The sequence below is a fragment of the Pinus tabuliformis genome, chromosome X (genome assembly GCF_031772625.1).
Source record: "Pinus tabuliformis cultivar Carrire ecotype Pingquan chromosome X, CPIR1, whole genome shotgun sequence".
Classification (NCBI taxonomy): domain Eukaryota; kingdom Viridiplantae; phylum Streptophyta; class Pinopsida; order Pinales; family Pinaceae; genus Pinus; species Pinus tabuliformis.
In genome coordinates, this window is record NC_142308.1 from 74,391,208 (window position 1) to 74,463,296 (window position 72,089).

The window sequence follows — 72,089 nt, forward strand, 5'->3', positions numbered from 1 at the left end:
ATAATGATGTCATAGGTGCCACTATTCTCCCATAACTCTTAACAAACTTGTGATAAAACCCTATCAACATGAGAAATCCTCAAAGATGCTTTATGGTTGTGGGTATTTTCCATTCCTTGATGGTTTTAATTTTTTTAGGGTCTACCTTAACATGCTCATGAGATACAGTGTCACCCAAATATTCCACCTCGTGTACTCCAAAGAAACATTTGGATTTTTTTGCATATAATTGTTTCTCCTCCAATAGTTTGAGCACCCTGTCAACATTTTGAACATGGTCATTCCAAGACCTGTTGTAGATTAGTATATCATCAAAAAATACTAACACAAATTTTCTAAGGAAGGGTTTGAAAATGGAATTCACCGGACCTTGAAATGTGGAAGTTGCATTACTAAGGCAAAAAGGCATGACCAAAAATTCATAATCATTGTCATGAGTTATGAATGTTGTTTTCAGAATGTCTTCAGTCTTTATTCTAATTTGATGATATCTTGAACAAACATCCAACTTGGTGAAGTAAATTTCTCCATGTAATTCATCCAACAATTCATCAATGGCAGGAATGGGAAATTTATCTTTAATAATGAGCTTGTTGAGCTCCCTATAATCCAGATGCATACACCATAATCCATCCTTCTTGTGCACCAATATTATTGGAGCAGAGAAAGAACTTTGATTAGGTTGAATTATACCAACCTTTAGCATTTATGTAACCATATGTTCAATTTCACTCTTTTGGGAATAAGGATATCTGTAAGGCTTGATGTTTGGAGGAACACTTCCTGAAATTAAATTAATAGCATGATCATGATCACGAATAGGAGGAGGTCTTTGGGAGTATCAAACACCTTGGAATGATTGTCCAAGACTTTCTAGAGAAATAGATGATTTCTATGTTTGAACCTCTAGTGAGCATAATTATGCAATTACTCCGCGTTGTTCTTTTTTCAAAAGCTTTGTCATGCCATTAGAGCTTGTTATCTTTCTTGGTTTCCCACGATACCTCTTAATTCAAATTCCTTTCCTTCCCAAAAAAAATTCAAGAAAAGTTCTTGAAGATTGAAAGTTATCATCCCCAAATATTGTAACCATTAGACTCCTAGTACAACATCAGCACCACCCATTGGAATGGAAATCATTGGAATATTCAATACATATTCCCTCATGGTTAACCTGATATTATGGAACTTTCCAGAGCGACTTATAGTTCCTCCATTTGCAACCATCACTTGACAATTTGGTGCTAGATATAGGAAGAAATTCAATTACTTGGCTACTTTACAATGAATAAAATTATGGGTACTTCGCTAATCTATAAACACTATGTCTTTTTTCTTCTAGATATATCCTTCTATCTTGAGAGTTTGAGGAGTGGCAATTCCTGCCAATGTATTACGAGATATGGTCGGATTCATTTCTTCTTTCTGTAGGGTTGGTTGTTGGTGTATATCCTCCTATTTTGACATTTCTTGTTCCTTTTCTTCCTCCTCTTCATAATCTATCTAGAATAATTGCTTCTCAACACACTTATAACCTTTAGTGTATATGTTATCACAACTATAACAGAGCCTTTTTTCTCTTTTTTCCTCCAATTGTTGTGGTGGAAACCTTGTAGGTTGTGGAAAAATAGGAGCAACAATACTTCCATCTTTATAGTTGTGAGTGGTAGACTTCCTTGTTGCCATAATTTTTCTTTCAATTTTTTTTCCATCCTAAATGCCTTCTCCAATGAATCAGGTTCCCAAAGGTGAACCTCATGTTGGATGTTATATTTTAAAGTCCCTATGAAGACATCAATCCTATGCTCCTCTAGAATATCGGTTACCCTAATATTCAATTTTTGGAAGTCTTCAATGTGCCCTATCATTGAACCCTTTTGTTTGATATTTATCAATTGGCTAAAGCAGTTCTTTCTCTTTTTATATTCATAATGTGATATCATTTCCTCCGTAAAGATTGACCATGTGACAAGTGGTTTATGAGAACAAATCCATTTATACCATACAAACTGATTGGTTTCTAAATATAGAGATGTAATACGTACCTTTAGTGAGGGTTTCACATCCTGTAGATCAAAATATGCTCCATAAGCCATTTATGTTACCAAATCCTTACCATCAAACTTCCTCATATCTATATTTGGAATTTGGTGGTTCTTAAACCCCACATTGGAGTCTCTAAAATAATAATTCATATTCCTTTTGTCCTCATCATGATTTTCATGGATTACCTTATCACCACCTAGAAGCCTTTCTTGTAACAACTTTGTCAATCCTTCCATCTTGACATTCATCATTGCTTCTATTTCTACTTTTAGGCCATTCATGTCGCGTTTTATTTATATGTTTAAACCATACATGTCACCTTTTAATCCATCCGTGTCCCCTTTTAAGCTATCCATGTCATATTTTGTTTCCCTTTGTGAGAGCAGAATTTTTCGCACTTGGTCCCATAATTTTGATATATCATATTGCAATTCTTCCTCTTCATGCGTCATAGTAGAGATTTATGAGGCATTAATGGGTGTAGAATTATTTTGTTTTGGAGGCATTTAATAACAAAACACTGATATTTATGCTTCAATATGCCCTTTGAATCACTTTAAATTGATTTTTCAAACAAAAGTTATGCAAAATTTTAAAAATACACACCTTTACCTTTCTTTTTAAGAGCTCTATATTGAAATTATTGTATCTTTGTAATTTCAGATTTCCAAGGTCTAAAATTAGGCCTTGTGGTAGCCCTATGAATCTTCTTTCAAATGTCACAATTCAGACCAATATTGGATTCTTCAATATTGAGTTATGCCAAATTTCCCACACAGACCTCATTATGGACTTGTTTAGTAGAGAAACGTTGTACGGGATGTCACGTGTCACTGCTTTAACCATAAGACCTGAAATTGCTACATGAAAAACTACATTCCATGCAATTTTAGCCACGTTTTACAGAATTCAAATCTAATGCCTGAAATGAAAGTTATGACGATTTTCCCTAGGTCACCTGTTTGAGACTTAATTATGGAGAATGCAAAAACCATAAATTCTTTGGACAATATCTTAGAAAATATAGTGAAACTAGATCTAAAATTTCGGCACAAAGTTCACCAAGATTCTAGCTCCATGATGACCTATTTGAAGCAATGAAACCCTAGAATCCAAAGCTCTCATACCAAATGTTAGACAACCAACTCACAAAAAGATAGACCAATGACTTAAAAAGTATCCTCTTTGAGGGGGAAACCTCTTTTACATTACATAAATGAAAAAATCTTCGATGATACAAATGAAAAGACCTCCTTTGTATATATAAGAGTCTAAGGGATCATAATATAACCATAGCCTACATAACAATAATAATGTAAGGGCACAACAATAACAATGGTGGGTTTCTATGGGGCACCACAATAACAATATGGGGGCTACATGGGCACAACAAAAACAATAAGGGGGTTACACTAACAATAACAACAAGGGGGCTACACTAGTATTATAGGGACCTAACAAAATTATTATAATTAGATAAACCCTCTCTTGGCTTGTGGGGATCGAGTTGCCAACCCTACAAATATGAATAGTGTGATTGCAATATTCTACAACATAAATATAAAAATGCTACCCTTCGACCCTCATACAGTTCTCGCCAAACATATAATTCGATGGACATGGAGAGGGTTTTGAATTTACAACCTTGTATGACCCCAAATTCAAAACAAGAACCCTACAAACTTGTAGGGTTATAGGCAAAAGTAATATAAAACAAATCAGCCCTCTTTCCCTAAAAAAATAGATTTATATTAAGGATCGACTAGTTCTAAAAGAGGGGATGATGATGTGTCCCTAACCACAATTCAATTCTCCCAATAGTATTGTTTGTTTCTTCTAATGAAATAGTGTGGTGTCATAGTTGTTAAGATCGACTAGGCATAAAATTTGGAATACAATGTGATATAACATCCTACATGTTGTTGACAGGTGGTGGATTCTCCGCTCGTGTCTCTTGTAATGTTGTGATGTTGCAGAGCTCTTCACATTCAACCATTTTTAATAAAGTGTGTACAATCACTACTGCAAAAGGGACGTTTTAACACATTTATTTAAGATGAAATTATAGTTTTGTATTAAAAACATAAGATAAATTTTTCATTTTCTTAAATTAAGACCAAGGAAAATTAATGTTTTTACCTTCATTCCGCGGGCTCAAGTCGTATGTAATTATCTTAAATAAAGACAAAAGAAAAAATCCCTATCATTTGCATTTTCTATTAATTTCAAGGGGTAGCTAGTTGACCAACTGCATCAGTGGCAGGGGCATTATTAGCTGATCCAATTCTAGGATCCATTGGTTGAATCTTACCAACACCCATAGAAGCAACTGTTTGAAAGCTTTTAGTTAGACCTAGATCAATATATTGAGAGGGCTAGAGCTAGAACTCCTTCCTATCCTAAGCTCAGATAAATATGCACAACCTGTTCTAGATACAATAGATCCATATTTAGAACCAATAATTTCATTTGCATTTTTTATTAATTTGAATTTGGAGATAGGGGGATTTAGATTTGCAAACGGCAGCAACAACCAGTAGTAGGGAATCAGAGACTAGATTTTTCTGAAAAGATTGACAATCATGCCTCTTAATTCAGATTTAACTATAGGGGCATTTAGATTTGTAGAGTGTGGAAGAAGCCAATAGCAGACAATCAAAGACTCTATTATTTTCTTAAATAATTAACAACATGCCTCTTAATTCAAATTTTGTGATAGGGGGATTTAGATTTGCAAAGGGTGACAACAACCATTAGCAGAGAATTGAAACTTTAGTGTTTTTTGAAAAAAATACATTAGGGGAATTTTGAGGTCTGAAATAGGCCTCCTAAGGAAATTATAAAATAATATTAGGTTACATCATCAAATTTTAGAGACAAAAAAGAAAAAACTACTTTTTCAATCGTATTTTCAACTTATCTCCCTATGGGTTTACTCAAATTTTGAGTGGGAACACTCATTGGATGCATAACTTGATTCCCCATCCAAGGAGTACCCATGTTTCAAACTTTCTATGTACCCTACTACACGAAAAATGAGAAATACGTGAAAAAAAAGTGATTACAATCACATTTTTTCATTTATTTCCCATTTTTCATGTAGCAAGGTCCATCGAAAGTATGCAACATGGGTACTCTTTGGATGAGGAATTAATGTTTCCATCCAACAAGTAATCCCTCTTGATATTTTAGTAAAACATTAGGGAGATAAGTTGAAAATACGAGTTGAAAATGTAGTTTTATTATTTAATATTTTAATTTTTTTTACTTTTTTACTCCAAAAATTGTGAATCATCCCCCATGGTTGACATCATCATCTTGAATCGTATTGGTTCTTATAAAGTTTATTTTGGTTGTAAATTTTTCTTAGGGGCCATTTTAGATCTCAAAATTCCTCTAATGTATCCATGCCTCCCAAGCTCGATCCTTCCCAAGTGGTCAAAGTGTATGTGAGGGTCATGGGGGATGGAGTGGGATATGCTTCATCTTTGTCCCCTAACATTGGTCCTCTGGGTCTGTCGCGCAAGAATATTAGAGAATATATTGCAATGGAAACAACAAAGGACTAGAAGGGTTTGAGGGCCACAGGGGGAAAAGTGGGAGTTGATTCATCTCTCGCTACTACGATTGTTCCTCTAGGTCTGTCGCCCAAGAAGATTAGAGAAGAAATTTCAAAGGAAATAACAAAGGACTAGAAGGTTTTGAGGGTCATCGTAAAGCTCACCATTTAGACCAAGTAGGCCAAGGTCATTACGATGCTAATTGCGGCTGCTCTCGTCAGAAAAGAACTTAAGGAAACTCAGAGAGATAGGAAGAAGACGGAGAACATCAAACACAATGGAAATATCTCCCTCATTGATGTCATTTATATCACTAGGGTTATGAGGTTGAGCTCCATGGTGAAGGATATTCTAGGCACATGCATATTCATCGGTTGCACAGTGGAAGGAAAGGATATGAAGGATGTCCAAGCTGAGATCGGCGAAGGAGAGGATGAGATCCCCAAAGAATGAAGGAATAATTCACATTTGGTAACTAAAATTAAAGCCTTTATTTATTTTTATTGTTGGTTATTTGTTCCTTTATTTAGGGTTTTTAAGGTTTAAGGAAGTTGAAAATTGGAAGAAATGTGAATTTTCTTTCAAGACCTTGGGGATTTTGAGACATTTGGGGATTTTGAGACATTTAGGGGCCTGAAATGAAGCGATTTTGAGGCATTTTCTACTTCTTTGGATACTTTGGGTAGTTATATAATATATGTATGTGTCGGTCCACTAAATGGATGGAAGAATTTGTTGAAACTTTTTACCTTCATCTTGTGGGCTCAAGTTGTCTGACACTTCATTCCTCCATAACAAACTAATACTCGCATACTAGCGATAGCCACCAAAGATACCAACTTCAAAACCATGGAGTGTTAAACAAAGGACAACAAAATGGGATTCGACAATCAACCGCTCGCCATTGTTAGAGAATACCCTTACGACCTGTCATTTTGCAATATACGTCCTCCACCATATGTGATTGATTGTTGAAATCCTTCCATCCATTTAAAACTAAAAAAAATAAAAAAATAATGTGCAGTTACTAGCGGGTTCAAATTTCTCAACCACAGTGAGAATGTGGATGGCTAGTAACCATGGAATTTACATTTGAGTCTTGACCTATTCAATTTCAAAATTAAAGTTCATATTTCAAAAATATATTGCTTCGATTTGAATTTATGGTTAAACTTCTTTATGATAGTTTTGAAATTTTTAGCTACGTTCAGCTTCAAGTAGATTATATCCATTAAGATCCTAGCTCATTTTATATAAAATTTCAAACTTTAATACGAAGGTCCTTCATTAAATTAGCTCCATGTTCTTAATTTTGAAAAATTTAATTTAGAGGTCTAGTGTCATTACTAGATCAGTCATGGTATTAATTTTTATAATATTAAGTTCTGATATTTTTTCATGCTCTTCCACTTATCATGCCCATGGAATTTTACAACTTTTCCATCTTCCATTCTTTTGTAGTCACACAAGGGAAAACCTTATAGATTCTTATAGAGATAGAGTCTCACAAGGGAAGCCATATGCATTATTTTGAAAAAGTAGCCATGTATACGAAGCTCTTAAGAGGAATTATTGAAAGGAATTCCCCTCTACGTCTAGTTGTAAGAACTGCATTTGCAACACAACTAGTGTTCTTGATTTGGAATGATTTGTCATTTTTGTTTTAGAAAACTGACAACTGTCTTTTAGGTTTCTCTTAGAATTTTATCTTGTAATGGAACACTTATTTTAAATGGAGGATATTGAATCTTGCAAGGTGTTTCTAAAGCAATGTTAGTGACTAATGTGTCCACCATGTAGAGTGCCCTGTCATTGTGGTAAATCCAAGAAGCACTAGGCTTATTGATTTTCACTGACCTCATGCCAGCCATGTTACTTGATTCATCTTAGGATTTTTGGCCTTCATGGCTAGAATGAAGAATCAATTGAAATATTATTAAAAAATGGATTAGGGAATTGCAGGGGTCACTCATAATATTTGTTGGTGAATTCTCTTCCTTTTTTTTAGTGTTTAAAATATAATTTGTTGTATGTAAGATTGTATTGAATGGTTCAAGTATGAAAATGAAATAACCTTTATGTCAATGTATGATTTTATATTGTTGGCATTATGACACAGGTTTGGCGCTATGACACAGATGTTGTCCTTGATGGCAACTCACTTAGATGACAAATCACAGTTCGGGATCATAGAATGAAGGAAAAAGAGGTATACACAGGTTTCCCTTGACCAAACAACATATACACGTGGGTTAGTAGACCAAAAGGCGTGTATGCATATACACGCACTTTCAAGCAAGGAAAAGCATGTACATGTTGGAAAACTTGGCTTTGGTTCGTGGTATTTGGTCCTTGGTATTTTGACCCATGGTATTCGTCCACGGTATCTTGTCCGAAGTATTGACCCCAGGTATTTGGTCTAAGGTATTGATTCTAAAGTCGTTTGGGACCATGGTATTAAGTAAGTCCTAAGACTATAAAAGGAGGAGGAGATCATTAGGCAAAGGCACTCAAGTATTGAATATCTAATGAAGAGAAAGATCTAGAATACTGGTCATTGGGTTATGGTGCATAGCTGGATTTGAATCAAGGAGGAACTTGAGTGCTTTCAAAGAAGGATAAGTTATATTGATGGGTCAAGATCTTTAGGCTTGAAGAGAAGTATCTTTGTGTGGTTTTGATCTTTTATAATTGGCACATGTTGTAATTTGTAAATCTGATGATCTGGGTATAACTAATGTCTGAATAGTTCTAAAGGTTAAATCATCTTTTACAGATCTGTATGCAGGTTCAGTATAGCAAAGGCGCGTATACATGCTGGTTCGGCATTTCAAAACAACGTATACGTAGGTCTGCCTTCAGATAACAATGTATGAACGCAGGTTTGACACATTGAAGTAGCGTACGTCTCATAAAATATGTTTTAGCTACTTTTGTTTGTTGTTGCAATGTTCTGGGTTTTGCATTGGGTTCTGGTTACTGTTACTGTGTTCTGGTTACAACATTCAGAAAAGTGATTGTTTGATTTAGTTTTGGTTGGTGCAAAGGAGATTGATTGATGCAGATATATTTGATGTTTGATTGATGTTATTGATGGATCCAGTTTGAAAATTTATGAAACGTGGTCCCTGGAAGAAAAGAGAAGGTTGTAGCCTTCTGTAGGTCAGCACCTACGTACTAGTATACACATCAGCTAGTACAAGAGCTAGGGGGTTGTAGCTCCCTTTCAAGAGAAGCTGGAGAACAAGAGAAGGTTGTAGCTTTCTGCAAGTAGAATCCTGCATACTAGTATAAGACTGCACCAGTTCAAAATTTGTAAAAAGAAGTTTCTTATTAAAGAAAGATAGAGACGATTGCAAGAGGTGGTTTTCACCCACATTGGGTTTCCACCTTATATCTTGTATTCATGTGTGTGACTGCTTGTTCTGTTTATTACACCTGGTTACTGTTTATATGGTTCTGATACAAAGATTAAGGATCAACTAACCAAATTATAAGTTTTCAAGATATACGCTAGTTTGTCTAAACACAGTTGCGTATACACGCAAGATTCATTAATAGAAGTAGCGTATATAAATTTGTGTATGGAAATGTAAAATTGTTAAATTGATAATACTCATTCACCCCCCTCTCAGTATTATTTACAACAATTGGTATTAGAGCAGGTCCTGCTAAAGAAGCTTTATCGCTTGAAGGAAGATCTATCATCATGAGTACCTACGAAAGAGAGGGATCCATTAGACCACCAATATTCGATGGGAGCAACTTCATCTATTGGAAGGTAAGAATGACAGCCTATCTTCAATCTCTTGGAACAGATGTTTGGGAAATCGTGGAAGGAGGATACACATTTCCATCAGCAATTCCTACAGATACTGCAGGTAAAAAACGGTATGAAACAAAGGCCAAGGCTCTCAACACATTATTTGGGAGTCTTTCACAATCATAATTTGTCAAGGTTATGCAGATCAAAACCACCAAAGAAATATGGGACAAGATCATTCTAAGCTATGAAGGAGACAATCAGGTAAAATGTGCAAAACTACAATCTCTCAGAATTCAATATGAAACTCTCAAAATGCACAATGACGAAAGTATAGCTAATTACTTCTTACGTATAGATGAGATTGTTAATTGCATGAAAAACTTGGGTGAAGAGATAAAAGAAGTTACTGTAGTTGAAAAGGTTTTGAGCTCCCTGTCTTCTAAGTTTGAATCAAAAGTTTCTTCCATAGAAGAAAAGCAAAATCTTCAGAGTATTACTTTGACACAGTTGCATGGAATCCTAACTACTTTCAAAATGAGAAAAGGGGGTCCATCAGATATGAAAGAAGCCACATTCAGGCTTCTGGAAGAGAAGAACTCAATGAATCGGGACACATTTCAGAAGGAGAGGAAGAAGAAAATTTTTTCAAGAACCTTCAATGGGGTTTTGGAAATTCAGAGGTAAACTACCTTTCAAATGCTTTGCTTGTGGAAGAGTCAGTCATTATGTAGCCAAATGTCCTCATAAAGATAAGCTGGATAAACGTAAGGAACCAGAAAAATGGAATAGAAAACAAAATGTAAGTAAGAAGAGCTGCTATACACATGAATATAGTGATGGTTTATCAAATAGTGATGAAGACGAACATGGTAATGATTATAGACTTTTAATGGCTTTTGAAGATGATGATTTCTTGGATGCTTTAGATGAAGATGATCTCTATGAAGAAATTTCTAAACTTAAAATCTGTTTAGAAGAAAATAATATGATTTTAGATACTCTGACATTCCAACTTGCTGAAAGGGTAAAACAAAATGAAAAGTTAGAGTGTGAAATTGTGGGTCTAAGAAAAGATATTGAGAAAACAAAAGCTCTCAATCTTAGATTTGCTAAAGGATCAGAAACTTTAGATGAAATTATCAAAGTGCAGTGTTCTCCTCTGATAAAGACAAGTCTTGGATATACAGAAGAAGCATCTCAAGCATAGAAGCCATCAACCTCCAAAATCTATCTTGATGCAACAAGGAGAAGTGAACAGGTTGACAATCGTTAGCAAAGGCATAAACCAGATCACCAGGTAAATCGGGTTCAATCTAATCCAAGGATCAACAGAAGCTACAACCTACCTTAGGTAAATCATTTTTCTTCAAGAATGAATGTCAATGGAAACTACAATCATCAGGTCAGTAGATTCAATAATCACATGAATTTATTTAATGGCCAATGTTTATCATGTCATAACTTTGGACACAAAGCTGCTCAATGTGTTGCTTACAAGACCATCATGACTAGAGAAGCACAAAATCAAAGGAATGTGACTGGGAGCATGAAAAGGACCTACAATAACTTTTCTGGCCTTGAAAATGAAATAGAATGCTCTATCTGTAACAACTTTGGTCATGAAGATTCTGAATGCAGGAGTAAATTTCGGCAAACATCTCAGAAGGAGCAAGCTTCAATGGGTCCCAAAACGTGGAGAAAGAAATAATCGCAAACAGGAAGATGTGGTATAGGCTTGTATGCAGAAGGACAAGAAAATCAATGGTACATCGATAGTGGATGCTCGAAACACATTAGGTGATAAAGAAAAACTTCAATCATATAATACCTTAGAAAAGGAAAAGGTCTCATTTGGTAATGACACTCCTGTAGTCATAAAAGGTAAAGGCTCTGTTCTCTTAAAAGAAAAAGTTAAAGCTAGGAATGTTATGTATGTAGATGGTCTAAAGAATAATCTATTGAGTGTCAGTCAAATGTGTGATCAAGGAAATGAGGTAGTATTTTGATCAAATGGATGTGTTGTTCGTGAGCCTGATACAAGAGAAACGATGATCAAAGGTGTAAGAACTCCAAACAACCTGTACATACTCAAGGGGGGACAACAACAATGCTACCTAAGAAAAAATGATGAACATTGGCTATGGCACAGAAGATTGGGGCATCTAAGCTTCCCTCAAATAAGAAAAGCATGCAGATACAAGGTTGTTCGTGATCTTCCAGATATCAGCATTCCAGAAAATAAAATATGCAAATCATGTCAATTTGGTAAGCAAACCAGAGCACATTTCCCTGAGAAGGAAGGATCAGCTAGTAAACCTCTTGAACTTGTTCGCACTGATTTATGTGGTCCACCTAGGAAAAAGTCACCTCATGGAGAAGATTACTTTATATTGTTCATTAAAAACTTTTCTAGAATTTGTTTGATAGGGCTTCTAAAGCATAAAGACGAAGCTTTCGAAAAGTTCAAAGCCTTCAAAGCTATGGTTGAAAATGAATCAGATCGCAAAATCAAATGCCTTTGGTCTGATCAAGGAGGGGAATTTACCTCAGATGAATTCTTCGACTTCTGTGAAGAACATGGAATAAGAAGGGAATTCTCTACAGCAAGAACTCCTCAGCAAAATGGAGTGGTAGAAAGGATGAAAAAAACTGTTCAACAAATGGCTCATGCTATGCTAGATGAGTTTGGAATTCCTGCAACCTTCTAGGGTGAAGCTGCATTGGTTGTTATCACTATTCTCAACAAAAGAAACGTCCGGGTAAATAACACTCAAACTCCTCATGAACTATGGTATGGTAAGACTCCTACTGTAAAATACTTCAAAGTTTTTGGAAGAAAATGTTACATCAAAAGGACTGATGAAAAACTTGGCAAGTTTGAACCTAGAGCAGATGAAGGCATTCTCCTTGGTTACTCTTCCTGAATTAAAGGATATAAGTGTTATAATAAAATACTTGGGAAAATTGTCGAAAGTATTGATGTTGTGGTTGATGAAGCAGGCAAAAATCCAAAGCAAGTAAAAACCGAAGATTATGAAGAAGATGAGGACTATCCTTCCACATCAAATCAAACTAATTCTGAAGAAGAAGAAACCAATGAGGCACCAGAAGAACAGATAAGGGTAGAAGAAAAGACTCCATCTAGGTATGTTCAGAAGAATCATCTAGAGACTCAAATCTTGGGGCAGAAAGAAGCAGGTGTGCAGACAAGAAGAACTATTATAGAAGCTTCAAGCTATCTAGCATTGTTTTCCTCTGTTGAACCAAAAAATGTCAATGAAGCATGCAAAGATGAATGTTGGGTCAAGGCCATGAATGAAGAACTTGAGAAGATTGAAAAGAATAATACTTGGGAATTGGTTCCCATACCTAATGATAAGAATGTCATAGGAACCAAATGGATTTTCAAAAACAAGCTGAATGAAAATGGAGAAGTTATTAGAAACAAGGCCAGACTTGTTTGTAAAGGGTATGCTCAATAAGAAGGTATAGATTTTGAAGAAACTTTTGCACCTGTTGGTAGAATTGAAGCCATAAGAATGTTTCTTGCTCTTTCTAGCTTTCAGAAGTTCAAAGTATATCAAATGGATGTGAAATCTACCTTTCTTAATGGAGACCTGGAAGAAGAAGTATATATTGAGCAACCAGATGGATCCATCCTTGGAAATGATCCAAAACTTGTATGCAGACTCAGAAAAGCTTTCTATGGTCTAAAACAAGCTCCAAGGGCTTGGTATTATCGTCTTGACAAAGACCTTCATCAACAAGGTTTTTCAAAAGGATCAGCTGATAGCAATCTATATATAAAAATTGACAATGATAAATTGCTAATACTTGTTGTGTATGTTGATGATATCATTTTTGGTAGAAATGAAGAAGCCATGAGTCAAAACTTTGCTTTGGTAATGCAGAAAGAATTTGAAATGTCCCTACTTGGTGAGCTCACATATTTTCTTGGTTTACAAGTTCAACAAAATAAAGATGGTATTTTTCTATCACAAACCAAGTACCTCAAGCAGATCTTGAAGAAATATGGCATGGAAGATTCTAAACCAGTATGTACCCCTATGGTAATAGGATGCAGCCTTAACACAAATGATGAATCAGCAGCAGTACATCAACCAACCTACAAATCCATGATTGGTAGTCTGCTTTATCTAACCGGTACCCGACCAGACATCATGCATGCAGTGGGAATTGTTGGAAGATTCCAAGCAAATCCAAAGGAAGTACACCTTTAGGCAGCCAAAAGGATTTTCAAATATCTTCAAGGAACACAAAACTTTGGTTTATGGTATCCTAGAGATACAGATCTTACACTTCATGCATATACATATGGAGATTGGGCAGGAAGCGTGGATGACAGGAAAAGAACTAGCGGTGGTGCATTCTATATGGGCTCTAGATTATTGTCTTGGTTCATCAAGAAACAAAGATCAATTGCATTATCTACAGCTGAAGCAGATATGTGGTTGTTGCATCTTGTTGCACACAACTCCTTTGGATGATGCAAACATTGCAAGACATTCAGATCACATGTACTCCACCCATCTCCATTCTATGTGATAATACAAGTGCAGTCAGTATTCAAAGAATCCAGTCATGCATTCCAAGACCAAGCACATACCTATCCAATATCATTTTCTCCAGGAACAAGTGCTTGAACAAAAGGTCAAATTGGAGTATGTTCCCTCCAAGGAACAATTTGCTGATATATTCACCAAACCACTGCCCAAAGAGACATTTGAATACCTCAGACATAATCTGGGAGTAGTTGATGCATCATCTTACTGTTGACACTTATCTATTTTAGAGAACAGTGGTTATACATTAGTTTCATGAAGCGTATCTGCATACATACGCTAGTTTTTGTGGATACAGATGCGTATATGTTGGTTTGAAGAATACCAGTGGACCAAACTCAGGATGAAAAGAGTCTGATATGGGTCTAACAGTGATCATCTGGCACAGGTTCAGGGGGAGCATATACTTCTAATAATGCATTATCATTGTTGGCATTACCTTAGAAGATCTTGGTACAATTTCACAGTCGTTTTTGATACAGGTGGAATAGGTGTAGAGGGAGATCATTGTTGCTGGTCTGGATGGTGATTAACATATGTTGCGATGATAGTTGCTGATGACTATCATAGTCTTGTTTTAGATCTTTTGTCTCTATGTTATGTATAACTTTTATTATCAAGGTCATGTAATGACCTATTTTGTTTCCCCACTATGCCTGGGATGGATGATGTAATGTTCTTGTTTTATCATGTATAAACTTTTGATGTATCCCCACTTGGTTGGGTGGATGAATAAATCTTGGTATATCCCCACTTGGTTGGGAGATGGATGTATGTATGAGCCTTTTGTGATAGGAAGGTCATTTATGATGTATAGAGTTATGTTCTTCTTGTAGAATATCTTTTTGCAGACTTTGCTTACAGTCAGCGGGAGCATGAACGACACCTTCAGCATATCAGAGAATTCAACATGTACTCAGGGGGAGCATAACCCTTTTCCCTTGATGACAAAGGGGGAGAATGACTTGGGGTTGCTATCAAGTCCAAAGAGGGAGATTGTTGGCATTATGACACAGGTTTGGCGCTATGACACACGTGTTGTCCTTGATGGCAACTCACTCAGATGACAGATCACAGTTCAGGATCACAGAATGAAGGAAAAAAAGGTATACGGAGGTTTCCCTTGACCAAACCGCGTATACATGCGGGTTAGCAGACCAAAAGGCGCGTATGCGTATACACACACTTTCACGCAAGGAGAAGCGCATGTTGGTCACTTTAATTGCTTATTGCATTAAACAACAAAGTGTGACATTAATTGTCGACCCAGGGAAGTCTTGTTATTTCAAAGGCAACTGCGTACTATATGCACTCAATATTAAAAGCAATAGAAGTTGTAGTACAAACAAATCAGGCCTTAAATTAACAAACTGAAGTTCCACTCTGCATTACAACAATTACACTCTGTTGCAGATAGCTATCAGAAAAATGCTTAATTTCACGCAAAGAAATGGAAAGAATCAATCTGCAAAAGAAAACAATGGCTGTGCTGTAACAGAGAGTTAGGACCCTATCCCCAGAGCGGGAATCTCCAGCACCTGCCTCTGATTAACTAGCTTGCCAGTTCACTCTGTAACTTAACCACCGGTGAGACACTCATACAACAATCTATTGAGAAATAAACAGAGTCCAGCAAAGGTATTATAAACAATGTTCAGCAAAAAGTACTTGTTAACAAGGCATGAATAAAAGACACACTTAACACACTGCATAAATGTAATGGGTGAATCTTGTGATGAAGGTGGGCCCTGTCCTTCTCACAAGATTCCCCAGGAAACAAGAACTAGAAAAAGATGTTTAGAACAAAACTTTATTCATCCATCAATATGTCATATTACAAAAAGAATTCTAGTCCTGTTCCTTCAGCTAAGCCTTTTTCCACAGTCTGTTCATCCCCTTCTAATGTAGATGTCTCCTCTTTATAAAGAGGAGACATCTATTACAAAAGATTTACATTGTTTTAACCCATTATACAAAAATAGGGAAATCAATTCCCTGTCAACAAAATGCTGTTACAGTAATGCTGTCTTTAGATATAAATGTTACATCCAGTGTAACAGCTTCCTCGGTGATCAATTCCGGTTCCTTTGCCGCTGTCAATTTTAGACGCAAATCTCAACTGTTTCAGCATCACGATTCGCATGTTGTTTCTGCTGTTTCAGCAACTGCAAAAATAGTCTTCCAGGCTATTTCAGCATCGCAGACTGCACATCATTCTTTAACTATTTAGCACTTAATAATTCAAAGATTAACTATGAAGATGTCGTGATTATATGCTAAATAATTAAACGTATAGTGATGAGAAGAATCATTACATACCTTTGAGATAATTGGGTTAAAATACTAACAAAGGCTTTTAAATATAAGTTGAAAGAGATGGTATCATAGCAAAATATATGGTCAGAAAGGGACAATATGAGGTCCTAACATCCCCCCCAATTGAAGCAGTTGCATGTCCCCATGCAACATCTACTCTGAGTTTGGATCGGAATACTCGGATGTACAGTGCAAATTACTTATACAGTAAGTATAAAAGGTGCTATCAATCGAATCTCTGAAACCCTGGACACTCTGTAATCTCTGCCATGCTGCAAGCTCCTCCTTTTTGGACACCTTGAAGTAGGCCTTATATTTTTGTACTGGCAACCAGAGAAGGGGAAAGTGAAAACGATAACCCAACCATTTGTTACCACACCGCTGAACACATTTAACATAATTAGGCACTCATGAAATCGCTACATGAAGATTGAGAGGGTTAAAAGGATGGTATTCCCTTCTCTCCTTAGGGCAATGTTCCCAGAACAAATTGTTTGCCTATATGGCAAGAGTTCCTTTCTTCTTGATATACTGTTGACATTCTTCTAACACTGCTGCCTGTAATTCCCTGATATGCTCAGTCATTCCTGGTTCTTTTATAACCCTATGATGTTCAGTAATGAAAATAGCAGCATTCTGTGGTTCAGCTCGGATCCACAGAAGGCGATTTTCTTCGTTATGTTTTGCTGAAAGAAAAGCGTTTTGCCACGTGAGCTAATTGGCCATAAAAGAGACCAAGGATCTAATCTGAATGTCACCAGCCACAGGAATCAAATTAAACTTTCTATCTTTCGGCATGGCCTCATTATGGAGATAAAGTTCACATAAGAGATTCTGTTCACTAACTGACGCTGCTGCAAAAGTTTCAATAAACTGTTGGGGTGTAGACACTTCGTGAGGTCGTCCATCTCTGACTGCTTTTATCTGAAGGAATGCTAGGCGTTCTGCTAGGAACACGGAATAATTAAAGGATGGTTTCCTAGTAGCCAGAAGTCTTTGAACTAATTCAAAGATAAGAGACAGTCTAGTTTTTAACTTTTTATTTTCCTTTTGCTGTGCATGGAACTGTTCCAAGACTTCCCAATTTCTATATGCATGATTCTTCCATACTGATTTTTGTGCTTGAAATTCCCTTCCTTACGACGAGGCATACTCTTTCTTCCATATATCGCTGAGTTCTTGAATGCTTAAAGTTTGAGTAAAGACAGTCTCTGTACAAAGAGGCTCAGTCTGGGTAAATACCATCTTTACAGACTTTGGTATAGGATTCTCAGCTTTAACAACTGGGGTAGGCCGGGGTACTTGCGGTTTCTCTTCTTCTTCAAAAATCTTTGAAGGCCCTACTGGTTCTTATGTAACAGCAAGGCGTTCATTTTTAACTACAACAGGAGTAATTGCAGGAGTAGGTCCAGACAATGGTACTTCGACTACCTTATAACCAGCTCGAGGATAAAGGTCACCACATTGGCTGCACATGTATTCCTCATACCGATCCTTATCTGCAATTTTCTCGATTGCAGATGCTACCTGAGCTAAAGTATACAGATTAAGTTCTTTTTCATAAGCTTCCCTTGCTATTATTAACTCCTACTTATAAGCCTCAATCTCGGCTTTCAGAAACTCATTCTCTTGTTGAATGGAAGCTAACGTGATAGGGTCTTCTGTGGCAGTTGTAGTTTCTATAGCTGGTTCAAGTGGATAGGAGGATGGTTGTTTGGTGGTAGCTTCATTATTTATTTCTCCACTAGGTGGTTCTTGTGTGACAACTGCTGGACCATCGGTTAGTTTTGTAACAACTATATCCTCCTGAACATGCAAATTCTGCAAATCAAGCAACTGAGTGGCTAGTTCTTCTGTAGCAGCAGTATCCTGGGTATCTACACTTTGCTCTTCGGCAGGTGGCTCTTGTGTGTCAACTGTGGAGTTAGTAGCAGCTAGGTCTTGCTCTGTTTCCTGATCATGGTCATCAACAGGTGGTTCTTGTGTGACACTTGCTAAGATAGTAGTTGATTCAGCTGTATGTTGATTACCCATTTCCTGTTTATCAGTAGGTGGTTCTTGTGTAACACCTGCTGAATCAGTAGCTGCTATGTCCTGATGTGTTTCCAGATCATGATCATCAGCAAGTGGTTCTTGTGTAACACCTGCTGGACTAGTAGCTGGTTCTTGTGGGACAGCTACCTCTTGGTCATCTAACTTTTTCTCCTCAACACCTGTTGAGTGAGTAGCTAGTTCTTGTGGGGTAGCTACTTCTAGGTCATCTATCTTTTGTTCCTCGACAGGTGTTGAGTCAGTAGCTGGTTCTTGTGGGGCAGCTACTTCTATGTCGTCTATTTTTAGTTCCTCAGCAGGTGGTTCTTGTGTAACACCTGTTGAGTCGGTAGCTGGTTCTTATGTAATAGCTACATGTTGTACATCGTCTTGGGTGTCTACTTTTGATAAGTTAGCAGTTGGTTCTTGTGGAGCAGTTGCGTCTTCTAAAAGGAATGATGTCACAAAATCCTGGATGTTTTGCATTTCGGTACCCGAGGGTGAGGAAGGTAGGGATTCGGGGTTTGGTGGAGTATGGGGTTTTAGGATAATGGGTGGGGAATTTGGGGTGGGGGTCTCTGTTGCTGTTGCAGAAGACGTCCTCCTTCGTCTTCGAGGTATGGAAGTAGGAAAAGCAGTGGTTCTTCTGTTATGGATGGCGTTCTCTGGGGTAGGAGGAACATCAAAGATAATAGCTTGTTTCATTGAGGCCCTTGTTTGTCTTTTTGATGAAGGAACAACCGTTTCTTGCCTTTTCCTTTTCCTTTTCAGCCTAGCCAGGGGAATGTCATCGTCTGAATCACCACTGGGGATATGGACCGTGGGAATGGATGATTCAGGTAAATTATGGGATGGGGTTGATGCACTAGCGGGGTCAATTGGACTGGCTGTCACGGATGGCTGAGGATTTTCAGCATTCACTTGGGGAGTCTCGGCTGCCGCTTGAGAAATTTCAGCAGTTTCTTGAAGGTTTTCTGCTGCTGGTTGAGGGATTTCAGTAGCTTCCTGGGGTGGGTTGTTAAGGGGAGGAGGGTTCTGCAGGGCAAAGCCCCTCAGGATTAAGAGCTGAACCAGGCGATGGTGAGTAATGGAGAGGAGTGGGTACTTTGCATCCTTGGAATAATGTGACATATTCTTTAGACACCCAAGCAGATAGTATGGCATATTTAATAAACGACCATGTCTTAAATGATTCAACAACACAAAGTCATGCTGGTACACTACCTGGTAATGTCCTTCGCAGGTAAGATAGTGCTTGACAAACTCTGCAACCTTTGGCCATGGAGGTGGTAATGAACGCAGTGCAACACCTCTGCCTTTAGGTTCGACCCGCTCCCCAGGTAGAAGAAAATCTTGTTGTGCGTTCAGAATTATGTGTTTATGGCTGAACTAGTGGATGCCATTGGCTGGTAATCCTAAAACATGTGCTATATCCTCCTCTGTTAACGGAATTTTCACTCCCCGAACAGTAGAATAATCTTCCTTTAAATTACATGCGAATTCCAGGACTTGCTGAGAATCAAATTCCTGGAGCCTCCGGAAGTAATCCGCCCAGCCCGCTTGCAGAAAAATTTGATATGCTTATGGGTAAACTTCCCATAGAGCCGTTGAACCAGGTTCATTGCAGATAGCGTTACCTCCCATAGTTACTGATTCGGTAAAATGCACAATACAGAGCCGAGTTACCGCAGCCGAGACAGAGTAAGATATTGCGAATGGGGTTATGACATAATAAAATAGAGACGGGCTGACGAGACTCGATCATGTTAAAAAAAACGACGGTGATTGGCATATCGGGTAATGATTGCAAAACCTTGATATTCCCCCCAACTGCGGCTAAAATGATAAGTTTTGAGTGTACGACGATTTTGGCGATCATGTCAGAATCTTCTCATTAACTATAGTTTAATATTTACACAAAAACATGCATACCTCACATTTTACCTTTGATTACTGCGCTGAAAGTATATTTCGTCGTTTAGTGGATCGCCAATGGTTATTAGAAAGGGTTATAAGATATGAGGGTATTTATATAAAAGGATTTCTCTATTCACAGGAGGTAATGGTGAAGGAACTGAATTATCATAATGAATGGATGATTCTCTGAAAATGGAAAATGTTATGTATTGATTGTTTTTTAGAGAAGTTGATGCCTCAATTACAGGAAAAATGGGAAAATTGATGCTTTTTCGGAAATATGGAAAAAGTCGGTGTTTCGACAATGGAGAAATCAGTGTATCAGCAATGGAGAGAATGGGGAAAAATTGGTGTTTCAGCAACGGTGAAAATGGGGAAAAATTGGTGTTTCAACAATGGGGAAAATGCGGAAAAATTGGTGTTTCAGTAACAGTAAAAACTAGTGTTTCAGCAACGGCCGAAACTGGTGTTTTAGCAACGGGAAAAAGAGATGCTGATGTTAAAGAGATAGGAAAATTGTTTTGATGGATAATGAATTGAAATGGAATGGCCATGTTTCCCAAACTGAAACCTGATCCTGCTTGTAATGCAATTATTCCTTCAACCAGCCTTCGAACTAAGACCTGCAAAATAAATTGTAATATGACAGCCCTTGACAAGGATTACTAGTTAAGTAATCTAATCTAATACTAATACAAAAATAATGCAGAGATTAAATGCAATGAGGGGCAAGAGGCTCCCCCAAAAAGATGTAATGTAAATCTGCCATGCAAGTGGCCTTATAATCCTCCTTAGAAATTGTTTGCTGGTACGGACGAAGCCGATACCCATTTACTAGCAATGGAGTTCTAGAACCATCAATTGTTAGGAGCCTTACTGTTCCATTGGGAAAAATAGTATCTATTTCGTAAGGTCCCAGCCACCTTGTTCATAGTTTTCCTTGAAAGTTTTCAAACCTGGAATCATATAGTAAAGCCCAATTACCTTTTTGGAACTGCTTATATTTAATAGTTTTGTCATGCCACCTGGTTCTTTGCTGCTGAATCATAGTTGTTTGATGGATGGCATCCAACCTTTTTTCATCCAATTCCTACAGCTGCGGAAACCTAGCTGTCTGTGCATCAGTCAAATCAAGGTTAACAGCTAAAGCAGTTCTTAAAGTTTTAATTTCAAATTCCACAGGAAAAACAACACTTTTACCGTAAACCAATTCATAGGGTGAAAAACCTGTAGTGTTCTTCTAAGTAGTTCTGTAAGCCCATAATGCCTCAGGCAGTCTTTGAGACCATTCTTTCCTATTCTCCTTCACAGTTTTTGTTAAAATAGCTTCTATGACTTTATTTGTACTTTCCACCTGACCATTAGCTTGGGGGTGGTAAGGTGTAGTCATTTTATGATTGATATGATATTTTTGAAGCATATCCTTGAAACCATGTGAATTGAAAGGAGGTCCTCAATCTGTGACTAATTCTCTAGGCACCCCAAATCTAACGAAGATTTCTTCAAATAAAAAGGTTAAAACATATTCTTCATTAGCTTTGATTAGTGCCTTAGCTTCCACCCATTTAGTCATATAATCTGTACAAACCAATATATAAACTCTTTGGTTAGATGGAGGGTTGATGGGCCCTACAAAATCTAGAGCCCATCTTTCAAAGGGTTCAAGTATTACCTGAGGGTTCAGTGGCATTTCATCTCTATGATTAGGTTGGCCCATTCTCTTACATCTGTCACAGGCCCTAACATATTTCTTTGCATCCTTGAAAAGTGAGGGCCAATAATAACCCATCCTAAGAATTTTATGTGTTGTTCTCTTATCAGCAAAATGCCCACCGCAAGGGCCATCATGACAAGCCTTCAATATGTCATAAACCTCATCTTCTCTAATGCATCTTCAAATCTCCTAATCAAGTCCAGTATGAAAAAGACACCCACTTATCCAGCTGTACCTAGCACTTTGTTGAATGATCCTTCTTTTCTCACTATGTGATAGGTGTGATGGTAACTTCCCTGCAACCAGATAATTGGCAATGTCTGGATACCATGGTGAGTGAGCAGATATTGCAAACAAATATTCATCAGGAAAGGAATCATCTACTAGAGTATTATCATCAGTTTTTATCTGAGAAAGGAAATCAACAACTACATTTTCTTTACTTGGTCGATCCACAATTATAATATCAAATTCTTGTAGTATCAATAACCACCTGGTGACTCGAGCATTTGTAACGGATTTATTCATTAAATACTTGATAACTGAGTGGTCAGTATGAACAAAAGTAGGATAACCAGTAATATAATGTCAAAATTTATTAATAGCATAAATAACTGCTAAATTTTTTTTCTTGGTAACTGTGTAATAAAGTTCAGTGGGGGTCATATTCTTACTAGTGAAGTAGATAGCATAAGGAAGATTGTTTTCTTCTTGACCCAAGACAGCTCCAATTGCAGTATCTGAAGCATCAGAGGATATATGAAAGGGAAGTGCCCAATCAGGTCCCCTAAAAATAGGAGCTATAGACAATGGATGATTAAGTTCATCAAATGCTTTCTGACAGGCACCAGTCCACTTAAATTCAACATTTTTCATAAGTAACACAAACAAAGGAGAAGCTATTTTAGAGAAATTTTTGATAAATGTTCTGTAATATCCAACATGTCCTAAAAAACTTCTTACATCAGTTTGTGTTTTAGGAATAGGAAGGGTCTGAATTACCTGTACTTTGGATGGATCCACCTGAATCCCAAGGAATGAAATGAAGTTCCCTAGTACAATTCCTTCGTTCATCATCATATGACATTTTTCGGTACTCAAGGAAAGATTAGCTTGTATGCATCGTTTAAGTACTTTCTCAAGGTTTTGTAGCGCAACTTCAAAAGTCACACCATAGGGAGTGAAATCATCCATAAATATCTCCAAAGAATCATTAAGCATATCAGAAAAAATTCCTATTACTGCTCTTTGAAACGTTGCTGGAGCATTACATAGTCCAAATGGGAGAACTCTATAGGCAAAAGTTCCCCAAGGACTAGTAAAAGTGGTCTTGTCTTGATCTTGAGGTGCAATTTTGATTTGGTTATATCCACTAAAACCATCTAAAAAGGAAAAGAATTTCTTCCCTGACAAACTGTCCAACACCTGATCAATAAAGGGTAAGGGGAAATGATCTTTTTGGGTGGCTTTGTTTAAAGCTCTATAATCTACACACTCTCTCCATTTCCATTTTTTCTTAGGTACTATCACCAATGGAGAAACCCATTCACTGTCAGATATGGGATATATAAACCCTGCATCAAGCAACTTTTGAAGTTCTTCCTTAACAATTTCCCTCAAGTTGGGATTCATTCGTCGCTGGGGTTGACAGACTGGTCGGGCTCCCTCCTTAATATAGATACGATGAGTACATAATTCAGGAGAGATCCCCTTCATGTCTGTATAGTCCCATGCGAATGCTTCCTTGTTCTCACGGAGCAACTCCATTAGCTGTTGTGTTTCAGCATCAGATAAATTGGGGTTTATGTTTAATGTTTTGCCAGGTTCGATTTCTACTGTTATGCTTTTAGAGGAGATAGCAGTTGATGTTTGAGGTAAATCTTCAGATTTAAGCTTTTGCTGTGTTTCAGGATCCAGAATTGTAGTTAACTGATTATGTGCTTCAGAAGTAACTGAGGAAGGTTCGGAAATAAAATTACTAATTACTTCATCTTCTGTGGTATCTTTAAGAGTTAAGGCTTGTCCAATGGTCAAGATGGGTTGAGTATCATTATCCTCATAATCTAACCATATAGAATCATCATTATTAATCATAGGTGTAGCATGAGGGTACAGCGTAATCTGCTTCGTTTCACAACCATTAGAAATTGTCATTGAACCTGATCGACAGTTGATAAAAGCATCTGTTGTAGCTAGCCAGGGTCTCCCCAAAATCAGAGGATGCCCCCCCAACTTTGCTTTAGTCTGTAACACCACAAAGTCAACTGGGTAATTCCAGGATTCAACTGAAATGATCAGGTCTTCAATAACCCCCTCTGGTTTGATTGTGGAACGATCAACTAATTCCAGGATAGTTGGTGTTTCTCTAATTACATTTTTCAATTGTAACAGCTGTGTAGTTTCAATGGTCATAATGTTTATAGCAGCATGTAGGTCTACCAGAACTCGCGAAACAATAGTTTTTCCGACATGTACTGTGACTGTAGTGTGACCAGGATCACCATATTTTACAAGAGGAACTTTTCCTAACATTAAAGCAGCTAGATCTCCCATCACATGAACTATAAGGGGATCATTAGCCTTCCTACCAGGTTTCTTGATGCAAATGTCTCTAACGGTTCCAGCATAGATTGGTACATTTGTGAGTGCTTGTAAAAGTGGAATTTTAACATACATATTCTTCAATTCCCTAAAAGGTTAAAAGCAGGCGGCTCAGGCATCTTAGTGAGAGCCAAACTCTCAGGGAATGGTGGTTCTGCTGTTTCAGCAGTTCCATTAGAAGATGGCTTGACTGTTTCAGCAGTTTTATTAGAGGGTGGGTTAACTGTTTCAGCATCCTTATTAGATGATTTACTATGTTCTGCTTCTTCTTTATCAGAGTCGGAAGAGGTAATATCATCTATAATTGGCTCGACTACTCTCCCAGATCGTAAATGAATATCGTTACATTGCATAGGAGATGTAGGCAGGTTCTGAATGTCGATAACTTGCACAACTTTATTGTTATTAGGGTTAGGGTTCGGTTGTACAGGCAACTGAGGCTTCATGGTCTGATTATTCGGCGGGGTACCTGACGGAAGAGAAAGTTGTTGCTGGAACTGAGGAAATTGGTTTGTGAATGGAGTCTGTTGAGCTCTCCAGTTTGGGTTCCATTGGTTAAAATAGGATTGTTGTAGAAGCCAGGGAGTCCACATTGCAGGGTCTACAAAGGGAGGGTTTGTTTGCTCCATGGGTGGGAAATTCATTTGATTAAAGGGTGGGTATTGCATTTGGTTGAAGGGCGGGTAATTTGCTTGACTAAAAGAAGGATAATTATTCCAACGATTAAATGGCATACTAGAATTTGTACCTTGTCCTCGTGGTTGCCATTGCCTCCTTTGTTTCAACAGATAAACTGTTTCAGCTTCTTCCTCCGTTGGTTGTAATGCTGCCTTTATCCCTGGTAAAGAGGGGCATTGTTGAGTTTCGTGGTCCTTTTCACAAATGGTACAGATTGGCACCTTGTCCAGTGGGCATTCCCTCAATGGATGTTTTTCCCTGCATTTAGAGCAGAAGATGGCCAAAGTAGCTTCTGCCTTTGCCTGCTTCTTTTTAACCTGCAAGGTATCAATCTGTGAAGCAAAAGAACTTAACATTTCAGTCTTGAATTCCTCAAGTAGATTACCTATTTCAACCCTTGTTTCTCCTCCACTAGCTGATTTCTAGACCCTTGAATAAGTACTATCCCTGCTCTTTGATTTATTTGTAGCTCCTCTTGAACACCTCTTGCAGAGGTTAACAATTTCTTCATACGATTCTTTAGATATATCTTCTTTACCAAGCATATTTAACATATCTAAACAATCATCCCTTACCCCTTTCAATAATATTGCTTTGATAATATCTTTACTTACATCAGGGTGCTCAGATCTCTGCAGATTATACTGGAGTCTTTCCACAAAGTCCTCCAGATTTTCATCCTCCTTCTTAACCATCTTGAATAATTCCTCCCTTTTTTCTCTCGTCTGGCAATAGTCTTGGTATTTGGCCAGAAATTTTTCCTTCATCTGATCCCATGTTGTGATCACATGACCTCCCAAGCTCATAAACCATCTTAGTGCATTTCCTTTTAATGCTGCTGGAAACAACTTCAATTTCTGAGCATTATTAACGTAATCATAGCTTCTACACAATATATGAAATTCGAAAAGAAACTCATCAGGGTCTTCAGAGGATAAACCATGGAAACTGGGTAATGTTGAAAGTGGGATATTCTTCATAGGAGTTGTCCCTCTGGGAAGTTCCCCAATAGGGAATTCCAGGGTGGAGAGAGAATTCTGTCCCCTTCCTTCTCCTCTACGACCTCCACTGAATAGTCCTTCATTGTTTTCCTCCATTGGTTGTTTTCCTGATGCGCTTTACCAGTCTTCAGTGTTTTCTATTGGACTCTCAATGTCCTGAACTGGTTCCTCAACTTCAATATCTTCTATTGGTTCTTCAATATTTTCTACTGGTCCTTCGACTTCCTCCACTGGTTCCTCAGTGTGTTCTGTTGTTTCTATAATCCTTTCAGTCCCACTACTTCCTCTGTTTGATGGTCCATTTGGAAAGAGTGCTGGGTTTGTGGCCTTCGAGAGCTTAACCTCTGAGATGTCTCAGCTTTTTAAATAATATCATCGATGAAAGTTTTTATTCCTCCTCTTCCTTTGCCCTTGCCACCTGTAGGATTAGTTTTCTTGCGTCCTCTCATGCATTCTGCATATCTACAAAAAAATCATCAGTACTTTTAAAATCTATAATTGCCTTCCCTAGCAATGTCGCTAAAATGTTGGTCACTTTAATTTCTTATTGCATTAAACAACAAAGTGTGACATTAATTGTCAACCCAGGGAAGTCTTGTTATTTCAAAGGCAACTGCGTACTATATGCACTCAATTTTAAAAGCAATAGAAGTTGTAGTACAAACAAACCACGCCTTAAATTAACAAACTGAAGTTCCACTCTGCATTACAACAATTACACTCTGTTGCAGATAGCTATCAGAAAAATGCTTAATTTCACGCAAAGAAATGGAAAGAATCAATCTGTAAAAGAAAACAATGGTTGTGCTGTAACAGAGAGTTAGGACCCTATCCCGCGAGCGGGAATCTCCAGCATCTGCCTCTGATTAACTAGCTTGCCAGTTCACTCTGTAACTTAACCACCGGTGAGACACTCATACAACAATCTATTGAGAAAGAAACAGAGTTCAGCAAAGGTATTATAAACAATGTTCAGCAAATAGTACTTGTTAACAAGGCATGAATAAAAGACACACTTAACACACTGCAGAAATGTAGTGGGTGAATCTTGTGATAAAGGTGGGCCCTGTCCTTCTCACAAGATTCCCCAGGAAACAAGAACTACAAAAATATGTTCAGAACAAAACTTTATTCATCCATCAATATGTCATATTACAAAAAGAATTCCAGTCCTGTTCCTTCAGCTAAGCCTTTTTCCACACTCTGTTCATCCCCTTCTAATGTAGATGTCTCCTCTTTATAAAGAGGAGACATCTATTACAAAAGATTTACATTGTTTTAACCCATTATACAAATATAGGGAAATCAATTCCCTGTCAACAAAATGTTGTTATAGTAATGTTGTCTTCAGATATAAGTGTTACATCCAGTGTAACAGCTTCCTCGGTGATCAGTTCCGGTTCCTTTGTTGCTGTCAATTTTAGAACGCAAATCTCAACTGTTTCAGCATCACGATTCGCGTGTCGTTTCTGCTATTTCAGCGACTGCAAAAATAGTCTTCCAGGTTATTTTAGCATCGCAGACTGCACATCATTCTTTAACTGTTTAGCACTTAATAATTCAAAGATTAACCATGAAGATGTCGTGATTATATGCTAAATAATTAAACGTATAGTGATGAGAAGAATCATTACATACCTTTGAGATAATTGGGTTAAAATACTAACAAAGGCTTTTAAATATAAGTTGAAAGGGATGGTATCATAGCAAAATATATGGTCAAAAAGGGACAATATGAGGTCCTAACAGCGCGTACATGTTGGAAAACTTGGTTTTGGTTCGTGGTATTTGGTCCTTGGTGTTTTGACCCATGGTATTGGTCCAAGGTATCTTGTCCGAAGTATTGACCCCAGGTATTTGGTCCAAGGTATTGATTTTAAAGTGGTTTTGGACCATGGTATTGAGTAAGGCCTAAGACAATAAAAGTAGGAGGAGATCATTAGGCAAAGGCACTCAAGTATTGAATATCTAATGAAGAGCAAGATCTAGAATACTAGTCATTGGGTTATTGTGCATAGCTAGATCTGAATCAAAGAGGAACCTGAGCGCTTGAAGAAGGATAAGTTCTATTGACGGGTCAAGATCTTTAGGCTTGAAGAGAAGTATCCTTGTGTGGTTTTGATCTTTTGTAATTGGCACATGTCGTAATTTGTAAATCTGATGATCTGGGTATAACTGATGTCTGAATAGTTGTAAAGGTTAAATAATCTCTTACAGATCTGTACGCAGGTCCAGTATAGCAAAGGTGCATATACATGCTGGTTCAGCATTTCAAAACAGTGTATACGCAGGTATGCCTTCAGATAACATCGTATGAATGTAGGTTCGACACATTGATGTGGCATACGTCTCATAAAATATGTTTTAGCTACTTCTGTTTGCTTTTGCAGTGTTCTGGGTTATGCATTGGGTTTTGGTTATTGTTACTGTGTTCTGGTTACAACATTTAGAAAAGTGATTATTTGATTCAGTTTTGGTTGGTGCAAAGAAGATTGATTGATGCAGATATATTTGATGTTTGATTGAGACACATCAGCTAGTACAAGAGCTAGGGGGTTGTAGCTCCCCTCCAGGAGAAGCTGGAGAACAAGATAAGGTTACAGCCTTCTGCAGGTAGAAGCTTGCATACTTGTATAAGACTGCACCAATACAAAATTTGTAAAAATAAGTTTCTTGTTAAAGAAAGATAGAGACGATTGCGGGAGGTGATTTTCACCCACATTGGGTTTCCAACTTATATCTTGTGTTCATGTGTGTGACTGCTTGTTCTTTTTATTACACATGGTTACTGTTTATATGGTTCTGATACACAAATTAAGGATCAACTAACCAAATTATAAGTTTGCAAGATATACGTTGCTTTCTCTAAACTTAGTTGCATATACACGCAAGATTCATTAACAAAAGTAGCGTATATAAATTTGTGTATGGAAATGTAAAATTGTTAAATTGATAATACTGATTCAACCCCCCCCCCCCTCAGTATTATTTATAACATATATTTCAATTCAATCATGTTCCCTTTGCATCTTATTTTGTCTAGTAAATTAATTTCTCACTTTCTATTAACTTGTTTTTATCTAGATACTGAAAATTCATGAACAGGGGATTATCTAGATACTAAAAATTTGAATGAAGCTAAAATGTGATGTGAAAAATTCACCAGTCATTTAAAAAGCCAAATACTGCCACAAAAAAATATAATATTTCTTCAAGGTTTGAAAGTTGTTGACATTGTACAGGATTATGGCTTACAAGAATCCATTCTCAGAATAAAATGTTGGGGAAATTTTTAAAAATTTAGCATCCTTTAATTACATATGTACTAATTTGGGAAGAGAACTAATCAAATTTTGATAATAGAATTGTGTATTGAGGGCTTTCCAAATTCCCTTCCCTCTTTTGTTTATGGTTTCTACACAATCATGATGTTTCCACAGAATGTCATGCTAGATAAGGGGATATAGGAGTGGAAGGAGTCTCCAAAGTCATCAAAGGAATAATGTTTTTTTACCCTCCCTTTGGCTAACAAAATATATTTATGATGTATTCAAGTAATCAATGTTTGGCTTGATAGATGATGGTCTCCTTCAATGCCGCAAGGGATATTGGCATGCCTCAACATCTAATCTCTTTTGTATGTCTTGTACTTCCAAGTATGTATAAGGACATTGTATGTGCTTCAACTTGTCACTGCATTTAGCTTTGGCTTCTTGTCGTCCCCTCTCTATTAGTTTAGGAATTAGAGAGAAAGCGGGAGTCATCTAGTTGATGAACCCTAGTCACTTCTCACTAATCTATTGTTTCCTATTCAATTTTAATACATGGATCATTCGATCTAGGAACAAACTTTCCAAAGATATTTCTCTTGGTAGTTTCCAACACCTTTTGGATAACTTGGTCCCCAACTTAAAAGCACCCATATATTACAACCTATATGGAGATCAATTTACGTGGACCAATTGAGATATGGATACTACAAATGATCGAATACACTAACAAATCAATCACATATAGGTAGAAATATATGATGCATTTTGAGTACTTTAATGGGATGCACTTTTGTGATCAGAGAACCGAAATATGTCACCCAATTTATAGGAGAAATATGCATATCTTTTATTAATAGATGCATCCTTACACTTCAATGATTGTTGAATGAATCACTAAAATTTATTCCCACCCACTCGGGAAATTAGCAAAATTCCATTATATGATGCACTATTGATGCACGTGCACTTCGATTATTTTCACAGTGTTGATTCTGTGTAATTCCATTGTCTCTCTAGATGCCTTCCGTATTATTATAAGATAATCTTGCCTATGAAGAGCCTCCCTGGGTGGTGAGTGGAGGAGAGGATGTATCCTTAAGAGGATGTGTCCTTTCAATTGGATTATGCTACCCTAACAAGAGACTAGAAAATTAGCAAAAGTAAGAAATGTTGGAAAAAATCCAAAAACTTGGTAGCTAGAGGACAATGAAAATCCTATAACAACCTTGAGACTGCACTATGGATAGTTGGAATAATGCTTACATGGCTTGTTACAATCGACTCGTATGGATAATAAGCATAATGGTGCAATCCTTTTCGAAACAACTTGGTCAACTCCTCCCTAGTGATATCTTTCTAAAATTTAATTTCAAGTTACCTTGGGGTTAAAATTTCTATATATTTGTTATTTTATCAATTGATTTCTTATAATGTATTTGACATGGTTCCCCTTAGTTATGTAATTCCCCATAGAATATTTCACAACTCTAGCCTCATGTTAACTAGTTGCTAGTGACAAGAAGAAAACTGGACTTACAAAGAAAAATGAAAAGAATAAAAATGGCATATAGTACTCTCCAATAATTAATCTGACTATTTTGAGATTGATGAAAATGATCAACCATTGTATGAAAGCAACAAACATCCTTATCAACCTGTAGATGAGAACAATATAGCCTTTAGAGTTCTTTATTAGACCCTCTCTCATGCAATATGCAAGCATAAACACCCTATATACATTATTCTTAGCAACCTTTCTAAACTTAAGTTTTTCACGATTTGAGTGGGGTCCTTAGTATGACGACCAACCATGGTATACTTTGACAAAAACAAGAATTTATATTGATAACTCGGAGTTATAATGGTATTATTAACTAGTGATTGATGAACATTATTTTTTTCTCTCATAATTTCCATATAAATGTTGTTTCCAATGGGCTAAAACAAATTAGTCCATCAAATAAAATGGCATTCATTATCCTGCACAATATATGTATAAGAGGAGGACCAAATGATCATTTTACACTTTACACACACCAACGAGATCAAACGATGACAAGTAATAATGAATATGTATCTGACATTGAACTCTTTAATATTTGAATATGACATTGTTTAATATTTAATGTTCCATTATATAAATTTGTTGCAAAGAAGCTTTATGTTGTACATAGGTTTCAAGATCATTAGTCTTTTGTCTTCTCTCAGTAGTAACCATTGCGATGGCTGGAATCTTATTTCCCTAAAACAAAAAAACAATTCAAACTTTACCTTCATTAATTTGAGATTTTTTTTCTCTTTTATTATGAAAAAATTCCATGAAGTTAATTGTGTTCTACTATAACTAATATAAGCAAAGCATTCAACATTCCAAAATTTAGTATCTATGGTGTAGGACTCCTTTGAGTTTTCAAGTTTGTATTTTCTACATGAATTAGCCAAGAAATTAATGTTAACTCTCATAAGATAAGATAATATTATTAGTGTCAAGTGACCAAGGAATAGATCAATGGGACTATAAAATACAATCAATAGTCGTTGGACAGTGGTGGTGTATATAACCCTCATGTATGCTTAAATATAATCCAAATAGAAGATATACATATGATAAAGGAGCATGAGCTGGGAAAAATAAAAGTAAAAAACCTTAAGAGGCTTGTGATCCAAAATCATTATGAAGATCATAACTAGAATGAAAGTAGAAGTGGAGGGAGAACAGGCTTCCCTCCTTCACTTATAGCTTTGAGGAAAGCGATGCAAAAGTTGATGATGCCATCCATAACGTACTTATGTTTGAAGGGGATTGACTGTGCATTCTTGAGGAGCTCTTCAGTGAAACTCATTTTCTCTCTCAATAGTTGAGGTTGACCAAAGAACCTCATGATGAAATTTTGGTTGATCGCCCTGCCCTAGTGGGTAGCAGTCAATAACAAACTAGTCTAGCTTAGAGTTCTCCTAGAATTAGTGTTTATATTATTAACGGGTAAGAGGTTTGTTGCCTCACTAGTTGATCCATATGGCTCTAGAGATGCTCAAAAGTCAAAGAGGGCTCAGAAAAGCTAAAAAATAAATTTAATCAGATTGAAGTAAAACCAGGACCAGATCATAGTGCTCATCTGACCAACTTATTGCAATTTGAAGTTTGACAAGAAAAGAAAAAAGGATGGGCCCACAATCTGCCGCACGACACCCTAGTCAGCAGGTGGGATCCATAGATTACATGATAGTGGACTAGTGGCCTATCATCCATTGACACTTGGCATTCAATCATTGGCTCGTTGCCCCTCCCAAAAAAAGAAAAAAGAAATAAATAAATAATAATATAATAACCTAAAAAAATAAATGAGAAAACAAAAGATTATTATAAGCATAATGGTTATTAAATTAAATAATATGGTTACAAAAATAACCATACATAAAACCATAGGATCTCTCTCTCTCTCTCTCTCTATATATATATATATATATAGTTATAACATTAACCATATGAAACAAATTTGATATAAAACAAAACATTAAAAATAAAAGACAAACCATTTTTTTTGTTAACCAACCAAACCATGTTTTATATTGAAACCATATATTATAAAAATGGTTATGTTTTGCATAAGCCACATATGGGTGTGGTTATATATATAAACAGAAATCAAATCAACGAGCAGTTTATTATAGCACGACTCTGGTGGGCATGCATGCACGTTGTTTCAATTAAGAAAAAGGTACAAGCCAACAGGTTTTGAACCCGTGATCACTTAAAGATGGAATTTTAATCTTGGCATGGTGTCGTTGGGAGAATGATGCCTACTTTATAGATACTTTTCATAGAATTTCACAAGTGGTGCGCTTAGAATTTCCATCCGAGCAGCGTATTCTTCCCCCATCTCCAAGAAGGAATCTTTGGGGGAATCTTCGATATTCCCAGGGGTCTATATTTAACAGTGCCAGAAAGGGACCAAGTTTATAGTCATTTGACATGATTTCATGCCATGAATTCAATGGTATGTTCCATTTCGTTAGTAGAGCTTCACATTTTCAGGCCATTCCTGAAAGTGGAGGTATATGATGCAGTGATGCCATGTTATCTCTTTTCATTTTCTGAGATGATGATTTAGTTGTTGAGATCCTTGTTACCATTATGTTGAAGGATGCTTGTATGGCACGTCATGTAAGAATTTATCATCTTGTCATGCTGAAGGAAGGCCCATATGAGTGAGACTTCCTATAGGAGAATGCCTTATGGAGAAACATGTCTCTCTAGTTGAGGGAATTTATCCTTGTAATAACAAAGAATGTACCATTTACTCATCATCATCTTGGAACATCTAATGAAGCAGCCTCCCCACTCTTGACATTGGGCTTGGAGACGTAACCCACATTGGGTGAACTCCATTATCAATGTGTGTGTGTCTTTTGATTTGATGAGTCATCATTATGTTTTCCCTTCTTTAAACTAGGCATATGTGGCTTTTAATACACTTTGATATGTGATTCTGCTAACATCAAAGAATTAAAATATCTTGGTTAATTCTCATAGTTGAAGAGATCTAGATCAAGTTTGGTATCAGATAAGTATTCTTGTAGATGCGAATTGAGAATGTGAATGATTGAATGTGCAACAAGAAGGAAAATGGAGAAAAACAAATATCTCTATCAAGACCTCCTCGGGATGGCACGCATGGTAGATTTAATGTGCAGATTCTGAGGAGAATATGGCAAGAGAGGAATGGGAGAAAGAAAGAGAAGAGGACAATGCTCCATCTACCCCCTCGAGTGAACATTCTTCTTCTTCTTCATCTTCCCATCATTCAAATAAGGAGATGAATCAGAGCCTTCAAGCAGAGAATGTTGAATTGGGGAGACTTCTATGAGAAGAAAAAGAGCAGAAGCAGAGATTGTAACTTCAGTTACGAGCCCCAGAAGAGTCATTGGAAAAATTGAAGTGCAACAAGATCTTAGCGAAGCCAACATCACATGTTTCATAATCGACAACTGAGGAAAATAATGTTGATTGTTCTTTAGTTTCATTTTCACATGACATTATTTCTATTGGAAACATGGAGGTACCCATTTTAGGAACTAGAATGAGACTCCTTACCAAGATAGGGTATAAAGGAGGAGGACTTGGTGTTAATGGCCAAGGAATGACTAAGGCATTGGAATTTGTACAAAGAACTTGATTTGTAGGTTTGGGATACATTGAAGGAGAGTGATCAAAGGTATCAGAAGTTTCTGAGGAATTTTCGAAGCCATAAGAGAAATAGGATGATTGGAACACATCACAATCCTCCCATGACAATGAACATTGTAGAGGAAGAGCTAAGGCAATATCTCATTGTCGTGATTACACCAGAGACAACCAAGAGACATATAAAAATTCTCAATATTCTAAAGTTCATTTTGATTACAAATATATTGTTAATGATGAGTATAAATCATGGTGTAGAAAACCATGTAGTTTTTATAGTCTACATAACCATGTGGTTGTTGAGTGCTGGAAGAGAATGGGAACAAGAAAGAGGATGAGGCGTGAAATGCCTTCTACACATCAGGGAAAGAATAAGGTTATTAAGGTCTAGAGGGAGAAGAATTTTTGCAGTCATTGCAACAGAGGTGGAAATCAAAGAGCCACATGTTGGAGGCTCCATCTAAAGCATTGTCTTAAGGACAAAGTGTAGATGTAGAAACCAACTGGTGAAGATATTAAACAAGAAAATCTACCACATTCATGGTGGTTCACTTTGTTGAGTAATATATACTTTTACTAGATATGGTATCTTTTCATGGCAACATTTTGTAAATCATGTGTTGCAATATAATTGTAAAAGTGATGATGTGTTTTCCATCGCTTGTTAAAGAAACAAAAATGTTTTTAGCTTTTTGTTGATATTTGAGGTATTGGTTTCTATTATGATGTAAACTTGACCAAAGAGTGTGAGTTAAAAACTCTTAGAGAGCATGGGGATGCTTGGGTCATGATTGGTCATGTAATTGAATATGTAGTTTGCAAAGAATGTACTACAGGTTTGCAGAGGATGAAGGCGTCAACTCATCACTTATGGCTCCGAAGAACAAGGGTGAAGGTGAAGGCAATGTGGCATGTCAGAACAATTGTTGTGCAAATATGTTGTAGCGGTTAGAACCACCCACCAAACTTTTTCCTTAGCCTCGTTTTGGAGCCTCCATTCCAACCTTCACAGCAGCTTACCTTGCTTTGCCAAGTTCACAAGCTCCAGTGTCTTTCTTGCATAAAGGCAGCCTCTTGGTCACAACTTGATCCATTCCCCTCATTGGTTGTTCACCCAGACTTGGTCTAGCTACAAGCTGAGTAGCTTCCCCTTGAAAATTGTGCATTTCTAGTGGGAAACTAGCCTTCCCTCTAGAAATTGTGAAATCCTCTCTGGCAGCCTGTTGGGCTCTAGGATTATGCAATCCTGCCTGCCAACACTCCCAGCAGGATTTGCGTAAAATTCACCAGCAAGGCTGCTCAACCCAGAATATGCGCAAATCTGGGCAGCATTCAGCTACTCTACCCAAAAATTGTGCAAATCTCCTGGGCATCCAGCCCAGCTCCCAGCCAAAAATGTGCATTTTTCTCCAGCATTCAAGCAGTGTCTTGCACGTGCAGTTGAGTTGACCAGTTCCCTCCGGGACTGAGAAAAATAGACTTGCGTGCATGGGTTTTTTCTCCCAAGGCAACATGCAAAGGCATCCCTTGTTTCAGGGATCTATGTTTAACAGTTGGAGGTTACATGCAAGGAGCGATTCTGAAACCTCCCACCAAGTGTCGCTTCCCCTAGATTCGTGGCATGTGCATCACAACCTTGATGTTATCAAAACTCATCAACCAGATGCTGCAAAGCTCATTCCTCACATCAACCTTGCAATTATGAAATCTCACATCACATCTAGGAGAAGTCAACACATTCAACTCAACTGTTTTAGGGTAAGCCCGGTTCCCATGCCTTGTGCTGCATTTCTATCACTTTTTTGTGTTTTCACTTGAGGGTATTGTTTTTTTTATTTCTTTGAGCGCTTGTTGTCGTTTACATATATTCTAGCTTGTCCTAGCCATGTTTCAGTTTTCATTGCTATCTCACTGTTGTCGCATGCATGAAACTATTTTGCACGAATATTCGCCCAACAGGAAAACTGCCTCACCCACATGCATGTTGATTTGTTTGCTAAATCTTTCATTCATGTTTTGCATGCACTGTTAATCAATTTTTCTATCACTTAGTGTTGCCATGTATTCACCGACATACTTGCTTTCAGTTGCCCATTGGCCAGTCGGGCCAACCTTGGCCCAGGTTTTGCCTTCACCAAGGCTGGATTGCACAATCTAGGAAAGGAAGGCTCACCTTCCTCTCAATATTCATGCATTCCTTCCCAAAACTAGCCTCCAAGACTATTTCGCACATTTCTGGAGGAAAATGGCTGCTTGGCCCAAGAAATTACGCAAATATGTCCCTAGGCCAGCAGTCCTTCCCAGCTGGAATTATGCATTATGCAATTCCTGTAGTTAGCAACCAGACTGGACCATACATTGCATAATTCCAATAGTCAATCAATCTCCCAATAGCCCAGACTGTGCCTTGTGCAATCTTGGCAATTGGTCTCCCACCCTCCCAGCCGAAATTACGCAACCTTCATGATCATGAACCCAGGTATGTTGTAAGTCAATTCTCATGTTCATTTTGGTTTTCGACTAATAGATTGCTTGCCACGAGTGTTTCCATGTCTCGAGGTATCCCATGTTTTGATCTGCCTCTCAATAGTATAGGTACAATGGTTTCTAGGAGAGCAGAGACAAAGACACCATTCAGAGCACACTTGGGGATGCAATCGATCAAGTGTCCATGGACTTGCCTACCCACAAAGACATCAAGTTGTTCATAGACAAGGACATCAAGATATGATAGCAGCAACATCACAACGAGAAACATCATGAAGAGAAGCTGAAGACAGGACACCAAATGCAACGAATGCAAGAGGAGGGTTGTTGACAACATGAAGACAGAACAAAATTGAAAGCTCAAGCAGGTCCATTGATGATGAAAGCAACTTTGGAGACTCTGGCTATGAAGTGATGGCATGACATGAATATCATGTGAAGGCAGAAGATGAAACAAAGAAGGAGTTGCATGTGCTGAAGCAGCAACTTAGGAATAACATGAAGTTGCATAGACAAAGGAATGAGTTGCAGTAGGAATAGGAACAACAGTGAGCATAACATGCACTCAGGGAGGAAAATACACCCATACAAGTTAAGGATCCATCCTAGTAGCTAATAGAGAGAAGACATGGTGAGCAGTGTTGTTGATCGCATGCAAGGGATTTAGTAGCACGCGTATCGTTGAGCGCATGCATGCAATCCAACCCATTCAACACACTCAACAAGCGAATAAAAGAAGCAAGTCCAACTGGGGCTGAACATGCACTTCGACAAGTTGATGTGCATGACCACCACCACACACTTGAAGATCAACACAGACACTATGCATCAGTGTGTTTCCATTCCAACCGTACCCAAGAAGAGCATGCGCATGTTAGCAAATGAGTTGTATGAATGGGTCAAACCAATGCGCCAGTTGCAACGGAGGCAAGAGTTCGCTTCAACAAGATGTCACCATGAGGTTCATGCACACCATCACAGACGACCAAGCTTGGCATCAGCTCACCAGCTTCACCATCACAAGCATGTCAAGAGTTGGTCTCACCACAACGGACCGAGTGTCAGTGATGTCTTGCAAGGCTTGCTCAAGCCATGTTGTCCAAAATGAGTACATGTGCATTGTAATGTTGAGTCATGTCAAGTGTAAGTCGAGTGTCAATAGTTGTATGTAACAGTCATAGAGTAGGTGAAGAGTCATGAGGGTAGTTTAACTGTCAGAGAGGGGAACATCAAGGGTCACCCCACTCTTTTCTATAAATATTCCCTCATAACTCATTGTATAGGCTTTTGGTCAGCCAAGCTTATGATAAGATTATATTGGATAAAGCTTGGACATTATTGTAATGCGCCTTGGCTTCTCCACTGCACGGAGCTAGTTCATCTCTTTGGAGGAGCAGGCGGATGTGGCTGTAACTTCCCACTGTTGGAACTAGTAGGTTTACATGGTGTATTGTATGATTGTGACTTAGAATTCTTTATATAATAAGAGCCAACACATTTTCATTCATATGTTGTTATTGTAGTTGGACTGTTTTGGTTTCCTTAATGATATATGTTGTTTAACTTACATACTTGTGTATGAACTGATTTGTATGCAATTATATGAATCTTGTTGTTAATGTGTTTCATATGTTGTTAATGTTGTCACCGTCCGGGTCGACTGCTCTGCCGGTCATTAGACAGACCTTTCACATGAACCTTGATGTAATAATTATTGCACTCATCTCAGACTAATCCATCAGTGTTGTACGTGTTATCTTACCTTGTATGATGTCACTATTGCATCCGCGTGGACTGCTCCACCGGAAGATGTGCATGTCCTTTTATGTTATGTGTTCCTAGCCAAGTTGGGACTGATCCCTTCAACCTGGAACTCATCTTCACCTTCTTCTCCCTTCGAAGTGTTAGAACCTCACATACACCTTCCTTGACTCACTGCATCAGTCACGCCCTTGCTACTGACAGAGTTATCTTACTTGCCTCTGTGTGACATCGCAGTCAAGGCATTACCTTATGACCCATTGCTGGGACACCTACACCAAACGATTTGAGGTCTAATTGGGCTTCTTACCGGGGAGATCCCCTTAACATTTTGGCAGGTCCAACACCATCAACAAGATAATATAATACAATAGTTGTAGATTATATTCATGCTTTTGTAGGACCAAAAGATCCTCAGTGGGGAGGAATGATCCAAGTGGCATCAGAGACACTCAAAAGTCAAAGAGGACTAAACAAATCTCAAAAATCAAAGTCATTGTATTGAAGTGAAACTAGGACCAAATTGTAGTGTTCCTCGTCCTAATTCCAATAGTGCAGACAACACTCAAATCTGAGTTCGTATGACCAACTTATTGCATTTTGAAGTTTGACAAGAAACACAAAAAGGAGGGGCCCACAATTTGCCACATGGGATCCAGTGAGTAGGTGAGACCCACAAATTACATGATAGTGGACTAGTGGCCTATCAGCCATTGGGACTTGACATTCAATCATTGGCTCCATCTCCCTACAAAAAGACAAAATAATAATAATAATAATAATATAATGACCTAAAAAAATAAATGAGAAAACAAAAAGTTATTATAAGCATAACGATTATTAAATTAAATAATATGGCTACAAAAATAATCATACATAAAGCCATAGGATTTGGGATATATATAGATATATCAACGATTATGTAATTATATAATTGGTTATAACATTAACCATATGAAACAAATTTCATATAAAACAAAACATTAAATAAAGATAAAAGACAAAACCATTTTTTTGTTTAACCAACGAAACCATGTTTTCCATATTACAAAAATAGTTATGTTTTGCATTATTAAGCCACATATGGGGGTGGTTATGTATATAACCAAAAATCAAATTAACTAGAAGTTTATTATAACACGACTTTGGTGGGTATGCATACAAGTTGTTTTAATTAAAAAAAAGGGAATAAGTTGATAGGTTTTGAACCTAAAATCACCTAAAGATGTCATTTTTAACTTGGCATGGTGTCGTTCAGTCAATAACCCATGCATTGGTTGGTCTACCTAATCAAAAATATAAAAACCCGTACAATGTAGCAAACTAGAGGTGCTGAGCGGGAGCTGAGAGGAGCCAAGTAGAACAACAAGCACGGAACTAAGACCATAGGTGTCAAGCCCATGAGTCACGTTTGCAATGGGCGACGAGTTGGATGGGCGTGCTCCGAGTTAAATGCGACGAGCCTGGGGTGCGACGAGTTAATGGTGTGATGAGTTGGTGAGTAGGCAAGTTGGTTGTGACGATGGGATGAGTTGGTGAAGTGCAACGAGCCAATGAAGGCCAAAAAAACAAAATTCGTTTGTGTGTGCGAACTTGGCGAAGGCGAACTTATATCATGTGTGTGGACCTGGCGGGGCAGCGACATGGGCGAGTTGATGTTGAGTTGGGATGTGGATGGCTGAATGGGTAGGTTGGACTAGGTAGGCCGACCCATGAAGTATTCGTGCGGAGGCATATAAGAAGGTGAACACATGAATGGAGAAAGCAACAAGTTCAAAAGTTGAATCACCAAGAGTGAGTTTTGTGTTTGGGTGAACGAGCAAGAAGGTGAGCAAATGAGTTGAGGGGAGGTGCAAACCGTTCTTAGTCATAGCACCAAGCCGAGGAGAAGGACGCATGAAGGCTCGGGTGGACAAACCATAGGTCGGGCAGCCGCACCGCTGTGGGTGGGCAAACAACAGGTCCATGTACAAGTGCATTCAGGCTGGAAGCCGAGCCACACCGCAGTGAGCAGGCGAACCGCAGGTTGGTGTGCGGGCCCGTTCAGGTGGGCGGGCGAGCTCGGTGACAGGTCTGTGTTTCGGTCGGTCGGTGGGTGATACTCCCAGGATGAGCTAGGCAAGGGACCTACGAAGGGCGCCACTACACGACGGTTGAACGGTGAGTTGGTCCAGAGGGTGGCACGTGGTGGGCGCCTCTACCCGATGAGCTGGGCAACCCGACTGGGCAAGGATGGGCGCTCCGAACGGTGGTTTGGGTGGAATGAACAGTGCAAGCCAAGTTTCAAAGTTGTGACAGAGATTGTAGAGAGGAAACTTGGGGTTTCCTTACAAAGACTATAACTTGTATATTTTATGTAAAATTGTTATTATCATATGGGTAGACTCATATTCAGGGAGTTGCCCCTCCATTTAATTATCCGTTGTGCATATGTGTAAATGGTAATAATGATGAAGATGACTAATTGAATGTTCTCCATTGTGTATAGGAACATTATACTTAGGAAAGTGAACAATAAACTAAGTATGAAATGTTAAGTGTAGTCCACACTTGTGAGTATTGTTGAAAAGAAAATGGGTGGTGGTGACGCACCCCCCTTTGTGCGGTTGGAAGACTACCGCTAGGGTAGGAGCATGACAGTTGGTATCATAGGCCTTGATTTTCTGCAAGGCTTCGTTGGAGATTTAAAGACAATTTGATCCCACTATCACTTCGTGGCAGTTGGTATCTAAGCTACTGAATACCAGATTGAAGCGATACACTTCGTGACATGTTTAGCAGGGGTGAAGCTTTGTGCTTGGGCCAAGTTGAACAACAAGACATGGCAGGTTTGGAAGAATGCCAAGGGAGGCTCTTGCTGAACTTATACAGGTTGAAGCAGATGAAAGAAGAGAACCCATGGATTCGAGATGAACTTGAAGTCATGGAAAGGAATGTTGAAGATGAACTTCTTTGACTTGGTTGGGAAATGGAGTAGGATGTAGCTCCAGATTGCGATGATGAAGAAGAGGAAGTCATGATGTCTGAGGATGTTGCAGATATGACAACAATGGAGGAGGAACTTGAGATTGATCAAGTTGGATGAAGATCCTGTAGTTTGTAGACATTGGTGGATGAGGACACTCACATGGAGGGGCCTCATGTTGAAGTAAGTACTCCTATTTTTACTTGTGTTTCATTGGAGCTTTTGGAGGATGTGCCATATGCAAGGAAGGGAAAATTCAGTTTGTCGATGCAGTGGAATATCTTACCATGGATGTCTATGATGAGACCTTGTATGGAGAAGTAAGGACCATTGACTGTTGCAGAGCTTGTTGGGGTTGTTTGCGACCTTATGGCAGAAGGTGCAAATGCTCGTGACAAGGGAGGAACATGATGATCATTGCGGAGGGATGGGTCATGATTTAGCCATATGGAGAAATTGGCTAAGTGCCCTTCGTGAATCATGGACATATTGGAGAGAGGGCACACACTTGGTTTTTGATGATACTTGGGTGGACTTCTCATGGCCGAGACCAAGAGGAAGTCTTGGTGGAACCTTTAGTGGTGGAGCTATGGTGGAAGGGACTCATATGACTTGATGATGTATATGGTTTGGGTAGCTATGGGCACTAGACCTGAGTGAGACTTGGATGAAGATGACCGATGTTGTGATGGGTCTACTTAGTTGGATAACATGGGAAACTTGAGTCATGGACATCGAGATGGAGAGATGGAGCATGGAAATCTTATGTAGGGACATTATGCAAGAGCACCTGTAGAGGTGTCACTTATGGGCATCCAATGAGGAGTTCCAAGGCAGGGATGTTGTGCAGATGGATTTGTTGATGTGACATGGAGATATTTTACTTATGAACCGATGGGGATGTTGTGCACTTATGTACAACAAGCCCATGGACTTGGTGGAGTTATGAGAAGACTATAGAGCATTTCTACTACATGGAGAGCTGAGGCATCTTGCAGAGACCTTTGGGGCCGAGACATGTATGCTTGCTAGGATGTTGGTTGGAGATGACTCATGGAGCTCATGATGATATGAGGTTGTAACTTTTAGGGACTTCATATTATAGTGGACTTGCAGGATTTGATGCATTGAGGATCTGAGGTTAGTGACTTTGATGCAGTATGGGGTGCATACTCTTAAGTACATTTATGGGGTGTACTTGGGAGAGTGACTTGATGTGGAGGATTGATATGAGACACTTTGGAGTGATGGAGTTGCAGCGATGATGATGCCTTGGTGGCAACACTTGGGCATGGGTTGAGCCAAGACTTAACCACTTTTGATACATGAGAGATGATCGATCTATGATCATGGGCAACAAATGGATGATGAGACAGGTGTATAATTGTTTCCTTGGTAGACTTGAGGATGGAACATTACAGATATGATGGAGGTTGCTTCATGGACCTAGATGTGGCACATTGAGATTTGGTTTGAGGGGAGGATCTCTTCACTTTGAGGAGATGGATCTTACATATATGGATGATGATGTTGGGATATATGCAGCTGATTTGCAGCACATTGGAACCAACATCATGGACAACATGTTGCAGATGAGATGGGGATTACTTCATGGACCTGGGCATGGCTTACTTAGATGGAGATGGATTCTTGTTCGAGTTGATGTTGTGGTAGGATGCTGAGAGAAATGACTGATGGTGGCATGAGGATGTGCATTCTCATGGTTTGAGCGTGACAGTTGGATTAGCTACCCGACTAGTTTAGATCATGGGGCTCGAGAACTGTATTGAGATGTGTTAGCATTGTGTTGGAGTATCATGGCAGCGGTTCACACGATGACCATACATTATGGGGTTGACATGATATGTTGCAGTGAGCATGTAGTTTGAGTTGGAGGACAATCCTTCCACAGTGGGGTAGCATGTGGGGATTGCTACAGAGGGGTTGATGATCATGGATTGAGGAGACCTTCCGATTCATGGAGACATGAGCCTTTATGGTTTGTGCGATGACAGAGCAGAGGTGGGCAGTATGAACATTTTGGATGTTGGAGCTAGCGACACTTTGCGATGTCGTATGACGGTGTTGTCGAGGATGACAACCATTTAGAGTGGGGGAGTATGTCAAGCCCACGAGTCGCAGTTGCAATGTGTGACAAGTTGGGTGGGCGCACTCCCGGTTAAACGCGACGAGTCGGGCATGCGACGAGTTGATGGTGTGAAAGTTGACTGTGCAGCGAGTCGACAATGCGACAAGTCGGTGAGTGGGCGAGTTAGTTGTGACGAAATGTTGTGATGATGGGACGAGTTAGTAAAGTGCGACGAGCCAATGAAGGTCAAAAAATTGAAATTCGGCTAAGTGTGCAAACTTGGCGAAGGCGAACTTATATTTTGTGTGTGGACTCGACAGGGCAGCGACATGGGTGAGCCGACGTTGAGTTGAGGTGCGGATGGTTGAATGGGTACGTCGCCCTGGGCAGGCCGACCATGAAGTATTCGTGTGGAGGCATGTAAGAAGGCAAACACATGAATGGAGAAAGCAACAATTTCAAAAGTTCAATCATCAAGAGCGAGTTCTGTGTTGGGTGAATGAGTAAGAAGGTGAGCGAATGAGTTGAGGCGAGGTGTAGATGGTTCTTAGCCACAACACCAAGCCAAGGAGCAGGATGCACGAAAGCTCGGGCAGACAGACCGCAGGTCGAGTGGCCGCACAACAGTGGGCGGGCTAACCACAGGTCGGTGTGTGGACGCGTTCAAGCAGGAAGGCGAGCCGCACCATAGTGGGTGAGCGAACCATAAGTTGGTGTGCGGGTGCATTCAGGCGGGAAGGTAAGCTTAGTGATAGGTCTGTGTTTCGGTCAGTCAGTGGGCTGTGTGCCCACAACGTGCTGGATGGGCGACCCACGAAGGGCATCGCTGCACGACAACTGAACGATGAGTTGGGCTGCGATCCTTGTGAAGGCACATGAGGTAAGAACTAAGTGTTGGAGAGTTGGGTGAGTTGCGGGTGGGCGTCAAGTAGGCTGACACGTCATAGGAACAAGCTGAATGACACTTTGCTAAATGAGCTGCAACAAACAGAAGAACCGATGGACATGGTGAGTTGGTGCGGAGGGTGGCCCAAGGGTGGGCGCCTCTACTCGACGAGCTGGGCAACCCGACCCGGCAAAGGTGGGCATTCTGGGTTCGGGTGGACCGAACGGTGCAAGCGAAGTTACACAGTTGTGACAGAGATTGTAGAGAGGAAACTTGGGGTTTCTGTACAAAGACTGTAACTTGTATATTTTATGTAAAATTGTTATTATCATACGGGCAAACTCATATTCAAGGAGTTTCCCCTCCCATTAATTATGCGTTGTGCATATGTTTAAATGGTAATAATGATGAAGATGACTAATTGAATGTTTTCCGTTGTGTATAGGAACGTAATACTTAGGAAAGTGAACAATAAACTAAGTATGGAATGTTAGGCGTAGTCCACACTTGTGAGTATTGCTGAAAAGAAAATGGGTGGTGGTGCCGCACCCCCATTCATGCGGTTGAAAGACAACCGCCAGAGTAGGGGCATGATAATAGGGGTCCGCCTTGGGTACATTTTCTAAGGTGAGAATATTTTAGGGGATTCCCTAAAGGATGATTTTTGACAGTGTCAAATTCATGCCAAGTTGACACTCAAAAGAACTAGAATTTCATAGGGAACATGATGGTGTGGTATCTTTCCTCATATGAGTTGCAGAATTTCAGGCAGTCAAGAGTGAGGCATCTTTGCAAAATCTAAAAGATTCCCTTGGAGCCTTATTTGTGACTTAAGTAGAATGATGTCGAATTTATAGTCATTTTTCACATAATTTCGCAAGAAGTGCAATAATGTGCTCAGAATCTCCATCTTAGCAGTGAATTCTTCACCCATCTCCTAGAAGGAATCTTTGGGGAATCTTTGTGATTCCCGGGGTTCCAAATTTTGACGATGTCATAAAGAGGCCAAGTTTATAGTCGTTTGACACGATTTCATGCCACAAATTCAACGATGCAGTCCATTTCATCAACAGATCTTCGCATTTTTAGGCCATCCCCGAAAGTGAAGGTATATGATGCAGTGATGCCATGCTATCTCTTTTCATTTGCTGAGATGATGATTTAGTTGTTGAGATCCTTGTTACCATTGTGTTGAAGGACACTTATATGCCACTTTATGTGAGAATTTATCATATTGTCATGTTGAAGGAGGGCCCATATGAGTGAGAGTTCCTATATGAGAACGTCTCATGGAGAGACATGCCACTCTAGCTGAGGGAATTTATCTTTGTAGTGACAAATAATGTACCATGTACACATCATCATCTTGCAACATTTAATAAAGTGGCCTCCCCTCTCTTGACATCGGGCTCGAAGACGTAACCCACACTGGGTGAAATCCATTATCAATGTGTCTGTGTCTTTTGATTTGGTGGTTGTCATTATGTTTCCTCTTCTTTAAAGCATGCCCATGTGGTTTTTGATACTTTTTCATATCTAATTATTCTAACATCATAGAATTAAATTATCTTGGTTAATTCTGGTAGCTGAAGAGATCTGAAACACTAGTGGGATTGAAAATAGGAGAACTGGCTTAGGGCTTATGCATATAGCAATTGAGATCTCTCCTTGTGTTTGGTAAAAAACCAAAGTAAGGACACATCAAGCCCATTGTAGGAATATGTTGAAAATTAGGTCATTGTGTGGAAAAAATAGAATGTCAACTAATGGTCAAAGAAAAAATATCAAGATGACACAAAGGTTGATTTTGCCTGTGACATGCATAACCTATTCATCATCAGATACTTTTGGAAGAAATACCACCTCTTAAATGTGAACATGACAACTCATTATAAATCATGAACCATCAGACCAAATTTTAGGGTTCTTTTTCTACCTTATATTAGCTTAAAAACACCACCACGTGTCAACACATTTATATTGCTAGACATATATGTAGTTGTCTCGAAAATGCACTTTTTCGTTGATTTTACATTATTGATATGAGTTTTGGTTGTAATGTTGTTAGACGATTTTTTTCATGTGCAAATATTTCATGATGCAATAAGTCGTCTCTCTTGCTAAAAATGTATGGTTGGGCGATAAAATCTAAGTTATTATTTTGTTACACCATAAAATGAACGTTCTAAAGTAGTCCCTTCAACCATAAAACTCTCATTGATGGTTGCATAACGAGGATTCCCAAAATTGACATAATACACTAGGAGAGTTGGGTTGGCACTAGTTGGCCAAGGGAAGCTATTATATGAATAAGGATGTTGAACCTTTCTTTCTATCTTTTTCTAATTGGGTGTCAGTTGCAATATCACACAAGCAACATGAATAATTTTAGAAATTCCTTTAAAAAATGAGTATCAGACATCATAACTGATTATAATATAACTGGAGAGACATGATTTGAAATGGAACTAAATAATATCTCGTAAGAACAATAAGCAAAGGAAAATGAGGAAAAATATTTATACAAAATATGATGCATAGACATGACAAGCTGAAACAAACATATTTTACTAACTTTATCAGAGAAAATAACAATATTGGTCCCCATTAGTAGTCACCAACAACCTTCTGGTTAACATAATCAAATAAATTCAATGGAATTAAATAATAAATACGAAGAAAAGATGTAGCCATGGACTGCAATGAAAAATAGGGGCGTATTGTCACCATATGGCATAACAACAATAAAGAATTTAGTATTAGATTTATAAAAATAACATTTTTGAGGCCAAGGTCACATGCAACCTCTTTTGTTTAATCTACTAATTCTTGGGTTACTCCTTTCCTATGTATGAAGAAACACTACTACATAATAAGTTGCCTTAAGGCATTAGTTTGAGACGAACTAACAATTACGTCTCAACTTGTCCCTTTTCTACATCTTATTTATTTTAATTAATATTTGTTTACTTTTCTCATATCTATGGCAACATTTTTTCATATGATAAAAATAACGAGTGACAGTAGTGTCTGGATTGATTTTGGAGACTAAATCTATAAACTTGATGGAGAGCAGCATGGATATTTCTACAAGAAACAAGGACTATTGTCCCTCATCTTGTCTATAGGATATGCTCTCGGTATATTTGGTTTTCCTATGATAAAAATAGAAAGGGAGAGTTGTGCCTTGGATTGATTCGCCAAACCAAATCTATAGACTAGACGGAGTGTGCCATGGAGATTGCCACAAGCGATAGGGGACTGTTGTCCCTCAATTTGACACGATTACTAGGACTACAGTATCTTCTCTTGACATCCTTGGTGTGCATAGTTTGAAACGAAATCTCACGCATACAACCCAAAATTTGACGATCAGGTCTCGTGCACTCCTCCCTTCTCTAATTTCTCACTTCAAACACGTTAAGAACTTAAATCACTTTGAGTGCATGGATCAATTGCAGGGCCAAGATCTCCATTTGGCTTTTGAATCTTATTAAGAATCTAGTTAATTTAATATTAAGGAACCCTGACCAACCACATAAATTCATTTCAAATATAGGGTTTTTAGGGTTTGTGAAAAATTGTACTCTAATGGATGATGTTTCCTTGACTTTCATACCCAATTTGTAGGATTAGGGTATTAAGGCCTTGACTAGCATTTGTAAAGGACTTAACACTATCAATCTCATGAATTGTAGGAATTTGTCTGATAATGCATTGGAAAGCCATAAAAACAGTGACAATATCTAAGAATTGGGTTTAAAGGGTTGTTTTGGATTCAATCCATTTGTTTTGATAAAAATAGGTGAGAATTATCCAATGCTTCTCAGGTTCTCACACAAGCTTCAACCATCTGTTGACATTACCCTGACCATCCAGTCTCTGGCCACTCACTACTACAATTTGCAGGAACTCTGGTTTAAGACTTTCATACAAAAAACATGACCTCATATTATTTAATATTAAATGACTCAAAAGACCACCTACCACATCACTAAATATAAATATTACGAGGTGGGAAGTGGTTCATATTTGAAACCTACACTTTCAATTTCTTCAAACCCTCAAGAGTCTGACAAAATGAAACCCTGGATCATTTATTTATGCTCTTCCCTGCAAAATTTTATATATTCAAAACCCCCATCATTCACCTAAAAAATGTGATTTGTCACTAGTATCTGTATAAATAGTCAATATACTAACATGATTACCCAATTGAGAGGGGCAGTCAGATGCTCTGCCCTTTGGGCATCCTATTGTGTAGGTTATTTAAAACGACTTGTTTTCTAAGGAAGCTTTAGATAATAAATTTGGTTTTGTGGATAGGTGTTATAGTTCCTTAGATATCTTTAACCGTTGGGGTTTGAATGGTATAGTTCTTATATAACCCTAAGGGTTTTGATGAGTTTTGTACTCAAAGCCTTGAAAATTCCATAAATAACCCAAGAATTTACATTAGATTCTTACACTAACTAAATATATGCCAAGGGATATGAAATGATTTGTTATAATGTTCACAATATGGTTTCTCAGGTTTCATTTATGAAAAATCTGAATGTTAAGGTCGACATATCTTGAATAGTAATTTCATACTAAGGCAAACATTTTGTTTATGGCACATATTTGCTACTAATTTCTTCTTGTATACATGATCTCAAACTTTCTAAATAACCAATTGGTGCATTAACCTATGAAGTGACCAACTTAGAGTTTAAACAAATTTTCATTTTTGGCATTGTTACATCATTATTTTATGATTTTTTTAACCACTGGTCATTCTAGAGCATTAATTGGAAAATGATGGAAAGAAAACCTTTGGAACATATTTAAAATGTTAGGTATCTCACTAATCATCATTGGCACACTTTGTTTCAACATATAATCACATGTTTAACAACCCACTAAAGTTGTTGAGACATATTTTTGCTAACTTGGTTCCTTATGCTTAATTTCCATTGAATGTAACCTTGTCTATTGGCTTTTGTCTGAAGTTGAGATATATTTTTTTAATTAAGGACTAATCTCTACAGGTGTATCTTCTTTTAAGTTTTGAATATTTCAAGCAAGTGCAAACACACATGGTACTGTTCCTTAAATTTATATTAAACTTTGAATTTGCTCTGAAAATGATCATTTAAAAAATAATCTCACTATTATATACAACAACAACACCATAAAATCTTTGTTGTGTTTTCCACTGTTGTATTTAAAGCATAAATCAATCTTAATGACTTCCATGACATCAATAACATCACACAATTCCTCACCTTATATGGTTGGTGATTTCATATTCTTCTCATCTTCTAATAAAGAAAGAATATTTTAGAATAACTAAGGATTTGAACTAATATATACACTAATTTCACATATTTGTTTCACTTACATCATTGTATTCACTTCAAATTCCAAATATATTTCGTATTGATGTAATAAAATCATTTTGTGTTGTCAATAAAAAATTCACTATAAAGGATTAAAGGGAGAGCCCAAGGCATCATGGCCAAACTACCTACCACATGGCAAGGAAAAAGGGGCACAAAAGGCCTTTTCTTGAAATATTGAATATAGAGTGTTTATAATGATTCTTGTAACTGAATCTTGGGGTTGTTTAACATTCTAAGAATGGAAACAAGTGAATGAATCCCATGAGGTAGACAAGAGGTTACCAAAAATGATTCTTGGGGCCATTGTCCTTCCATTTTACATGGCATTGGGTAAATAGGGTGCAAAAGTGAAATAAGGCATTCAATTATTTATCCACAAGACACGGGGCTCATGAGGAAGATAAAAATTCTACCACTACTCGTTTTTACACCCAAAATTGTGGAAAAGGCTGCATTGGAGGAGTTATTGAAGCAAAGAAAAGCTAATTGAAGATTGGTAATCCTAAATGCTAATCTTTGTGTATTGAATTGTTCTATCATAGTAAGTTATTTATTCTTGTTGTGTTCAACCCATTTTCCTTGCTTGTAATGTTTTTGTAATTATTGTAGGAGCCATATCCTAGGGTCTGCTAATAGCTCTATTTCTGAAGAATTTAAATGCAATAAGAGGCAATAGTTTACACTTACAAGACTTTTAAACAAATAAAATTTACCATTTACATTCTAATCCTTATAACTTATGGTGAATATTTCATTCTAATAAAATTTACATGGGTAATCTATGGAAGAATACATGTACGGTCGCTCAGGGATATGCCTTTGTCCTGCTGCTCCTGTTGAATGCACATCTTGACGAACCCAACTGGATTTACCTCCCAACCAACTAGGAAATAATCCCTAGCCTAGGAAACCTCCATAGGTTACCTAGCCCTCCGAGCCCAAGTCCAACCAGATGTAGTGTGTGTGTCCAATATGAATGATCCAAACGAAGATGAACAATATTTCCCTCATCTCAACAACTCAAGAAACCTCCACAGGTTCCTAAGGTCTCCAAAATCACAACAAATCCTAAAATCACAACCAACGCCACCATCATAAGCAAGACCCCACCTCCCATTTTCTTCCTTCCCCCTTCCCTTTTTATACCCTCCCTCTATTCTCCGTCTCAACCACCTCTCATTAATGCCATTAACTTCTCATCCATCCTGACAGTTGACTTCTCTTCTCCCAAGTAAATCTGGGAGTACATTTGGAATTGTGACATGAATATAAAATTGGGAAATTAATGGGAGAGGACCATGTCTCCTCCCAAGTAAATCTAAGAGTACATTTGGGAATGTGAGATGAATATATATATATATATATTGATAATGAGTTGGAGAGGACCATGTCTTCTCCCAAGTAAATATGAGGGTACATTGGGAGATGTTAGATGTAATTAAATGGAGAGGACCATGTCTTCTCCCTAGTAAATGTGAGGGTACATTGGGGAATGTGAGATGAATACATATATTGTTTGAAATAATGGAAGGAGACCATATCCTACCTAAGATTCAATTTGAGAAGGTAAGTTGGGAATTTGAATAATAGAAATCATGAATTTTATATTGGACCAATATTTCTCAATATTTTCAGATAATGTAAACATTAATCAAATTTGCAGGATAAGATTTAAGTGGGGCATTACATACACCCCTCCTTCAAAGAACTTTGTCTCAAAGTTTAGAATGAAAAGGTACAAGGAGTTTGAAAGCATAGCAAACTAGAGAGAGTTATAGCAGTAAAATTTGATAAGTCAAACAATGACATTACTTCCCATCAAGAGTCTTCAACTAATATATATCCTCCTATCCATCCTGATCTACTTCCGTTCCCACCCTATCCATCCTCTACTGATTTATTAGTGGCAACGGCCATACTAACCACTGATAAAACCGACATGGTGGAAGTGTCGAATGCATCGACCTAACTTCCCCAGCAGGCAACTGGCAATTGTCATCACACGTCTAGGGGAGCGTGTCCACCACTGCCCTCCCACGATTCCAGGTTTCGGAGGATACACGGTGGAAAATGCCTCCACCCCTCCTTCAAAACTAGGGTCAACACCCTAATACGGACCACACTACAGAGTTGGTTGGACTTGTCATCGAATAATCCAGTCAGGTCGTCTTGCCACCTGTCATTTGCATTTTACTTGTGTCATAAGAGTGCATATCAAGTAGATATCAAATGTAATAGAACAATGTACCTTTCCTCACTGGTCATCTCGACCATCCTCAATGGAATAGTAGATCTTGGTTATCATACGGTTCTTTCCAATCTGTAGTTTAGTTCTCATCCATGCATATATATAACCAAAAAATAGATATAGATACATGATCTTAGACATCATGTTTATTAAGCCTAGTGTCCACGTGTCAATTTTTGTTGTTCATACTGGAAATAAATCAGACATTAGATAAGTCATAAGTTCACTAAGTCATTGATTAGATAAATCATATCTATATAAGCCTATACGATGCAACAATAACTCTGAAGAGTCATGCAATAGATAAATTGTAACCAAGTCATACATTTGGTCATACATCCAACATTTCCATCATCAATACCAAATTCATCAATTGATTTTTACCTGTCCAACCAAATGTATATAATGTTCATAAATAACAACATGGAACTACAAAATAGAACCTTACCATAGGTGGCTATCTACGTTAAAATGGGCATGATAAATGCTTTGTGCCTATACTTTTGATGACGTTGATTGCCATATTGCTTAGAAAATTTAGTTGGACCTTCTTTATCTCCTAGCTAGTTGTGTCACATGAACTTCTAGTTTCTTTTTCATCCTCAAGGATATCATAAGTAGAAACAAAAGGAAAAACGATTGCCTTTATAGAGCACTTATCTCACATTTTAAGTGAGAGACATACTTCTCAGCACATCAATTATAATTCCACTGGATACCTACATGCTCTAAAATCACAAATATATGGGAGGAAGAGTTTGGCTATATTGAGATAGATAAAGGTTGAAAAACCAGAAGCACAAAAAGTCGAAGTCAGTCCGTGACAACAATCTTCAACTCTAAGAATTTACCATCCTTTATGAGCTTAGGACCTCATTCTTCACTAGCACATTCATAAATTTGTTTAGGTACTAAAGCCAAAATTGACACCATCGCTTTTGAGGGAAAACAAATTGCTCAACGCAGTTGCCTCCTTTGGTTGATGCTCAAACAGAAATTGTCATTGAAACAGAAAACAAAGATCGTATCGTGCCAGGTAACAACTTTGCCTTGAAGGGGGAAAAGCACATTGTAGAGAAATAAAGTAACTAATCCTCTCCTTCCAATATTCTCTGAAACCTTTCAATGATCTTACTTAGCTTCCTCTCCTTGCAACAGAGGTGATCAAGCAATTCCACGTACCTTCAGAAGGAGCAAAACCCCTATCTGCTAAGCCATAAAGAGTCTTAGTGGCATCTGGTATCTTGCCTGCTTTAGTGAAACCAACAAGCAATGCATTAGAAGTCTCAAAATGGGGAATGAAACCTCTCTTCAGCATCTGATCAAGGATAGCAAAGCCTTCTTAAATTCCCCTTCCTTGCAAAGAAAATTGAGCAAAAACCTATAGCTCACCCTATTTGGAACACACCCATAGTGCGACATCTCATCTAGGACCCCAAAAACTTCCTCGAATTTGCACTCCCTACACAAACCACCAATTAATATATTGTAAGTAATAATATCTGGCACACACCTTGCAGCCTTCATCTCCACAATCCTCCAGAATCATTCTCTACACCTCCTCAGTCCTACCCTATTTACAAAATCAATTGATCAGGGTTGTATAAGTCACTGCATCAGGTCGACAACCGGTTGTGAACATCTCACCCAAGAGCTTAGAGGCCTCATGTGCCCTCCCTTCCTTGCACAGGCCATTCATAATATAACTAAAATTGACATTGTTGGGTTTACACCTGTTCTCCTTCATCACATCAAAGATCTTCATCGCCCCATTCACATTCCCAGCATCACAAAATCCATTAATTAAAACATTATATGCTAGTGCATCAGGAACAATTCCCTTGGTCCGCATTCTTTCAAAAACCCCAATGGCCTCCTTCAGTTTTCCCACACGACATAGCCCATCCATCAATGTTGAATAACTAATAACATTTGGGAGCACACTGAACCCTATCCATTTCCTCCAAAATCTCAAAGCCCTTTTTGAAATTTCCAGCCTGGAAATGAAACTTAATGAAAATATTAGAAATGTAGGCATTGGGAACTAACCTCGAATTCCTTAGATCCGCAACCACTTCCTCTACCAAACCCAGGCGCCCGGCTTATGGCTTACAATTGAAAAACCTCATCTTGTAAAAGATTTCCTTTGATTTCTCGGGCATGCAGGCTCTGCAGTAGAGCTTCATGAGATTTGTGAAGAGACTCTCATGGCATCTGCAGCCCAGTATAGACATATGTTTCAAAATCCCTTTGATGGCTTGGAATTTCTTGGCTCGGCCAAGCTTGTTGATGAGGACATTGTAGGTCGTAAAGTTGTGATAACACCCTTGCTGTTTTGCGGCATTGTTGAAGATTTCCAACAATTTTTGAAGATCTAGTTCTTCAGTTATTAGACAGACTACATCGCTATGTGAAAGATATTTGATCGGTTTGGGCCCTTTAGGGGTCGTTTTCACGCCCTTTTCTGGTCTGCTAGGGTCTGAAAGTTGGAATTTAAAGAGGGTTTCGTGCTTGGCTACTTGTTGAGTAGGTTAGGCAAGTCCATGCTAAGGTTTTTGAATATGGACTAGAGTTGATCTTGTTGTGGGAAATGCGCTTGTCACAGTATATGCTAAATGTGAGCATATCAAGGATACAAAAATGGTATTTGAGAAGATGAATGCGCTAGATTCCATTAGGTTTATGGGCCATAACCCACATTAGAATCAAAAGATTTTATGGAAATTAGAGAAGATCTCACTCACGCCTTTCTACAAACAGCTGATGTGCAGCCAAAGACAAAATTCAAAATTTAAGTGAGAATAACCCAAAGGCCTAGAGCTTATGTCTTGTACTGATTTATTGTGATTAACATACACTAAATAGCATTTCCCATCTTTAAATGAAAACCAACACCCAAGATATCATGAGTAGAAGCGAAAGTTAAGCAAAATAAAAAAAATCATGCGCACATTTTGTCAAACAGTTCATGAGCAACTTTGGATAAAGCTCATTTTTTTTTTTTTAGATTAGACATCAAAGAATTTGTGCATATATGGTGTGCTGATGACTTCTAGATATTGAAATGACACTTTCTAGTTGACCATCATGAATCCAAACCAAAACGCAAGATAGGTAATTGATGGTTGTTATGCTGATGCAAAAGTTTCATATATGCAATAAACAGTTTACATGCAAACTGTTCCTTCAAGAACTTATGCTCCAACACCCTTGTCAAGGTCAAGTTGATTGAGAAGGGAACATCTTAGTAAGGGTTTCCAAACGTATATCATGCCTAAATCCCCTTCATACATACTTTGGCACTCAAAATAAATTTATGTGACCAGGCACATGGCAAAAGTATGGTCTTATTAGTGCCAACTAGTGCCCCAATTTATGTTACCATGTAAAGGGTTGTGCACTGGGCACAATGGGGTAGCAAACTCAAGATGCGTTTACCAAGTTAGGCTCAATTCTTCTACCCCTTAAAAACAAGCTAGAAGAATGGAAATGGTTGAGAAAAAAGGATACCAGTGCCTTATTTAAGATGAAGATGAATCGATCTAGATTTTACTGAGGGAAATCACTCTAGGGGCCAAAGAAATGGTGAATCTGTTGAGGTATCCAAATAGAGTACAATTCTTCCCTTGATTATTGAGCACACCCAAAATCTTATCCACATTCCCTTGCCACAGTGGGAAGGAAAATAAGTTATAAAACTATTAAGAAACCTTTCAAATGTGATTTTTCATGGTAACTCAGAGAAAATGCAGCTAAGGAATTGCTTCTCTAAGAGTCCTCCTTTTTTTTTTTACATAATATAACAATTTTGCCAAAATAAGAGAACTCCATAACCCATACTAACGAAGTTTCATATTTGATAGTGAACACGTAGTAAAAATCTCATTCTCAAGGGTGCACTTCAAAAGAAACCAGCCACCAGCGCTTTCAGAAAAATGAACCACGACACACAATCCTTCAGCCCCCTTTAAAATAATAGGGCAAGACTAATAAAAAGGCACAATTTCATCCCCAAACAATCCATTTCTAATAGCTACACTCATGGAAAATGAGCCCAATTTCTTTCTAGACGCTCAGCCCACTAAAATATGTGCACTCTCAAAACCAGCATTCAAAACCAAGCCAAGACAAAGTAACAGGTTTCAAGGTCCAGAGTTTGAACCAAATCTCTGATACCATGTATAAAAGCCCTATCCTAGGGTCTTCTAATAGCTCTATTTCTGAAGAATTTAAATGTAATAAGAGGCAATAGTTTACTGACTTACAAGACTTTTAAACAAATAAAATTTACCATTTACATTCTAATCCTTATAACTTATGGTGAATATTTCATTCTAATAAAATTTACATGAGTAATCTATGGAAGAATACCTATACGGGTCGCTAGTGGGGATGCCTTTGTCCTACTGAATGCTCCTCTTGACAGACCCAACTGGATTTACCTTCCATCCAACTAGGAAATAATCCATAGCGCTGAAAACCTCCACAAGTTCCCTAGCCCTCCGAGCCCAAGTCCAACCAAATGTAGTGTGTGTGTCCAAGATGAATAATCCAGACCAATATGAACAATATTTCCCTCCTCTCAACAACCCAAGAAACCTCCATAGGTTCCTAAGGTCTCCAAAATCTCAACAATCCTAAAATCACAACCAACCCCACCATCATAAGCAAGACCCCACCTCCCCTTTTCTCCCTTCCCCCTTCCATTTTTATACCCTCCCTCTCTTCTCCATCTCAACCATCTCTCATTAATGTCATTAACTTCTCATCCATCCTTACAGTTGACTTCTCTTCTCCCAAGTAAAGCTGGGAGTACATTTGGAATTGTGACATGAATATAAAATTGAGAAATTAATGGGAGAGGACCATGTTTCCTCCAAAGTAAATATGAAAGTACATTTGGGAATGTGAGATGCATATATATATATTGATAATTAAATGGAAAGGACCATGTCTTCTCCCTAATAAATGTGAGGGTACATTAGGGAATGTGAGATGAATATATATATTGATAATGAGTTGGAGAGGACCATGTTTTCTCCCAAATAAATATGAGGGTACATTGGGAAACGTGAGATGTAATTAAATGGAAAGGACCATGTCTTCTCCCTAGTGAATGTAAGGGTACATTGGGGAATGTGAGATGAATACATATATTATTTGAAATAATGGAAGGAGACCATATCCTACCTAAGATTCAATTTGAGAAGGTAAGTTGGGAATTTGAATAATAGAAATCATGAATTTTATATTGGACCAATATTTCTCAATATTTTCAGATAATGTAAACATTAATCAAATTTGCAGGATAAGATTTAAGTGGGGCATTACAATTATGTTTTCAAATCTCTCTAATAATAGACAACTTTTATCCATTACACCATACTCCTCTAATGATGAATTACACTATTAGTCATGTATGTGCTTTATTCATTTCAACTCTTCTTAGCTAACTTTCATTCATACCTAGCACCATCTATTACTACCACCCTTTTCCCACACATAATTAGCCTTTTAGGTAGTTCCATCTCTATGTGATAAAGGCTTGTTTCAACTTGAAAAATCTTATAGGGAGTGTCAGTTTTCACCCTCAAAGCACAATTTATCAAGTTCTTATGTACCCTTTCCAATGTACCCTTTCCAACTAATTCCACCAAGCCTCAAATGTGTTAGGATTCCATACCTTACAACCATATAAGAAAACATTTGAAATGAGTGCCTAAAACAGGGAACAAAACATTTTCCCAATCCCATACTTTGGATGTTCTATATCTATTTTGTAATTAAAAAAACACTTTCCAACTATTTGACACCTCTTTCTTGTGCACATGTCTGGCTTAACCTCTCATTAAATTATAGCCCTATATATTTTTAGTTTTGGGTGACTTCTAGTTCTTCCCCTTTGAAGCTTACCTATATTTCCTTTAGTTTTCTTTTGAGCAAGAAAAGGACCATGTTGGTCTTCCATCGAATCACATTCATCTTTGCCTCTTTGTAGGGTATCTAACAATATGGCATCATCCACGTAAAGAAGTATTTTTATGAGGATTGTTATTATATTCACTCCTACCCCTCCTTTTAGATTTATCCATTCCACTAGTTTGTCAATGTAGAATCCAAACAAAGTTGGGAGGATGTGTCCCTGTTTCACAACTATGTCACTATAAAATCATTTGGATAACCCTTCGTCGATTTTGATTTTTCCTTTGTTTCATCATGCATATTTTGGATAACTGTCCTCCACTCATCTTGAACCCAGAAATCCAATGGAATTTCCCATAGCTTCGTCCTCAAATGATATGGTGAACTATTGAGGAAGAAAGCAACAAAACCCAGGGAAATTATCTAATTGGAGTGTCACCAAAGACTCGATACAAGGTGCAACATATCTATTTGAAATTTGTTGCATGCCTCAATGAAGAGAAACTCACATCATATCCCCAAAAAAATTTGGATAGAGAAAGGAGGTGAAGGCATATCATGAAGAATGATATTTCAGGTGAAGCACTATTTCCAGATAGGTAGACACATCGAAAATGAAGCATGTACGTACATACATGCTACTCAATCCCATTAATCAATTGAAAAATATATCATCAGAAGAGTGTTTTCTTGTATTAATATGTTTTTTTAGAAAGGGTTTATATATATATATATAGATATAGTACTTGGAAGAAATTTTCTTTGGTCATACAGGAGTAGAGCCATGGACTCATCCTTGTAAGAAATGAAAAAGGTTAAAGAAATATCAATGGCAAAAAAAGCACTAACAATGTTACCCACGATGAACACAACACGATGAATGGGTTCATGCAAGAATCTTGCTTCAAATGGTGAAATTCATGCTAAGTAAATTATGAGGGTTCAAAAGATTTTTCCACCACCTAAACGCCATAGACATAACCAGTCCACATTTAGTGCCTGCTACGAGTTCTCAATTTTTTGGGGTGTAAGAAGTTTTCTTAGTTAGATTTTTTAATTCATTTATATGTATAAAAACATTTTACAAACCTCATCTCTATGTTGTTCATAGCATTTCCCAGAGGTGGTTAACCAATAAAGGTGATAAGTAAACTAAGATATGGTGACTAGTGGCTAGTGAATAGGATATGGAGATGGAATATATATATTCCATGGTTGCAAAATGTATATATTAAATTGGTTTTTAGGCTTAAATTTAAAATTGATCTTGGTAAAAGATGGAAATTGTTGATGGTAGGGAATTCATGTTTTTACCAATAAAGAGCAATTATCAATCATCTATGTCACGTCCACGCCCAAGGGTAAGCTCCCAAACACCCCACATAACATATCGTATCTGAACACCTACTATATTCGAGCAACTAGCATGGTCCTAAATCGATGCCCCCGACCCTACCTAGACCAGAGAGATCCTTATGTTGCGCCTTACCCTTCTAAGTAGCACATTTCTTGGTGTTTCATGAAGAAATATCGGTTGTATGGTTTTTATTTCCTTGTTTATCATGGAAAGTCCTCACAATATAAAAACTACAAATCACTTCTCATTACCTGACATACAGGGCCACTAATATCTTTAATTTTCTTCAACTTTCCCCATAGGCCTTCATTGTGACATAATATCTAGAAGATTTTTGCTACCAAATCCTAATTGAAAACAAATTACTTGTTTCAACCCCCAACTTCCCCCAACCAGTTTGAAACTCAAGATCTTTAGAAGAATTTAACACCTATTTTCTAGACATGTATACTCTAAGCTCAGTTGATTAGTAGTTGACATTATTTCAATTACTAGTTAGGCTTACGAGTCATTAGATTTGGTATTTCTCTTTCGCTCTTTATTTGGACTGCCAAAACAACTCCTAATTGACTACTAGAGGCCATGTCTGTTGTGTAAATACTTTAACTACTCATTGTCTACAAATTTCTCTGTCACATGAAGAAGCACTACAGAAAATTGTTCGGTGACGATAAAACCAACCATGGAGGGCCTTAGAATAAATCTCATGCAATCACCACGAGGTATTTTTCTTGTTATGGGTCATTGTTGTTGAAAATAGCAACAATAAATGTTAAAAATAACATCTATAAATTCCAATTTAATTTGTCCTTGAATTAAATTGTAATTATATTCTCATAGCAACTTGTAATAGTTAATTAAGTTAAATTGACTTAGGAAATTCGAGTTGGAAAACTATCTATAGTCATGTAGAGTGATCCCTAAATTTTAGGGGCCTAGGTTGAGTTCTTTTGAGTTCTGATTAGATAACTCAGTCTAACTGAGTTATAGTCAGTTAAACTAGTTTTAATTGTTGGCGGAACTAGTAGAGGTCTAGTAGTGGAGTAGTGCACCAGTGCATCACCAGTACCACACGAGTTAACTAAAGATTCTAGCACCTAGAAATTCCAATTTAATTTATCCTTGAATTAAATTGCGAATTAAATTGCAATTCTATTCTCATAGAAACTTGTAGCAGTTAACTAAGTTAAGTTGACTTAGTTGGCTCAGAAAATTTGAGTTGGAAGCCTATCTAGAGTCATGTAAAGTGATTCCTAAATTTTAGGGGTCCAGGTTGAGTTCTTTTGAGTTGTAATTAATTAACTCAGTCTATTTGAGTTAAAATCAGTTAAACTAGTTCAAACAATTGGAGGAACTAATAGGAGGTCTAGTAGTTGGGACAAGCACCAGTGCAGCTACACTGCTCCACCAGTTAACTGAACATTCACTCATCAATAACTACTGCATGTTAGTTCAGAGGAAGACAGTTGAAATTAGAGTTCAGGGACAATGTATTATCAGTTGTATAATTTTCCAAGTTGTACAAACGATGCATGCAATTAGTTGAGGACCTATCTTTTGATTGTGCACTTATGGAGAGCGAATTTCCACATTAAATAGAAGCTAATTCTCTTAGGAACTGCGCAAGGAATCAGGTGCTTGGCAGGGAGCAAAATTGGCTAAGTGTTGGCTTGCGCTGGCTTGTAAGGGAGAGAGTTAGATAGTACCAGTGCAAGAATTGTCCAGGATGAAAAAACATTGTATTTTCTTCTTAGATCTTCTAGTTAATGCAATATAGATAGTGGGGGTTTTTAGTAGTTGCTTTCCCCAGAGAAATATTATGTTATGTGTAATTGATATTCTTCCTATTTCTACTTGTTGTTTTCATCAATCAATTTTGGTTTCTGCTAAAGAGTAGAGTGGATTTTTGTCTTTTGTTTTAGCATATCACATAAGTTGTTGAATCTACAAGGTATCAAAGCTGAATTCACAATAGAAGAGAAGAATTCAAATTTGTTCTTGCAGATTAATGAAGATCTAGTTCAGGGAATATCCAAAAGACCCTATGTGAAGACTTCTTAATGGAGCTAGAATTATTCTAGAGGGAAGATCAGTGAGCCAATGTTTAGTGACACAAAAGGAGTTGTGATCATTGATATTGGCAGATTAAGGAGCAGGAATTTTTTGGGCGACAAGTTTGCAAAGAATATTTGAAATTTTTTGTTGAAATTTTTCAAAAACAAATATCAGATTTGGATTCCTTGCAAAAGCATACCCAAATTAAAACAAAAAATCGTCCAAATCGGAGTTTGAATGAGGGAGATATCGCCGATTTAAAATCACCTCTTTTTCAGAATATTTTTTGACGACGAGAAAGCTGAAATGGATTGTTGTGTGAGGCAAGAACCTGTATGCACTTCAGGTACAAAATTCATGCAAATCCTTGAGGAGAAAGGAAAATGTTAGAGACTTGGTGGTTGAGAGGGAGAGTGAATTACCTCTCAACATGCAGCACCAGAAGAAGCCTCAGAAGCAGCCTCAGAAAGTTGTGGAGTAGCCACAATTAGAGAAGTAGAGAAGAGACTGAGTGGAGATATCTACTCAATTTAAGACCTCTAGTTGGGGGAAATTTTGAGCCAAGTGGTTAGAGGGAGCACATGCAGCCATACCTCTAGGTGAGAGGTGGGGCAATGTGAAGTAATAGTGCCAAGAGTGTAGAAAATTGGGCAGGGTCCATTAAGAGGTTTTGTCTCATGGATCATTACATTGCTACGGGAAACCACAATACACAGTAGTAGGATGGATCAGTGGCGGTTGATGCAGGCAGATCAGAGTGACAAAGGCAGAGGGTAGCAACAATCATATACTGGAGAGCGTAGAGCAGAGTTGACAGCAGTGTAGATGCCACAGAGGTAGAGTCAACATAAGCGTAAAGTTTTCAGTCGACAAAAGCAGAGCTAGTAGCAGTCAGAGACTTCGGTGACTTATGCATCATACCGATTCAATTTGGATGGTTGTTGTTGTTTTCTTTTCTTTTTTTTTCAAAAGTTGTAGTAGCAACAACAATAGAGGGTAGTGTTGCATGCAGAACATTCCAAAGGTACTAGATCGAGATATAGCTAAATTTATTTCTTGTTGAGAGGCAATGTTGAAATTTTCAACAAGAAATGCTAAAAATAAAATCTAGAAATTCCAACTTAATTTGTGCTTGAATTAAATTGTGAATTAAATTGTAAATCTATTCTCATAGCAACTTGTAGCAGTTAACTAAGTTAAGTTGACTTAGTTAGCTTAGTAAATTTGAGTTGGAAGTCTATCTAAAGTCATGTAGAGTGGTTCCTAAATTTTAGGGGTCTAGGTTGAGTTATTTTGAGTTGTAATTAATTAACTTATTCTAACTGAGTTAAAGTCAGTTAAACTAGTTCAAACAGTTGGAGGAACTAGTAGGAGGTCTTGTAGTGGGGACAAGCACCACTACAGCTACACCGCTCCATCAGTTAACTAAAGATTCACTCATAAACAACTCATGCATGTTAGTTCAGAGGAAGACCCAGTTGAGACTAGAGTTCAGGGACAGTGTACTCTCAGTTGTATACTTTTCTGAGTTGTACAGATGGTGCATGAAATCAATTGAGGACCTATGTTTGGATTCCACAGTTATGGAGAGGGAATTTTCACATTAAATAGAGGATAATTCTCTTAGGAATTGGGCAAGGAAGTAGGGGCTTATAAGGCAACAGAATTGGCTAAGTTTTGGCTTGTGAGGCAGAGAGTTAGATTGTACTAGTTCACGAAGTGTTCAAGAAGAACAAACATTGTATTTTCTTCTCAGATATTTTAGTTAATGCAGTATAGCTAGTCGAGGTTTTCAATAGTTGCTTTCCCCAGAGAAATATTGTGTTATGTGTGATTGATATTCTTCCTATTTCTTTTTATTGTTTTCATCGATCAATTTTGGTTTCCGCTCAAGAGTAGAGTAGATTATTTTCTTTTGTTTTAGCATATCACATAAGTTGTTGAATATACAAGTAAAAATCTACAATTGTTAGGTGTATTGTAGATTTCAGAATATTATACAAATTTGATAGGTCATTCTGGAATATTTTCAAAAAATGTAGCAGGAATGCAGCATATAGTATATTTTCAACCTATACATAGAGAACATAAGAAATGAAATATCCCTAACATATTCTACCTTTCGTTTTTGCGATCTGTGTTTGTGGGTGAATCATGGAGATTTGAAGAACTCAACAACCCATCCCATGCCATGCCCAGATCTTGGATTTGCCTTGGAAAAAAAAATAAAGCATTTGTCTAACCTACTTTAAAACATGTGAAAGTTTAATTGTGGGATCCATTAGATACTCATGTATTGGAGGAATTACGTTATTACATTATTTTTGACTCATTGATTTTTATTTTTCTAATCAAGATAACAAGTTTTTTTAAAGGGTGATATCTCAATGGAAGAGCACCTACCTTGAGATTGATGGTTCGATTTCATCGTGCCCTAAAATGAATTAATCACTAAAGAAACATAAAGATTCACATTCCATATTTTGTTTCTAAAGAGAATTTTTATTGTCTCTAGAGAGAATATGTCTTTAATGGTAATTATAATCTCTTGAGAGAAAAAAATGAATTATCTCGTAGAAGAAAATAATACTTGTGTTGTATATTTTTTTCACACAAACAATTTTTTAAGACAAGAATTTAAGACACTCACTTAAAAACAATATTTAAGACAATTTACAAGTTTTTTTTGGTTTCACATTGAGAAGATTTATTCAAAAATTATCTTAAAACCCTTTTATATGTAATAGTGAATTTTATGGATATAAACAAACAATGACATAATATTTCAGAAAGTAGCTCCTAATCAATGGTTTAAAAGACCCATCCAAATGACAAACATCTAATTTGAGACCATATTCATAAAATAACTCTTACTTAGAGGTATAAAAGCGCACTTATATGCAAAGCAACTCACGTCTGAACGTGCACAATACATAAATTAAAAATTCGCTTATTTCAGAAGGTCAATGCATGTACGGAAATATATGTCATGGATCGCCAAAGGTTTTCTCGAGCATAGAGTATAGTGTGTAGTGAAAACTATTTTTTTCTCCTTGAGGTAAGTTGATAATGAAAAACTAAGTAATGTTATATGTATAGTCTGTTGACAATGAAATAGGCATCTATTGTTATCACATTTCCATGAAAACAACAAAATTTTCCACTAACATGAAAAAACCACATAAATCTATAAGTACCTACGAAGATTGGAGAACTTCTACATGATTCGAACTAGGATAATTGCAAAATGATAACAGTAAGTGAATGTTGTTGCAGCGTGCATGTGTGAAATATTCTTGCGAAAGTCAGAGAGCCGAAAGTTCATTTAGTTATTTGAATTTATTATTGTAAATATCAAAAGATCAACATAATCAACCGAATTTTTGGTGTACAACATGATTTTCCTTTAAACACTCCTTAATCTCCATAATCCATTGTCGGTAATAAATATTCACCAAATCACTTGATTTCATTAATTTTTCATTAATTCATAGTACTCTCCCGTGACTTGTCTACTCATGAGATGAGTGAGCACAGTGGAAATTGGAATATATCAACTCCTCAAGGTAGGTATAGATCGTATTCATAGTAGATGTGCATTGCCAACAACCCTAGGAGCTTCATCAGGTAGGTGAGTGGAAAATAAAGTATTTACAGAACTCAACAGAGTGACATACCTAATTTACTCCAGTCTGCCTTGGCTGATGTATATCATGATCTTAGAACCTAACAGAATGTTATATTCAATTTTGAACCCATAGTTAATTATATATAAAATAGACGGAAAATTATTTTTCACAATTTTGATGTATATATATATATTTTTCACAATTATATATATATATATATATATATATATATATATATATATATATAAAATTATTAGTTGATATATTATTAATTATTAGTTTGTATTTATAATTGTAAGTAGATTGATCATTTTTGAAATTAATTAAATTCGGAAGAATTAATGGAATAGTCTTTAATGCTGATTTGTTGGAGTTTTGGAAAGATTTTTTTTGGTAGAATTTAGTTAAAAAAAATTGTAACCAAATTTTAATTTGTGTTGTTTAAACTGGTTTTTTGATTCTAAACGGATTTGTGTTGTTTAAACTGGTTTTTTCACTATATATGAATTCAACACCCTCAAAAGCCTTCACCAGTCAAACTTGTGATTTCAAGAAATCCCTACCCAATTTTTAACAAATTAAATTTAAAAATAAATGGAAAAACATTCCAAACAATCACACTTCTTATTTCAATGAATCCCTACCAAATTTTTGACAAATTAGATTTAAAAATAAACAGGAAAACATTCCAAACAATCACATTTAAATTAAATAATTAATAAAAAATAAAAAATCATACTAGTTGTGATTAATAAAAAATTCCAGACCTGTCAACACGGTTCCGCGTTCATAACAGGGCAATTCATCTACACATTCGAAGAAAAGACGGGCCGAAAACACGTTGAGCGAGGCGCAAATTTCTAAGCTGAGATGAGTCGATGTAAGGGCTTCCAAATTAATGAATGTGGATTCCGTAGATTCACGTGCGTCCGAAGGGCGAATTGACGTACCTGTGGAACCACTCAACTCCTTACAAAGTAGTAGCTGTAGAAGTGCTTTCCCTTAATTATTGTGTTGCCGGCAGAATTATCATCAGCCATGTGCAAACTAAGAACTAGATGTTTTTGCGGAGTATGAAATTGTTGATTACGGATAAACATAACGTTGTTTTGACAGTGACACGTGGACATACCTAATACAATATGTTCAAAAATAAAATCAAATCCGTAGGCTCCTAAACATGGACAGATAGGCACTGTACTTCACAGATTTTGGAATATTTTGTACGATGGTAATATGGTTTAGTTTGTTTTGGTTTAATTTTTGGTAATATTTTGTTAAATTTTTTAGTTATAATTTTCCATTTGAAAAATTTTTGATAATGCTAAATCTATCTTCATTATTAAAAATATAATTTAAACACTATTTTCACAAAATTTATTAAAAAAATTTTGCGGGCCACTTTTGACCATCCTGTCAAATCATCCGCACCGGCCAGTGGAAAGTAGCGAAGTTAAACATTTAGGAATATTTTGGAAATTGGACTATTAACTGTACTCTTAAATTTTATCCGACATATTTATAAACTATTCTAAAATATACAAAATAATATTGAAATGGCCGTCACGAAGGACGTCGTTGCGTAGGGCCGAAAAGATTCGAAGAACAGGTGCGGAACGCGTCAAAAATTGCCGAAATTACAATCGTGTGTGACCCACACGCAATTACCGATAAGAATTCAGTACGCATCACAAAGGTGCGTGACTGAATAAATAATGATCGAAGGAAAGTTTGCATTGACCACTCGGTATCGGAACCTTTCTATGTCCAGCTTCCGGAACAATCGAAGATCTGATTCCTCTATTTCTCTCGTCGTTTAGATTGGGTACCAAGTGTGCACCTGGTTTTAAGTGTTTGGTTTTATATGATTTAAATTATCACATCTTTAAGTAGGGTGGTTTAAAGTTGCATGTTGGTGTTCTATATGACACGCCAATTGGGACCATTGGCTCACTATTGCATAGTTGTCCAGGTGTCCTTTTAAGGCGGTGCTCGGGTAGGGTTAGGGTTAAGAAGCCCTAGGTTTAAAATATAATGTTAAAATGTCGAGATTTAAAATAAAGTTATGGATTAAAGATCTGAATTGAAGGGCAATGATTAAGAGTGTGAATGAAGTAAGGCTAGGTGTATGTAATGATTGAAGACAATTCCGTGTACCTTAGCCATTTATTAGAACTCAGTCTGTGAAATGTTGCCAGTTGATGTTCCTTTGTATTTATGTTGCAGCCAACTCAGTCTGTGAAATGTTGGCAGTAGGTGTTCCTTCGTATTTATGTTGCAGCAAGCATCCCCGCCCCCATTTGAATTTCTTTTTTTGCCTCCCAGCACATTTGAGTTTGTATTTTATTGCATCTTCTCGCCCATTTAAATTTGAATTTCGCTACATCTCGGCGCCCATTTTAATATCTTTGCTCAGCGTCAGCATTGTTCCGTTTACCATTTGCAATATTTTCTGCAATTTCTTCTTGCATAAGAAATTATTTCACTCATCTACTCACTTCAGTGTCAGGTTATCTTCCATCGCATAGGGTTCAAATCTTTCCCATTTCATTCTATTTATCAACCTCCATGTTCTTCACCACTTTCCCTGAAATCTAATGAAGAGTTTAATGGATCTACGAGTGCCACGGAATGCGTTAGAAACATTGTGGCCAGATGAATCACACGCAAATCTATATTTGTTAAGAACGTTTGTATGTTTATTCGCTATTCTTATTGAACAATATATGTCAGGCCCATGAGTCGGGTGTGTCAGGCGGGCACGTTTAACCGACGAGTTAACAGGAGTTGGCACGGTGCACGACGGGTGATGATCCGCGAGCAATGAGTTGGGGAGTTGTCTTTAATGTGATTTTTTGGAGATTCCGGTGACAGAATTCGGAAGAAAAAATTGATGTTAAATTTTGATTTGTATTATTTAAAATGGCTTTTTAACTGTATATTTGGATTCAACACCTTTAAAAACCCTTGGGACACTTTGATTGTGCAGATATTAGCTCAAACTTGCGATTTCAATAAATTGTTGCCGGATTTTGACTGGAAAAACCCACCGAAAAAGCTTCCAAAAAGTCTCTTTAAAGATAATTCCATGAGTTGGGCGGTTGAACGGCGAATTGAGGGCGCATGCGAACCATGCAATGAGCCGACCACCGACTGAATGAAGGAAACGTGAACACGAAAGTCATCTTGTGAAAATGACTAAGTGTTGTGCAATGGAAAGTTTATATGTGGGGGCGGTCTGGTACATGGGCGCCCACATCATGGGCCGACGCAAAGTTGGGGCGGTTGGACTAAACGGTGGGTCAGCTTGGTGAGTCGACGCCCCAAAATATGGGCCAACCACCATATAAATAAAGCATTGGAATGGTGGCAATAATCAATCAAGTGAAGTTTCCAAGTGTTCATGCGAGCAAATTTGGAGAGGACTAAAATATGGCAAAGTGCAGGCGGACTCTTGGGCCGAAGCACTGAGTAGAGGCAAACGAGAAAACGGAGCGGCAGGTCGCACAAAGGCGTTTGGGTGAGGGCGTATGAGGGCGTCGAGTTGAACGACCGAATGGACGAAGTCATTCGGGCGAAGTCGTGCGAGGGCGTGCAAGGGCACTGGGCCAAACAATCGAACAGGCAAGGGCATGCGAGGGTGTCGGGCCAAACAATTGAATGGGTGAGGGTGTGCGAGGGCATCGAACTAAACGACAAAACGGACGAGGTTGGTCTGAACGTTTGAATGACCGAGGACATGTGAAGGCATCCACCTGAACGAGTTGAGGACGTTCAGTTGAATGAGCCGAAGCTGAACGACGTGATGAACACTACGACGGTGAACAAGGTGCGACAGGGGGAAGTATCCTTGGGCACTCCGAATGGTGATTCGGGTGGACCGAACAGTGCAGGCCGACTTGCACGAGTTGATAGAGATTGTACCAAGGAAACTTGGGGTTTACTACAAAGAATGTAAAACTGAATATTTTATGAAGTATTGATATTATCGGGCAGACTCATATTTCAGGAAGTTGCCCCTCCCGGTTTATTATTCGTTGTGCATATATATTAAAAGATAATAATGATGAATAAAGTAAGAAACTTTCCACTGTGTTAATGAATGTATACTTAGGAAAGTTGAAAAATAATCTAAGTATAAAAAGTAGGCATAGTCCACGATTGTAAGTATTGTTAAAAAGAAAGTGGTCGGTGGTGCCGCACCTCCTATAGTGCGGTTGGAAGAGTACCACTAGTGTAGGGCTATGACAGTTGGTATCGGAGCCTGATTCAGAGATTCAGATTTGCAGAAAAGATGAGCCCACTGCACTTCGTGCCAGTTGGTATCAGAGCTTGATTCAGTCGAACCAAACTTACCAAAGGAAGTGTAATACTTCGTGACAAGTTTAGATGGGGTGAAGCATCATGTTTGGGCCAAGCTGAATGATAAAACATGGCAGGTTTGGAAGAATACGAAGGGAGACTTTTGCTGAGCTTATACAGGTTGAAGCTGATGAAAGAGGAGAACCCACGGATTCAAGATGAACTTTAAGTCTTGGAAAGGAATGTTGAAGATGAACTTCTTCAACTTGGTTGGACAATGGAGCAAGTTGTAGCCGCAGATTGCGATGACGAAGAAGAGGAAGTCGTAATGTTTCAGGATGTTGTAGGCATGACAATGATGGAGGATGAACTTGAAATTGTTGAAGTTGGACTAGGGTCATGTAGTTTGCATACATTGGTGGATGAGAACACTCTCTTGGAGCAGCCTCATGATAAAGTAAGTAGTACTTATACTTGTGTTTCACTTGAGCTTTTGGTAGATGGGCCCTATGTAGGAAAGGGAAAAATCAGTTTGTGGATGCGATGGAGGGTCTTACCATGGATGTCTACGATGAGACCTTGTATGGAGAGGCAAGGACCATTAACTGTTGTAGATCTTATTGGGGTTGTTTATGACCTTATGGCAGAAAGTGCAAATGCCCGTGACAAGGGAGGAACATGATGATCATTGCGGAAGAATGGGTCATGCTTTAGCCACATGGAGAAATTGGCTAAGTGCCTGACATGACTCATGGACAGATTGAAGAAGGCCACACACTTCTGGTATGATGATACTTGGGTGGACTTCTCATGGCCGAGACCAAGAGGATGTCTTGGTGGAACCTTTAGTGGGGGAGCTATGATGGAAGAGACTCATGACTTGATGATGATATGGTCGGGGTGACCGAGTTCACTAAACTGGATTATAGGCTTGGATGAGGATGACCGATTGTTGTGATAGGTCTACTTAGTTGGACAACATGGGCAACTTGAGTCATGGACATCAAGTTGGAGACATGGAGCATGGCAGTGTTATGCAGGGGCATTATGCAGGAGCACTTGTAGAGGTGTCACTTATGAGCATCCAATGAGGGGTGCCAAGGCAGGGATGTTATGCAGGTGGATTTGTTGATGTGACATGGAGATGTTTTACTTGTGAGTTTATGGGGATGTTGTGCACTCTTGTACAACAAGGCCATGGACTTGGTTGGATTTATGAGCAGACTATGGAGCATTCCTACTACATGAAGAGTTGAGGCATCTTGTAGAGACCTTTGGGACGAGACGTGTATGCTTGATGACGTGTTGGTTGGAGATGATTCATGGAACTCATGATGACAATAGGTTGTGACTTTTGGGGACTTCATATTATGAGTCGGTGGTGTCGCACCTCGCTATGGTATGGTTGAAAGAGTACCGCCAGTGTAGGGGCGTGATAGATGGTATCAAAGCTGACGAACGACGAGAAGTTGAATACTTGACATTCGTGACAGGTGATTCAGGTTTGGAAAAGAAAGTGAATGGCAGAGAAGATGGAAGGACCTATGACAGGTGGATCTAGCCATAATGTTGGTGAAGCTTTTCGGAACAAGGTATTAGAATGAATGAGGGAATGGAGTTCTGAATTGGCTCTGATGAAAGCCGAGAATATGCAGATTCGTGAAGGCTATGCGAAGATAAAAGAAGAACTTGAAGAACTCAAGGACCAATACGGTTATACAGAATGGGAGTATACACAAATGGAGGATGTTATAGATATGACAATGATGGAGGATGAACTTGAAATTGATCAAGTTGGACCAGGGTTGTGCAGTTTGCAGACATTGGTGGATGAGGAAACTCACATGGAGGTGTTATAGACATTTTTGTGCCTTGCATCACTGAGCATGAAATGTCAATAATCAAGGGATCCAAAGTCCCTAAACATGTTGTTCCTACCCCTAGAGGAACAAGGCCAGCAAACCACAGCAATTCACTGAAGTTCTCCACCTGAAAACACTCAAAAACAGGCCAATTCTGGATCATGTCAACTGCTCCACTGAGCATCTGCGCTGAATGTCAACTGCTCCACTGTCTACCTGCGTTGAATGTCAACTGCAACAAAGGCTACCTGCGCTGAGCGTAACTGGACAAGTGGCAGGCTCATTTCTCAATGTGTCAATGCCCAGGAAGCTTCCAAAATGACACTTAGATCAGGGAATTCGACTGGTGATGAGTAAGAGGTTCCAAATCTCCAAGTGGAAGCAAGAACCTCCAAGTGGACTCAAAAACTGAGAGAGGGAGAGTACACTAGTCACTTCTCAAGCTGACTCATCCTCTCTCCAAAACTCCTAT

The 72,089-nt window shown here is 37.9% G+C and overlaps 2 pseudogenes; one reads left to right on the top strand and one right to left on the bottom strand.

Moving 5' to 3' along the window:
- The first annotated feature begins 5,453 nt into the window (after positions 1-5,453).
- LOC149138425 (large ribosomal subunit protein uL11x-like) lies at positions 5,454-6,059 on the top strand (annotated as a pseudogene).
- An 18,555-nt stretch (positions 6,060-24,614) lies between these two features.
- LOC149138426 (uncharacterized) lies at positions 24,615-56,959 on the bottom strand (annotated as a pseudogene).
- Between the last annotated feature and the right edge of the window lie 15,130 nt (positions 56,960-72,089).